General features: G+C 36.5%; 1 protein-coding gene across 2 annotated transcripts; it reads left to right on the plus strand.

Annotated features, from left to right (window-relative positions):
- Nucleotides 1-18,093: 18,093 nt before the first annotated feature.
- On the plus strand, nt 18,094-50,871 carry LOC121423912 (transmembrane prolyl 4-hydroxylase-like). Of its 2 annotated transcripts, none has more exons than XM_041619461.1 (10): nt 18,094-18,681; nt 30,787-31,237; nt 41,256-41,337; nt 42,185-42,435; nt 43,153-43,379; nt 44,173-44,230; nt 46,080-46,237; nt 46,868-46,958; nt 48,071-48,197; nt 48,541-50,871. In XM_041619461.1, the coding sequence occupies exons 2-10, from the start codon at nt 30,815-30,817 to the stop codon at nt 49,044-49,046; spliced, it is 1,923 nt and encodes a 640-aa protein (XP_041475395.1). In that variant the 5' UTR covers nt 18,094-18,681; nt 30,787-30,814; the 3' UTR covers nt 49,047-50,871. The 2 variants fall into 2 exon arrangements, with proteins under 2 accessions (XP_041475395.1, XP_041475394.1); XM_041619460.1 differs by lacking the exon at nt 18,094-18,681 and adding an exon at nt 23,809-24,038.
- Nucleotides 50,872-53,220: the final 2,349 nt, after the last annotated feature.

Genomic DNA, 53,220 nt, shown 5'->3' on the forward strand with positions numbered 1-53,220 from the left:
GTGACGTATTATAATGATTATAATTCATAATTAAAAAGCAATCAGGAATATTGGAATATTTCGGTAGCCTCTAACTTTGAATTTGTAGTTATTCTGCGAGGGTTGAGCATTTTCATGCATGCAACGCAGAAACCGAAACAAAATGGTTTGAGCCGGGCGATCCTCATAGCATTTCAAATGACTTTTCTTACTGACTGTACTCATGAATAATGTATAAACACACTATCATTATGATGAAATCATGCTGCTCTTGAATTACCGTACATGCATTTGACACACCATTTTGGAGGTTAAGGGTAAACAACGCTAAAATAGGCACATCAGACAATACTATTGTCTTTCTGAATTGACCCGTACCCAACGCCTTTTCTTCAAGGGCAAGATAGAAAGTCACTATAGTGATTCTTTATCTCTTTTTTAGATAACAGATTAATTTCTATCTTTGGTTATTTGTATATCCATGTTCTCATTTTTGTAATTGTAATTTCAAGCACTTACATTTTATATCCAGAGTTAAATTTAGTTAGATTCTCCTTTTAAGTGACTACTCTCAGTACACCTCTCTCCCCATACAGCTATTCTCTCGGACATGTTCGTTTCCCCTCCCGCCATATCCCTTGTCCCTTAACTGTAATATCCCACCCTCATCATCATCATCGCCACCACCACCACCAACATCATCATCATCAACACCACCACCATCATCACCACTACCACCGCCACCACCACCACCACCATCAACATCATCATCATCGCCACCACCACTACCACCACCATCATCATCACCATCATCGTCATCACCAGCATCATCATCGACTCTCATGTTTTCGATCAAACTAACCGTTCACACTTGACCTGCAACCTGTACAATCTTAATCCTCATCATAGACACCCTTCCGGCTTCAACTTCCTACCCTCTGTCCCCCTCCTACTATTCAATTTACCCCATTCAACAGTCCCTCACCTCTTCGCTTCTTTAAACATGTCTTCCAATCTTGTGCATCCCCTCTCCATTCCTCGTTATACCCGTGCTTCATTTTCCAACCATCCCATTTCCCGCATGCATGCAGCGTTGCGGGAAGTGATGCACATTAAGATTTTAGCGCTGACCGATCAGGGGGGACATGGCATGTAACATCTTGCGAAAACCCATTAAAGCATGAGTAAATGACTGCGGTTGATGGTAAAGTGTCACTCAAGAGCTCCGAGGAATATGAAGTGGATTTGAAGTCGCAGTGGCGCGCGTGTTGAGTGTTCTATAACGTTATAAATTTGTCATAGATATCATGATATTCTATTTATGATTTTATACAGGGTAGATATTTATGTCTGTTTATGAGAAATTAAAACATTATAAAACATAGCTCCTACAATTATGACGTATATGCACTTGACAAAAAAAATAGATTAAGTATACAAGTGTACAGTTATGGGTAAGGGTTCATAATGAACGAAAATTTGACAGGGAAATGGTTTCTAGAATAAAATGCGAATTTAACTTATTTTGTCATAAAATTGCTGGTTAAAATTTCTAAGGTGATTGTTCATATCCATGTTTCTATCCATATATTTCATTCTTCATTTTATACAACTTCATCCATTTTGCAGTTAACCTTATTTTTACCCCATTTGGAATAAGTTACACTAATTATATTTGAAATGTTAGTTGTACACATCAGTTTTTCTTGCGATGGACTAATGGATAGAATGCTGCTAATATTGCAAAGAGTATACTTTCCTTATTTTCGGTTCGTTTTCTAGAAGTGACTTGTTCTCCCAATTCACTTGGTCAAAAGATTCTTTCCTTGTATGTTAATATCAAGCACCTCGAGCTGTTTCTTGTTCTGAATTGATTGAAATCAACACCAGTAATGTTTGATCAACCTATTTTAACGACAATCAAAGAGGATAGCTGTAACTTTGTGATATTTGCCTTTGCACTATAATGTGAGGAGTGTGGCGGTATACACCTCTCTCAAACAAGGCAATATCCGCTCCATGAGAAGAATACACTATTGATAAAGTCCCTGGCTGTATCTGTATAGTGGCAGATTAACCGAAAACTGTGAAACTGTGTGTGTGTGGGCGGCAAGACGCATTAACAATTTCAAAGAAACTCAAAAGCGAGAGGGCGAAGAAATCAAGCTTGTCAATGGGGCGCTTTTGCATTTCTTAAGTAAAATCGCAGGATTTCGTGCACACTTTCGGTGAATTTTGTACAAATTTCAGTAAAACTGTAAGTTATAAAAATTTCCGGACTGCACCCCGCCCCCCCCCCCTTCGTATGTCCATGGAATTTATGAATTTGAAACCTATATTCACAGCAAGTTCGGATAGCTGTCGTAAAATAAAATATATCAAATAGAGAATGTTTTCACATCTAATAAAGATATGACGTTATAATTGATTCAATTCACAACAATAATATTGAACAATTCAACTTTTATCTGCATGTTAATATACATTTCCTAGATTTTATAGGAAGAGATTGAATTACAATTAAAATTCATAATGATTGATATTGTTGTTATATCTCATATTTCTACTGGATACCTTTTATCTACACATTGTACTTTACACTTTATCTTAAAGAATAAAGCAATTGAAATTTGAAAAAAAAATTATTTAGAATTCATTGCCCAGAAATGTCATGTTTGGAGAAATCACAATATCTTCTAGTATACCTTTCAACGAGCAAGGTCATAGATGTGCTTTATAATGCATACCTATTTGTCATGCACCTTCGATCCAACGAGATGTAACATTGTAAACATCAACCGAATGCCTATAATCATGATAATATCGCACGAGATTCGGTTGTCATTTTGCTATTAGCTTTTCAGTCATGATATATCTCCGTCGAACTGTGCTACCGGTGATCAGCAGAATAGCCATACCGTTATGGATACGCACTGGTGATATCTAAGGGAATCAGGGGCGGCGGAGTGAAGTTGAAAGTGGGGGGGGGGCTACAAGGGGAAAGGGCGCCACTATCTTAATCATGGCCGTATGTAGAAATTTTTCGTCGTGGGGGGTAGCACGCGTAAACTTCTTGGGGAAAAAAATCATTGAGGCGCTTTTACACTTTGTTAAGTGAGATTGTTGGATTTTATGCATATTTTGGATGAATTGTGTGAAACTCTGCAGCATAAAATGTATTTTTTTCCCAAAATTTCGAGGGGGGCGGGGGGGCAACTGCTCCCATGCCCCCTCCCCTATCCTCCGCTGCGTACGGCCATGATCTTAAAACAATGAAAAAAATGACTTCTCTTCCCCATGACCCATGAAACTCAAGACACGTAGGATTATTTTTACAAGTTTTCTTTTAATTTATTATGCACTTGCAGAAGGAAGCAGAACGGCGCTAAATAAAGAAACCGGAAGCTCATCGGGCATGAAAAGAGAGGTCTTTCAGGACAACTTGACAATGAAGAACAGGCACCTATAAGAAGGCAAAGGGGCACATGCTAACACATAAAACATGCCCTTCTCAAGTGAAAGATGCACAGAACACGTTCGTCGGGGCACTTTACATGAACTGTAAAAATAAAATGCGACTAGAGCTGAAAGGTGACTTTGTAATGTATGTTTTACTTTCATTACGTAATCGATTTACATGTACGCATTCGATATTACTAATTGCAGGACAAGGTTAATAGGTTTTGATTACAATTAAGATTATAATCTCTAGGAATGCATCAGGGTTGATCTAGGTACCATGAGCATGATGAGAGTATAGGACGTCGGCTCCCTGCAAGAAGGACTTAAGGTTACATTTGAAATTTCGAAATAAATTTTTAGCATTGAAATAATTAACCCCTTCATCCCTTCTCGCGGATAGACGACGAGGAGTTACTGAAATATAGGCGTGACAGCTTTCATGATTCATAGAATGAATTAATCTAAATTAAAAGAGCATGAAACTTGAGTTTATACAAATTTGTTCGTTTCTTGTTGAGAATGTCTTACAAATTGGACAATATTAATTGTTACAATAATATTTTTAGGAGGAGCCGATATACTATAGTGTATAGGTGAGAAGAGTAAATTATAAAGAGTGTGAAAATAATTAGCTGATACCATTTGCTAAAGCTTAATAAAATATAATTCTTTAATTCTTCGTCAGTAAAATTTTAGCCAAAGTCATAAAAAATAATGAAAATATATCAAAGTAAAGACTTTTTATCTTTGGTACTTATTCTGATAAATCTAATAATCCAATACAGTCATCATAGTTAAGAGAGAAAGAACGATTGGCCTGTACAATAAATCATTTGAATTGCTTTACTAAAGCGATGTAGATAACCTGATACTCGCTTCATTTTTTATTTTTCTCAATATTTAGGTCGCAAATAATAAAAAATCAAACATCATTCTCTAAGAACATTTCCTCTTCAATTGCTTTTTATTCGAACATTGCTTCAATTTCGTGCCCTAAATACTTTGATCGTGGAAGATAATATTACTGGAGCTTAAAGGGATGCTTTGGGCTGAAAACAGATAGCGAAAATTCAGACAAACAAAACACTAAAGATTTGGTCAAAATCGGACAAGGAATGACAAAGTTATGGCATTTCAAAGATTTGCATTATTCAGGTGAAACAGTTTTAGGCACGTCTTCATGAATATTCAATGTGCAAATTGATAAAGTCATTTCCCCTTTTGTATTTTATATTTTGTTCCTCATCAAAATTCTAAACATCTGATTGAAATATGATATGACTATATCTATTTGAGGATAACAGATCATTGCTCTGAAAATTCTAAAAATCTGTATCTCGATTTATAACATAGCCCTATATTTCTTTTTTTTCAAATTTATCTATTCATTAATTCATTCATTTAGTTTTATCTGTATATATTTCATTGAAACAAATAAAATAAAAATGATAAAGAACAATGTTTATGATTGAGATGATTTAATTGCATAGATATGATCTATAAGCAATCTGTCAATAATCAATCAATGCACATTATTGACTTACTAAAAAAGAGTCTTATGGTTTTGGAAGATTCTATTTGTTTAAAATCAAAGATCTTAATCTAATTAATATGTAAAAAATCAATAGCCTTTCATCCATATCCAAGATGTAAATGTCTACCATTACCTTTTTAGGTACTGACCACGTGATTTTCTTAAACATTTATATCAAAATGAGAAAAACGTGTTTTTATTTATACGAAAAGAAAATTCCCGATAATCAGTAGTTTAAAATATAACCATATATTATTAACACAGATCAATGTGATGTTTGAATAGGTCTTACTTCACTCAAAAAAAAAATATTGGGTAAAATGCTCCATGAGGGTGATTGTATGTGTCTAACCAACATTGAGCATTAACCCAGTGTGATTCTAAAGTAGTTACTGCTTATTTTTAACCTTACTTGATAATATGCTTCCCACATTGGGTAAAATACTGCCCCAAATTGGTTGGACACATAGTTACCCACGTGCTAGTTAAATTTTTCCCAGTATTTTTTTTACAGTGTTGTAGAAAGCATCAATTTGGCTTGTGTATATGTCAGAGAAGATTGAGAAAGGGATATCTGAGGGAAAAAATGCATCCCTCCACACGTTAAGCTGCAACACTGTCTTATCACCAGTATCATTCCACATGCAATCGAGATAGAACCTTCACATCAGCTTAATCCTATCGCATCTTAACAGGATACCTTTCATCGACTGAGGTAGGTTTCACATAAGCCATGCAAGCACCACTGAAGGCACGTCGTGGGATGATAAAAGGGGCCATTTTCAGACAGAAGGATTCTGCGCGGTTCAAGGATTGATTCGCTAGTGGGTTGGTGGTCTTCGATATCTAAGAATACGTGTAGTTCCTTCATAATGAGTTATATATACTTATACAGCTAGAAATGTGAGAATTAATGTACCTTACTTATGGGGGATTGAAAGAGACTTACGTTCATTTTAAAAATAATCATTACTCTCTAAATAAAAAAAGAGCTAATAATCTCGTCTCTAATCACATCCCTCTCAGAGTGATTGGGATCAATCATTATAGAGTGAATTGTGCATCCTTATAGAATTCATTATAGCTCCTTCTGAAGTAAACTGTGTATCTGTTTAGGCATTAACTTTAAAGGTGGTAAAATCCAATCTCAAAAGATTCAAATCTCACTCCAAAAAGAGTAAAATCCTCTCACTCCGATAGTAAGTCCCCAAAAATCTAGCGTTCAGCTGGATCTCAAGATTTTTTTAAGTCCCGTTACGTTTCACTTTTCACTTGGGCATGACTTACAATAGAACATTGTCTGTTGCAACTACAGAATAAACCCGTTAATTACTTAATTGGACATACAAGAGGGTGCCTTGGCCACATGTTGGCCGAGTGGTCTAAGGCGCCTGGCTATACATGGAAAGTCCGGGTTCGACCCCGGCACTTATGCCCGTGAGCAAGGCATTTAAGCTACAATGCTCTTTAATCCTGCTTTCAAATAAATGGAAATGCTATATATGCATTATTGGTAACTTAAAAAAAATGGTCAAGCGATAATCGATTAGCTCTCTGTTCTGGCTTAACGTTGCCTCATAAATATCATGTAGCCACCTTTGATGTCGATTCATACTGTATAAACGCAACTCAAATAATTCTTTTTTTAGAGTTTTAAACAATTTTTCCAAAAAGTTTAGAACAAGTTTAATCTTTAACTTACTGTTAGAGTAATGAGCTTCAGCATTTTTTTTTAAAATGTGCACAATTTATGGATGGTGGTGGAGTCAGAGTCGCCGACGGCAACAAGAAACATTTCGTCGAACTGGTGCAAAATTATGAAAATTCTATAGAGCGCAAACATTGAAATGGTGTAAAATGTAACATTCTTCGATTTTCATCAACAGTCATGCCCTTGAAATGAATTTAAAGGGAGAATACGTCTTTAAGCGCTTTACTAAAATATGAATTATTTTTCTTATGACTTGATAAAGGATATTTCTTAGGTCCAATGCAGCTGACTTAAATTTGCTTAAATTTGAATACCGTTCCTGGATATTTAATGATTAGAAAATCAGGAAAATAATAAAGTGAGGCAGAGTTGCAGTGAAAGATGAGGAAGCTAATAAGTTTCCAAATTAGTAAAAAAATATTCGATTAGATATTCAAGGAAATTCGGGCAAATAGCAACTATGAAGGACACAAATAATGACGTTAAACACTCTAAAAACAAATCAGTCAAAAATGACAAGTCAATAGGGTCAGCTGGGTGCAACTGTTATTCTAGTCATATTTGACTATTTTCTAGTCATATTTTACTAGAACAGAGTTATTTATGACTAAAATATAATTTTTATGTCAGAAATTTGAATATCAGTGATTGCCATATCAGTTGCTCCCAGCTGACTACTGGTCTAGTCAATTTGACTGATTTGTTTTGAGAGTGAAGGTATACACTCTAAATTACAGGGATTTAAAATAAGTCCACATGGACTGTAGTTAGGGACCAATCGAATTCCGGATTTAGTTTGAATCCTTAAGATTCATTTTTGAATCTCGAAAGATTTCAATTTAAATCATTTGAGATTTAAATTTAAGTCTTTAGGATTAAAACTGAATCCAGAAATCGATTGGTCCCTAACTACAGTCTCTCTGGACTTATTTTAAATCCCTGTAATTTAGAGTGTACCGTTTACCTTATCATACGCATCGGACCATTGATGCCTTTGCAACTGCCCCTATACAAGTAAGCTCTAATATATCTTGGTTAAATATTAAATTTCCACAAAGCATACATGACATCTGTTTGGAAGATTCCAAATCACGAATTATAAAATCCAGGCCCCGAAACATGATTTGAATTTTCCAGGTAATGTGTAATATCTCCCTTCCCATCGCGTTGTCATGGTGATTTGCATAAATATATACCTCGCGGTCGGGGTGAAATAGCTATGTTATATCCATCGCACAATCGTTGTGAAATTGCCTTACGTGTCCTCTTTTGTGATTCTGTAAACGACACCGATGAAATATCAGTTTGGTTGGTTTGTCTCTATTTTTAAAACAACAAATCTATTTGATTCCGTATACAAGCTTGGATCTATGTACCACCTTGTGCTTGCAAGAACTTGATTAATTTTGAAATAAAGATATTAAATGTGCTCGCATGCCACTATGCCTTTGGGATCATACAATTTTAGTACAGCATTCTTAGCATTATAATATATGCTGGGAAGTGCTAAATAGCTTCTCTCAGTAATTCCAACTTATGATGTCTGATGCTTTATAACCCCACCCCCTTTACGCGCCGCCCTGAAATTATCGCTAGTGGCACATGCCCTTTGCCCCCCCCCCCTCCTCACCAGATGCGCTATACGGATCAGTTTTCTAAAAATGAGTTGCCATGCAGTTGCGAAATCGTGTTAACAAAGCTTTCTTATTCAACAGCATGTAAACATTGCGGAACACCTACATTGGAAACATACTTGATTGCCATTATTAGGGTATAATGATACTCTAGTATATTTTCATGCTGGATCTACTACTAGAAGTAGGATCCATGATATTATGTTGGCTATCCATGCTTACTATCTACAAAAAAAATAGCTGACTTAACACTTGATTAGAAAAAATATATTGCAGTTTGATGGATAGCAAAATTTCATTTGACACCCTTGATTGCACCGTTGCACGCGTTTGATTAGTTTCTCTTTTCTCTTCTCTTCTTTTCTCTTGTCGTGTGATGATACTGACTACATGATATCAGACGCCAAATCGTCAGCGTTTTCACTCTGAAAATATGTGAGCTCATTACAGAAATTGAACGTGCAGACGTATTAATGTAATGAATGCCTATCGATGCGTTGATATTTAATCATGATATTTAAGCTAAAGTTTCAGAATGTAATTCCATCCATGTGTCATCTTAATCACCTTTGTTACCGTTTTGTAAAAGATAAAGCTACAGTCCTTACCTATAATATCCTTCACTTTTAATTAGTATTCATCGCTGGAATTCATGATAATGATATTGATGATAATAATGATGAATAAGAATGACAATGATTACAATAATGATAATGACAATGATAATAATCGCAATCATACTACTAATACTTTTACTACCACTACTTCTAACCTTCTCATACTACTATTACTCCAACAACTTCTACTTCTACTATACTACTACTACTGCTACTACTACTACTACTACTACTACTACTACTACTACTACTTCTACTTTTACTACTACTACTACTATTACTACCACCACCACCACCACCTCTACCAGTAGTAATCAGAATTACTACTAATATTAATACCAATACTACTTAGAATCATTATGATAATGACTGAATAACTTAACAATGGTAGATGATGATGATGATGATAACAAATTATAACGAAAATAACTACAATGATGATTATCTATTGATAATACTGAGATATGGAAAATATGCCATTCCCATTTTCCTCTAATTTTAGTTTTAGTTCTGTGTCATTACTTTGTTAAGATTTCTCGAAACATGGTTTAAGTATTGCTTCGACATCACCTCACAGGTACACCGACAATCTAAATTACTCTTGAAGGTTGGAGAAACCTGACCGTTATTTTGTTTGTTCATTAAAACGAAATAGAAACCTTTCTGCAATCAACGCGTTTAAACTGGACGTGACTGCCCATGAATTGCTTTGAACATGTTGAATGGGCGTCGAATAATTTATTGGTATAAATGTTAGATTACAAGGGGGAAAGGTATCACCCACTCTCTGTCTTATTTGTTGGAAAAGGTGTCTTTTGGAACCATTAAAATCATGTCATTATGAATATGATCCTTTTTTGAGGAAATTGACAATTGTAATCTAATTCTTTCAGAGCCCTGATAAGCAAGGTGCTGCATATGTTTATATACACCACGTGCAGCACCACTGGAAATATTAGGTTGGCATATGCTAAAGTGTAGAGATGTAGAGATTTGACCAGAATGTCCTTTATTCGCCACGATTTTTTTTTCTTTTCTTTCTTTTTTTTTTGCTTGTAAAGTTTCATCTGACCAAAATCCCCTACATTTTAGAATGAGAATTTTCTTTTCCTTCTCAACTTTTTTCTTTTTTATTTGAGTCACCTTCATTTTGGAGTGAAGCTTTTTTCTTTTTTTTGGGGGGGGGGTGCTGTTAACAAAACAGCACCCTCTCTTTCGTTCCCGGTTCCTTACACAGCTCAAACTTTTTATTATCATTTTGGTCGACTTTCACGGGGAGAAACAGGGGGTCCGTTCCTAGTGAGGACTGTGTATTAAACGGGTTGTGTATGGACGTAACAGGTTAGAAGGCAGTAGAGAAAAGCACCCCTTATACCCCCATCCTTTCTCTTTTCCTAAAAAATAATTCTCTTATTTCATTTTGTAGTCCCAGATTTTTTTTTCTTTCTAAAAACACAATTAAATCAAACGTAACTCCTCTGCAAAGTTAAGAAAAATATTTTCCTTTGATATTGAAAGGAGAAATTAGGCTAAAGTTGAAACGTTTTCCACTTTAACAAAATAAAAATAGGTAATGTTGCAAAATGATAACCCTTCCATTAAAAACCCGCAATACGCAGTACAGAAAACATCGGATTCTAAATTTGGTTGATGCGAATACTAAAACTTTCTTATTACCTAACTACATATCACCGCATAGGCTAATCACGATTATTTCTCATTGTATTTACATCCATGACTCTTGCAAAATGTAACACAAGCCACTGACATAGTTAGTGAGTGATATTTAATACTGATCTATGCAATAATTGGGGTCATGACTTTACACTAATGGGGCAGACACTGAGAATTCTTGATAGGATTCGTGTGGATAATTTTGGTTCGTTATCTCCTTCCGCTCCAATCGATTGTGATACATGTACAGTATATCGCGAAGGTTGGGACACTTAAGTGAATGAATATCGTAATCATGATAATGATGATTGTAAATATCAATAATTCCACTTGTTATATTACTACTTTAAATTAATCATCACCAGTATCTCCATCATGACCACCCTCATCATCTCCATGGCTGCCCCAACACAAATTACATTCGATGTATATTCATTTATTTTAGTCTCCTGCATGTTGTGTAAAATCTTTGTCATGAAATCTTTACCACAAACTATGTAAATTATACTAACGACGGTCATGATTGATAACATTATGTTTTTTATATTGTTTATCTACAATGCTTGTATGCAGATGAATCCTCAACCTCAACATCTTCATCACTCATATTATGAATTAAAAAGCTTTCAGCCCCCACACTTTTTTCCATAACCGTGTACAAAAACGTAAACATGACCATATGATTGCGATTTTAGCATGGTCAGTCCCCCCCCCCCCACTTTTGGCTCAGCCCCCTACTTTGAAAACCGTTCCGCGGCCTCTGCTGTGGGTTATTTGAGCTTGTATAGGAGGTTTTGGCGGGTTGCGTGAAGATTGTGAATGAAGTATTAAATTTAGAATAAATCCAACCTGCTTTATAAATATATTAATAATGTTTAATGAGCTTGAATCTGGGGTTGTCATTTTTTTTTCAAGCAAGCAATTTTCTTATGACGACAATCTACTTCTCCTGCTAGCAAATGTTATTGCAAATTGGTTGTGGATCCTTTTTGTTTCAAATGATATTTTTGTACACTCTTTGTTTATGATTCATGGCAAAAAAATATAAATTATCATGTTTATATTATGAGAAAATTATTATTATTCAAAACTATGAATGCATGCAGAAGAGAACAATAAATTCAAATCAAATTAAAATCAATCAAGAAAAATCTTTTGCAAATTTCTCCTCACCCTGAGGTAGGCATAATTTTTTTTAAAGTGACAAAAGTAACAATAGCAGCGAGAATAGATTAGTAAGAACACGTGTTGGCAAACTCTTATCAAGCCAGTGATTACATACTTTTAAACGTCATTTTCCTAATTAACAAATCATCATTGTAATTGTATATGACTGGTGAACTGTGTTATGAAGCATCTACCGTTAACTGTATAACTCGATCATGTTGATACTTTTGGAAGTGATAATACAAGAGGATCCACTGAAATATACATAGATCTTCTCTTCATATAAGTATCTGAGCAGAGATTATAATGAGGATCTCTTTACCGTCTACTGAAGCATTTAGAAAAAAAAAACAAGAACGCCTTTTGTGAAAATAACACAATTACCTTTAAACAATTAGCTTGAAATTAGCTGCACGTAAACATTAATTTGTTGATACCGATACACATGATCCGACCTTGGCAACTACCAGGCCATGATTGATTACATGGAGCTATTAACACAATAGTTCCATAATTAAACGTTAAAAATGTGAGATGATTAAAAGCAATTAAACTTACCTCGAAAATGAGATGAAGTTAAATGACACGCAGATAGGGTTATTTTATCAGTACTGAACGGTGGAATTTAATCGTCTGCATGTTATTAAAAATGATTGATGTTCCTCACGCCGATGCGTTGCATATCGCTGATTCCCGCGTAATTGAAACAGGTGACTGCATTTAAGGAACGACGGGAATGATTATGATTATGGTGTCTTTTAGCAATGGAGCCTGGTTGTTGCTTTTCTCCCGCTCCAAGTCAAGTGCAGAGTTGACAGCCCACGTGTGCGGGCGCTGACGGGATGTACACCCCGTGCACGATGCTTCCAAAATAAGGGGGAAACTCACGGACATCGGTGCGCGATCTCCACATACACAGACTACCGTACAGTGCGAGCAGTGCCCTCCTATATGAGTGTGTGTGTGTTTACCGTGTGTTCGTGCGTGCTTGAGTTTCGTGAGTGTGCGTGAGAACCAGATGTGGGTGCAATGATAACACGCGTTCCGCATTCCACCGTGTCATTGCACCGTACATCTGCCGAAGATAGCAAAGTACTTGTAGTTTATACCTATAGTGGTGGCAGTGCCGGTAATTCGACTTAAGTCAATTCATTATCGTCACATGGTTTATTTGACTATTAATAATTGAAACATGCAAGGCAGGGGCGAATCATTAACACGTGGACAAACACTAAACACACACGCAATTTAAACTGACCTGTGATATATTGCAAGTTGTTACTTATTCAATGCCTATTCCTTGGCATTATTATCATCCATTCACATTGGTATTATAACATTGATATTATATGTTCTTGTTTAAAAACCTTAATTTTGATTTTTTTCACATAGCGGGCATGTTTGGTTTGTGATATATATGATTATGTTCAAAATTCTAAAAAACTTTTCGGCTCAATACCCTTTTCGCTAAACCAACAGCAGATATGAGCTAAAAGTTAAATCCCAGTTTAATACTGATCTTACTTCCCCTCCCCATTATGAAAATACCCTGATGCCGCGGCTAAACCATAATGCTTTGTCCATTTGAAATATATATATATATATATAAACCGTAATATCTAAATAAGAATTAGGTTTGAAATTAAAGTATTGCTCATGTTCAATGTGCAGAATTTTTATTGGACAATGCTGGTTAAAACATCCTCCCAAGATCAGCGAATTAATGGACAACAGATGAAGTTCATGAAATTTAAAAAAGGCCATGGAAAGTAGTTTAATCAATGTTTTAAAGATTATCAGCCCATTATGTTCAAACGTATTTGTAGAGAGTATAATCACATTTATTTTTTGAATGTCGATTTCGAATCTCAAGAGGTAAATTGTGTATAAAAAAGGAAACGAAATTATAACTAAATCCCAAAATGCCCATATGAGATTTTATACATTTTTAATCGTTTGATTCATAATTGAAATATATTTTGAATGCTAAGTTTACTCATAGTTGAAAATATTGAATGAAAATAAATACATACATAATTATATTCACTAGACTTTGTTTGAATATGATCGTGTAAAACAATAATATGGTCGAAGCTTGGATAAAACGGTCATAACATGATTATAATCAAATAAAGATATAAAGAAACTACCAATAGTTTTCAAGGTCTAATTTGTCACTCTACAAGCACACATCTACAACCAAACATACACAGACCTTCACTCAAACGCATACTCAAAAGCAATGTTGGATCCAGGGGGGGGGACAGCTAGAGAACAATAATCAAAATTTGTACTGTATATACCGTTTGTAATGTTTACCGTGGGGACATTTTTTTAAAAAGTTATTATTAAAAGTTAATACTCCCCCCCCCTTTGGAAAATCCTGGATCCACCCCTACTTAAAAGTATGGCAGGTTTCATACCTCTGAATTGGGCACGGTGATATTATGATATCAAAATGGTTGTTAATGTTGATAAACTAAAGAAGCAGGTTGGTGAAGTTGTGAACAGCATCGAACAAAGACCAACATGGGGATTTTATAGATTAGTCAGGCTATACTAGTATAGGAAATGTAGGGAAAGAACAACTCCCAGTTCATTTTCAAATTCAAAATGACTAAAATGTATGCTTTTTTCAAAAGTTTTCCTCAGAATGATATTTCTCTTTAGTTGCAAATAGAGCAATATCGTGTCATATTTCGACCACTGCTTACAAGTAAAGGGGCGATCAGGAGAGACTAGGCCTATAATTCGAATATTTAAGTACAAGACAAATGACCATGACCGGTCATAAACTACTGTTCTAAATTTTTAAACGCATTACCAAAATTCCTTATCTGATTTCTTTCAAACTCATTTTTCTGTTTTCTGATAAATCACTTTATTTGTGGTGTTCGATTTATGTAGCACTGCCCATGAGTTGATGGCAAGTGCTACCGTCAAGAATAACAGTAAGATAATAATAATAATAATGATAACAGTAATAATAATAATTATAATGATGATAATAATAATAATGATTATGGTAATAAAAATAACAATAATGACAATAGTGATGTCTTATTAAAAATACATATAAACTACATATGTAAATGAAGTCAACATTCAAGATATCTTAAGTTACTACAAGTACAGTTTTAAATCATCCATTTGAATTTCTTGGCTACATCCTGATGGTGGGGCCTGGTACCCTCCTGCTTGCTGCTCTGTTCACCTACAATTTAAGGGGCAAGCCCGGTCAGCTCAGTACTCACAGGAGCTCTAGCAAATAAGGGCCCCAGCCCCCATAAGAAGCTAGACCATTGAGTGATGATAAATAGAGTGTACTTCACAGGTATATAAAACAAACTGGATTTAGTATGGTATGTTTGAGAATTAATCTGAGGTTGTTCATTATGGCCGCTCGGAAAAAAATTCCATGCTGATGTTTCAGGATGTTTTATCATGGAAGAAATGTGTCCTTTTAAAAGAAATTTCACAGCTTTTCGACAGCGTTGTGATGAAGATGCATTTCTACTGATTTCTTTGTGTAACTTGCTTATTTTAATAACACAAGATAACTGTTGAATTACTAATTATCAAAATTAATGTTCATTGTAATATTGAGTTAGTTAGATTGGCTGGGTAAAGATTTGTGGACAAACGTGAGACTTATTTATCTTTCTACAGATTGGCAATTCAGGCAGACAAAATCCTAGTTGTCTTTTTGTCTTCTTAGACGACTTAGATATGTAGTTCATACTAATCTGATATTATAATTCAAATTTATCTAATTCGCTTCGCTTCTGTTCATATTTTCTCTTCCTATGTTCCTCTCTTCCTTATTTTTTTTAAATCAATGATTATTTCTTAGTGTTTATATTTTTTTTTTTTTGGGGGGGGACCTGTCCCCCTGTCCCCTCTCGTCTGACGACCATGCAATGGCTTCCAGAATATCATCGCTCCTTCTGTGCAAAACCAAAAGCTGTAGTCTCTTGGGTGGCGAGAAGCTACGTGGTATTGTGACATAATGATGAAGAGGTTCCGAGTTCCATTCCTGGGGCCTGTTGCATAATATAATTTGTTTGGGGTTTGCCAGAGTTTCTATTTAATTGCCACAGGTTTTGTGGATAAAGTTTTATGTAACCTGTCTCTGGGCACCTTTTTCAGGTGGTGACGTTAAAGATCGTCCCCTGATGTAAATAATCATATCTGATATAATAAGAGAAGGGGCAATACAAAAGAAGGGTACGGGATCCATGGGACGTCACAGATCTATTCGATGAGAATTCAGAGTTGGGGGGAACCTATAGCTGATTTCATAACGTTGGCGGCGTACCTTCGAAAAACAGCTCGGCTGACATTGTGTAGAAGCGAGGATGGGCATGCAGGTAGAATCAGAAGAGGCGATTTTTCTCGTCTGAAAATAGAAAGACATATCAATATTTGTACTTATAGCGGTTTTTGAGGTTAATTAAAATATATCTCGTAGTAGGAATATATGGTGACACGCAGTCATTTTCTCCTTTTCCGGAGGGGGGGGGGTGAAAAAATCAAATGTTTTAGAATACAAGCGGAGGGAACAAAGCAATCGAGCTGATTACAAGGGAGGTTTATCATTGTGAGTGGTAGTAGTAGCAGTAGTAGTAGTACAAGAAGAAGTAATAGTAGTAGTAGTAGTAGTAATATAGTAGTATAGTAGGTGTAGTAGTAGTAATAGTAGTATAGTAGTAATAGTAGTAGTAATAGTAGTATAGTAGTAATAGTAGTGTAGTAGTAGTAGTAGTAGTAGTAGTAGCAGTAGTAGAAGAACCAGAAGTCGTAATTATTAGTTTTTATTGTTACAAGGGCCGCAAAGTGGGGGCTGACCATTCCAAAAATCACAATTATATGGTCATTTTACGTTTTTGTACACGGTTTGGGGGAAAAAGTGGGGCTGAACCTTTTGTATTATCATTGTGATCATTAAGGTTATTATTATTGATATCATTATTGGGAAATTGGAGGTTCCGGTGCACTTATTGGGCGGAAGTTGTTAATATTTGCAGGAAAATATAGGCCTTAATATAGTTTGAATATTTCACAGGCGAGAACCCCCCCCCTACACGTTGGAAACGAATCCAGCCGCAAGCATGACTGGCCAAAGATCAACACCAACGTGCGCGCGACATGAAATTCATTCTTGCCATTAACTTGTTATAATGTCGACATTCAACTTTTTGTATGTCGACCTATAAGCGAGATAACGTATTTCGCCATGTTGACATAATAACGTTTATTTTGTCGACTTGGCGAGATAAACTATTTATATTGAAATTTAAAAGTTCTTATTCAAATTCGTTTATTTTTATTTCCAATTGAAAAAAAAAATAATAATTACAATTTCATCGCATACAATGATATAATCATAAAAAATAGCAATCTTATCATCCCGACAAGTCCATGACTCTTCCATATAGTTTGGGTTAATCTAAACCCATGCACGGGTTTAAGTTACAACCCGAGTGTGAAATTTGCATTTCATGATGTCAAGTGCACTTAATTCATCCTTGGATTAAATCGCGTCATTTCACGTTAAATTGATGATAACTCATGTAGGAACTTTTTTTTGCTGGTATAACGCCAAGCTGGTACGTCTTAATCAGGCATAGTGACTGATCTTACAGACGACAGAAATTATTTCCGAGTCTTTTCTTTCATCAAAGTGGTGACAATGCTGGGATTCGAACTCAAAACCTTACGATCATGAGTCCAATGCTCTGATCACTTGACCACACCCATGGAAGATCCGTGTGAATATCCCGTTGGTTAATCTAACCTAAAACTTCGTGAATTACAATTATGAAACAACAAACATGGTTAGTTGGAATATTACTACATTCAAACCTTAAGAATAATAACTGTAAATCATATAAAATGCGGTATTCTTGACCTGAGGCAGTATCATAAGCCACTAAATTTGATGTACCTGTCTGTATACCGTTTCAATTAAGATTCAAGTGTTTTTAATCTAAAGTCCATGGCCCTGGGAAGCGGGGGTGCTGAAGCACCCCAAGATTTTCCTGGGCGTGTTAGGCTATGTGTATTATTATCCATAGGCAGCACCCCTTGGAATAGTGGACGGTGTGAAAAAGTGAAATGTAACAAATATTTTGAAGTGAATTCTTTTTTTCTTTTCAATTTTTCGGGCCCGAAATGACCTCTTCTTTGATAGTGAAAATTTGTTTTGCTTTGTTTTTCAAATTTACATCAGCGCCCCCAGTAAAAAAAAAAAATTCCAGGGCCCTGATTCCTTGGTCCCGTTTTGATTGAAGCAGAGTACACCTTTGAACAACGTCATTGCTTCGAGGGGGTCCACACCTGAGGCAGACGCGTGTGATATGGTTCAGGCAGATCGTCCAACCATGGAGTAAATAATCAAAATCTCCTCCATACTCCCAGGGCGATAACCTTCGTTCTGCCGCAAAGTGATATTTTAAGGGGGAGGTGGATTTTAACCTCAACCTTGCATGCTTCTGCACTGCAGTGGCGACACCCGAGTTCTTGAACATGCATATACGGATATAAGGCGAAAGCAACACAACACAAACTTACTTATTCAGTAAAGCGCGCGAAATCCATGTCGGTATGATTTTGGTAGGATATGCCAACTTGAAGACTTCACGGGTGTCCCGCTGCATCAGACCGGTCTTATTCCGACTATTACTACCCGCGATTTCCGTAAGTTTCTCGCTGTCCCAACAGATAGTTGACTTCTGGTGACCTGTGATACTTCAAAGTAGAAGGAAATCCTGTTTTAAAATATACTATCGGAAACTAGCTGTAAAACCCTGCATTGGATTGGGGTCAAGTCTCGCCCAAACTGTTACTTTTGAGCTGACAACACCCCTTGCAGCTAATAAGAGTAGCTCCTTAAAGGTTAAGGTAAGTGTACCGATTTGTATACCAGTATTAACATTCACAGTTAAGTTGGACTACATGTACATTTTGTATAACCGTATAAGTGTATCGTAAATAATGATGGCTCTGAAAATTTTACCCCCCCCCCCCCCCTGCGAAAAAAAAATCCTCATGTTCACCTCCCTAGTATATTTTCAAAGCAGGTTAAATGTTGTGACATTGTCTTTGTGATGTCATCAACTCTGATAATTATGTTCTCGGCATTCGTCAGGTCATATTTATCCGGGATATTTATCTTGTTCTTTCTGTACGGGATTCCGATGTCCTTTCAACTCCCTGGTTTGATCAAAGTAGTATAACATGCACTGGGACTATATGGTCTTAACCCAACTGTAATTGAACCTGTACATGGAAGTGGAAATGTAATATAATAAGGATCTCATTCTCGATACCTACAGGGAAGTACAATCTGTAGCACAGGATGGACTTTGACCTGTTTTATCATGTGCATAGACACAAAACAATAGAACGTTACACATTGTACAAATCAATGCCAGAAATTGACTATTATTATCTCTTTGACTTCGACAAAACAACTTGTACAGGTCAGAAACGGCGACAGCAGTATTTTCTGTAGAATGGGGATTACCCGCTCCTCCATAAGCTTGTAAGAATAGTTTTTTTTTTCGTGCTTATTGATTGTCTATAAACTCTGTGTTGAAATTATGGGAAGCAAAAATATCAAAATTGCATTTATTATATTTTTTTACGTTTATGTTTCCCATTCTTACTTGGACCTTTCCTCATGTTTTAATGACGAAGAGAACTATATCAGGAATTATATCCAGTCAGTTTTGAATAATTTGTGTGTCGAACGATCTAACAAATTGTCGAAATTGAACTTGTACTGTTATAGAGATATCTGTCACAAGTGGCTCTCCATAGTTAAACCAGAGCTTGAGACTACTAGCTATTGACAGTTTCTTATCTATTCATAAATTTGACCAGCTCTAAGTATAGGTTAGGATAAGGGCGACGCCAAAATGGAGGGGGGGGGGCAAGCGTGGCCTCCCTGATACGTCGAAAAACAAAACATGAGAGAAATGAGCTGGAAAACAAAATTGAAAAAAATGAAATAAAAAAGAGAGAAAATAAGAGGCAGTGGAGAGGGAGAAAGGGGGGGGGTCGAAATATTTGTTAATATCTCTGTTCTAAAAATCTTGTTCAGGGTTGTCCTTTTCAGGACCTCTTCATTGCCCCCCCCCCTTAAAAATACCCTGGCACCATGCATCCCTTATAAATAGAGTTAGAATCTAATGGTCTATAACAAGAAGGAATCATTATTTGTTATTCTTTGTCAAATGACTTTGAACTTTACAGGAGCTTCATACTCGTAATCTGACACCGTTACACTCCACTTGTCCATCATATACATACTTGTAAAAACAGAGAAAAGGTATTGTCTAATGCCCTTTTTTGACAATGAACAACCAAGAAGTTTTTGTCGAAAAATTGGTGATTCAACACTCTTGACAAACGACAAATTTGCAATTTTTCGTCGGCTCAGAAACCTCGGACGAAACTGCTGTCCAGGTCTACCAATTTTCCACAAAGACCTCCCAGCTGTTCTTTGTCATTTAGACGGTGATTTTTCAATACATTTACTGTGTTTTTTAATCTGCGGAGTGATATCTCCATTAGTACGCCCTGCTGGATACCGCGTGTACATTATGGTCAACGAGATTTCAAGGAGTTTTTTTTTCTATCTAGCATAATCTCCGAACCGCTGTCCTTACTTGCCAATTTGCCGGGAACCCCCGACTTTAATTGGACTCGTCAAGTCTCATTACAGTCGAAATGAGTAATAGGAAATTCAGCTATTCGGTATGGTGTTCGTTTTCTCTCTTTAGCTATCTAAATCAGCACCACCTACCATCTCAAGGATCGTCTTCTGATACAGTTTCACCGGGAAACCAGCCCCACATCGACTACCGATTTCCATATACATCGGTCGGTTTTGAATTCCGTTTCGTTGTTGTATCTGAGCATAAACGTGGCAACAGATTCAAATTATGTTTTTGTTTATTACGAAACAAAAGACCGTGTTAAAATGTGCGGTTCGAAAAGACACAAACGATCCGTCATTTGAATCCATAGTTTAGGAGAAGGAAATAATTTTACAAGTAAATGATAATGGTAGTAGTTTGGGGGGAATCCCTATCTTCCTATTCAGTGATATTAAGCTAATTTTATTAAATTAGATTTAATTAAAACTTCTATAATGATAAAAAAGGAAATAAGGGAGGATGCAGAGGAGGGATAGTATTGTAACATTTATACTCTTCTCTTTGACCTTAATTTGTATAATTTCTCTTATTATTCCGTTGTCTCTATCTTTTCCTTCGCCTGTCCTTTCAGTTCCGTTAAAAAGCCCACCCCTTTAAAGGGAAATGAACTCTGAATATCTCACAACATGTTTACTGTGCATTGTAAAACATTTCATACAATCTTGTCTAAGATAAATTATGAACCGATCAGACATTGTTCAAATTAATATTTTTTAGATTTGTTTTTAACGATTTATACAACAATGGTTGATTAAATTTTGAATCACGGCAGCTACATAAAAAAAAAACGGTGACTAGTCTGCTGCCATCTTGCGCTGTTGATCTGGAGTATGGTTTCTTCCCATTCCCTCCCCCTCTCCAGCTCCTATCCCCACCCCTCTCTAACTCCACCTCTCTCACATCCCTTCTCTCTCTCGTTTCCCTTCTTCATATTTTGTATTGCATCTCGTTTTTTTTGCTTTCGCATCTTTACTTAATATAATAAATTCTCCCTGGTTACCAAACCCATGTGTGCACTGCTAATTAAAGACGTCAAAGTGCATGCGATACCTCATCCATAGACCTTACCCGTCGAAATTGATTAATACATCGTCCCACCCACCGTGACCGTCTGAAAATTGTTGTTTACTAAAAAAAAAAAGATATAGACTGACAACACAGGGTGGCGGAAATGTGAATGGAATACGGAAAATACCATTCCGAGAGTCAAAATCGTGTCGTTACTGTTTAATTTTACAATTTAGAAGATTTTGATGTAATTGTGTAAAATATTCTCTTTTTATTCAAATAGACTTCTTGGGGGTTGGATTAGCCCTTTAAAAACGGCTCCAATCCAAATAAAGTTCAGGCCTATTTTATACCAGGGTGGCCAGATTTCAAGGACAATGCCGTATTTCAGCAAGTTGTCCTGCGTCCCGTACAAACCTTCCCGGGACGCCGTTTTGTCCCGTATTTCACGATTTCCGAACACATTTATGTTAGAATATTCAAGCATGGAGTTGATAGCTCCATGATTCAAGCATTACATTTTTTCCTTTATATGCACAGTATTTAAAATGGGAAAGAGTGAAATTTGATATCGTTTTTTAAACAGTATGTTAAAATTATCACAAAATTTTTGCTCGCTCGCTTCGCTCGAACGAAGTTTAAAAAAAAAATTGTACCCTCTACTCCAAGTTCAGCCCTCCGAAAATGTTAAGCTCATGACGAAATGGATCTGGGGGGCGTTTCATCAACATTTTTGTCCGACAAGTTGTCAGATCTGACAACTTTCCCTGATTCTGATTGGCTGACAGGTACTGTTGCTATGGTAATTGTCGGATAAAAAAAGACTTGTCGGATAAAATCCTTTCATGAAACGCTCCCCTGATCTCAAAGTGTCCCGTATTTCAACTCTCCAAATTTACCCTGCTATTTACATCGAGGATCATCTTCGACAATGTTACCATTACTGTTCATCATAACATTGTTGCAGAAAGAGTTGCGTTTAAACGCAAGTCAAAAAATCAATCGCAAGTCCAAAATGCGCTGGTGATTGGTTGAAAATAAAGTTGCGCATGATTTTTAGGGTTGCGTTTGATTGCAACTCTTTCTGCAACGGGCCCCTGGAGGAAAATAGTTTGATATCAATTCCATCGTTTCATTTATTGCTGATTTCGATGGGTGAATCTTCGAAGCCCCCCCCCCCCCCCGGTGGGGTCACTCAATATGACTTGGGGACCGCATGACCGTTACCAAAATCGCGGGAAAAGGGGTCAATTTGACGGAACGTCCGCGGACAGTAGTGAAAATAGGGGTGCTCATCGTCCTCGATCTGATGGAAATAGGTGTCAGGAAAAAGGGAGAACGATTACGGGAAGTAAAATCCGTCGCCGAGTCACCAGCCGCAGAGGGCGCGCGCATCATGCTCTGTATCTTTATATGGACAACTCTACATTTATTTTTACAAAGAATTCTACTTTTCCTATTTTTCAAGAAAAAGTTCTTTTGGATTATTGTATCAGTATGACTTGGCTCTTGGTCATCTTTAAGGACTGAGCACTGACGCCTGTGTTGCAATTTCCTCTAATGAGGAAAGTGTGTTAAATGCCCTTTCCTTGAAATACGGTAAATAGGGGTAAATTTGCGAAATGGGCAAAAGTGTCCTTACAATCTTATAATTAGGGGTGTTTCAAGGTACCATTTTACCGCAATTTTGTCCTTGTTTTGCGTGAAAATAGGGGGGTAAATTTCACAAAATGTCCTTGAAATTGACTGCAATAGGGGGTCACTTGCATTTGTGGTAACGGTCATACGTGTCCCCTCTGCGGCTGAGTGACCCCACCGGGAGCCCCCCCCCCCTTGGTTATTGTGACCTGTATGCGAACTTTATATGGCGTTATTTTCTAAATAATCTCAATATACTTATATACCTACTCGTCCTACTGTACAGTGGTACTAAAAAGTTAGTCATCCCAACCAGAAAATGAACATGTTTTAAAGTGTTCAAGTACTGCTGTTTTCCAGATATGCGGGCAGATATGTTAATATTGTGAAGTCAGGTGATACTAAAATATTGCAAATTTGTTTCTCTGGGTTCACCGAACATTGTAGTGCCATTTTCTACGTTCAACACTCTGCATGAAAAAGTGCATTTTGTGATATGGTTCACCAGAGTATGATACTTTATCCACATAGCTGCTGCTTAGTGGTAGGTTGACCTGTGATTGCTTGTAAACACTAATTCTCCATGACCTATAGGCCTTTAAAAACAAAATTGTAAACAATCTCTGGTCAGACCACCTTTCGTCTCAGTGCGGTACCGTAAATGAATTTCTGTAGCCCTCAATTGATTTTGGGGGAAATCTTCTTTTAGTCGTTGCTATTGTTATAACTTCGATAATCAATGACTCGGAGAGTATATTCACTGGTTAAAGAAAGCAGTAGGGACCTACACGTGTAATATACATTTCTTCAACATATATACCTGTCAAACAACAACAGTTAAAAACTGCACAGGCCTATATCTTCACCTCAACCTGAAATAGCTTGTCGGTAAGTTGCTGAAATTTGACGTTTTCTACATCTGTTTATAAACCCAAAATAAAAGTAAAACTTTGTTCAGGCTTTGAAATCTCATCTTATCATTATTATGAAGTGTACCACGCTGATCCTGTTGACCGTCACTGGTCATCTGGACCTGTACATCGCTTGGTCCATGGTCATATCGAACATAAAGTTTCCTTTTTCATTTGAAAGATAATATCCAATTCGTGAATGGGGTTAAAGTCGTTTTAGTATTCAAATACTCACAACTATGTTTGGAAAGGTCATAATCTCCATTATCAATTTTGTCCGATAATAATATCTTGTTGAGAAATTTGTGATTGGGCCCTTGTTTTGTTGTTTGATATTGCTCTCTGGGTGTAACTATATATGTAGTTTATTCTATTTGAATCTTCTTTATTTTATACTGCAATATCGTGTTGTAGGTTCAGGCCTGCAACGAATGAAATGTATTTTTCCAAGGGTGAAGACAAAAGGAATCTCCCTGTTACACTATTCACACTGTTGTTCAATTTTATTTTGTCATCAATTGGGATTTTATCATAGGCCTATTCTTATCGTTTCGCGAGCAAGGAGGGGGATTATTGTTTGAGCATTGTTTTTTTTCTTTGCAGAATTATTTTTTCTTGGGAATCTAACAGATTGAGGTCTTCATTTGTTGCTTGAGGGGGAATCGGAAATTGTCTCTTTATTGCAATTCTCTTCTTGTTTGACGTCACTTCTGACGATGTCAAGTGTAGGGGTCAGAGCTCAATTCGACCAGAATATATAAATAGATCTCCAGTCATCCAAAATAATGAATTCCATGTGCTACAATGCCATGTCCCGTGTTTGGATTTTCGAATCTCATGCAAACCAATTATGGCTTTCACATAGGACCCACTTCCCTATACATATAATACACAATGTCCCACAGTGTACACCACAGTGTGGATTACTGTGTGAAGTCACTTTCACACTTGAAGCATTTAAACAATGTGAGTGACACCATTATTCACATAGTGGACCATGTGAACACGCTGTGAACAGTCACACTGTCGAGGTGTCCACACAGTGTGAACATATCTTCACACTGTTGAATTTGAGCGTTTTAACAGTGTGAATAATATGTACACACAGTCCAACTATGTGAACACACCGTGTGACTGTGACACTGTGTTCTGCTCCAAGAGACGGAATTACAAAGATAAATATGGTTACAAATTTAAGAGAAAAAAAGGGGGAAAAATACATGCAAAAAAATACATACAAATTGAATATGGAGGGAATACCAAAAGCCACAAGGGCTTATCGAGGGTATTCCCCAAAATATAGAATTTAAAAAGGGACAGATAGGAAGTATGGGAAAAAGAAAGATGTGAAAGACAAGCTAGAAAGAGAGAATTGTCCCAAACATATGTACAAATTTATGAGTTAAACTATAAAGAGAAACTAAACAGAATGGAGCAAACTTTAAACTGCTGGCGAACTAGAAATCTTTCTCTAATTGGTAGAATATTTGTTGTCAAAACTCTTATTTTGCCACAGTTAATTTATCTTTTTTCTGTTCTTTCTATTAAGTTACCCAGAGCATTTTTTAAAGAATTAAATAAATTGTTGTTTAAATTTATTTGGAATGGAGGCAAGGATAGAGTTCAACGTAAGATAATGTGTAATGATTATACTCAGGCTGGACTTAGAATGATTGACCCTTTTTCTTTTGCTTGTGCTCAAAAAATGGTCTGGGTAAAACACTTATTGGATGAGAATTTTGATGCTCCATGGAAAAAGATTGAAGTAGCCTTTTTAGAAAAATTTAATCATGATATTCAAATTTTGTGGAAATCTCATGCTCCCGAGAGTATTTTAAACAGTCTTGGTAATATACAATTATCTGAAGCATTGAGAATGTGGTATTCTTTTAGGGAGGAATCTGCTGTCGAATTTTATGGTAACAAATTTTCAGATTTGAGTGGTAGTCAACACCTGTGGTATAACAAATTCATTCGTTCAAAAACTAAACAGTATCTTAATTATCCAATGTGGCATGAGAGAAATGTCTTAATGATGTCAGACTTGTTTAATCCTCCTCTTTTAGGTCACAAACTCTTTGAAGAGCTTGTGTTAGATTTTGAAATCCCCCAAACAGACAGAAAGAAATAAATTTTTTAATTAAATGCATCCCGGAAGAGTGGTTGGTGAGTTTTGACCCTGATATTATTGGTGTTCATGAAACAATTGTACATTAATTGTTGAGTTATAAAAAAGTCCCTAGAAATTCATACATTTTATTTAGGGGATCACACACACCTGACAAAAGATACTCTTATTGGGACGAACGTTTACCAATACCAGTATCTATCGATTGGGAAAAGGTACACTACACCAATTTTTTTTTGTACCATTGATACTAAATTAAGATCATTCTATTTTAAGATTTTTCATAAAGCCATAGCATTAAATGATTTTTTTTTATATAAGATTAAATCTAAGGATTCACCCAATTGTGTTTTCTGTGATAAAAGTGAGGAAACAATAGTCCACCTGTTTTGCGAATGTGAAAAGGTAATTCCTATTTGGCAATCCCTTTTAACGAAAATTTCCCAAAATAATGTTCAAATAAATGGGTCTAATTTTGAAAAAATGTTCGGACTCTCAAATGATAAGTTCATTTCGTACCTTTTCTTACTTTTGAAGTATTATATTCATACATGTAAATTTAAGAATAATCCACCAAGTTTTGCTCTTTTTAAAACATTTGTTAAAAAGCAACAGGAGTTGGAATAATTGATAGCTAAGAAAAAAAAATAAATTGCCCGCTCACTTTAAGAAGTGGCGATTCACCTTATAATTTGGTTTTCAAAAACGTCAACAGGTTACATGATAACTAACAATGTATATTTTGTATAACAGGCTTAGTGCCTCATATTTTTTAATGATACTGCACTGTATTGGTCATATGGTTGTAGACATCAGATCCCATTTTTCCATGCAACTTGTATCTCAGTTCCCTTGCTATACTTGTTCGTTTAAAAACCTCCATGATTATGTCGTCTTTGATAATCAGTTGTGTTTTTTAATCCTATCAATAGTTGTTGGGAAACCACTTCATAATCGTAGCTTCTATATTTTGTTTTGTCTACTTTATTTACCAAATCACCTATCTTTGTTCAGAAAACACTGATATTAAGTCATCACTTTGCCACATTCCATTTTGGGGGGTGGGGAGGATAAGTGGGTAGGTTTTTTTTATGATTGTTATTTTGTCTTTTTTGTATAATCAACTTGTGTTTATAATGATTTGCAATCGCCCTATAATCATTTGTAAATTTTGTGATTTATTTTAATTTGCTATAATAAAAACAGAAATAAAGAAAAGTAGATAAACATAAAAAAAGATCGCAGATATCATGACGTGTCTAATAAGCCTACACGCATGTTCATTTTGTTTTACCATGGAAATGCATCCAATTGTTTCTCATCACCTTATTAATACATATTTTAAGTGAAGATATGGGTGGCAATTTTTTTTCCAGTTTTAGCAGACTGGTGTACAGATGGAGGAGCCGGGGGGCAATGGGACCCCCATATTATATATATTAAATATTTTTCTCCCAATAAAATTTGCCCCAAACGCCATGACTTGTCCCTCATTTTTTTTTCTCGGGGGGGGGGGGATTATTTCGCTACTGCTCTAGTATACGAATTTTCCCCCTTTTTTTTCTTTTTGTATAGCTGAACCCTATACTCCTATATTCTCCAAAATACACACGATTAATTCCCTTCGGTAAAGAATAAGCAAAAACATTTTATTTATGAAAATATAAAATAATCATTATGCTATTGTGTATCATTCTAATTTCTAATCTAGCCAACGGTAGCACCGAATAAAACTGAAATAGTTTAAACGTGTATCATTTTTAAGACTCAGTGTTTGAGAGAACAGAATGATGCATGCTGGGATATCCAAAGATGACGGAATCGTTGAGTTCAGGGCGCGAAATGAAGGTTTGCAAGGGAACTAGCTCACTTCATCTTTAATAGAATTCCATATTCTCACTGTGAGATCAAGTTTCTCAAAAAAAAAATAATAATGAACAAAATGTGAATATCTATAATGGTCGGCGCATATGGCTTCATGAATACAAAATAATGTTATAATCCTGGGTTCCGATTCACACAATCATGTTTTCCTCACGTAAATGCAATTACTGTTTCTCCATTTCAAGATTGCCAATAAGCAGGGGTGTAAACATCGGGCGGGGGGGGGGGGTGGAGATTAGGGTGACTATACCAGTGGTGGATCTAGTTTTTTTTTTGCTGGGGGGGGTGTTGACAGGTGCGGATCCAGGATGTTCTGAAGGGGTGCGAAACAAAGGGTTAATGAAAGCATTTCTGGTTCTTCTCTTTTAAGTCTCTTAGTTTTTGTTGCAATTTGGAAACCAGTAGGGGTATCCTGTTGGTAGGAGAAAGTAACTCTGTCCAGACGGGCACTACTATATACGACCTTTCCTCCAAATGGGCTTCCTCTGACCAAAGAAGCATTTTGTCTTCGTCGTGATAGGAGAAATATCTGTGAAATTTTAATCTATGCATAATAGAATTTTACTCCAGTTAGGAACCCACATCTAGACTAGACTAATGACCTCTAAGCTCTTCTTCGTCATTCGACGGACATTTACAATAGATTCTCAACGTTTCAGAAAGCGTCTGCGTATAGTGGTTGCGAAAACTCGCCAATAAGGCTTAGCGATTCATCGAAGGGGTGATTTCTACGATTGAGTGCATTGATTGTTGTGTCTGATGGAAATCGACCCAACAATCCATCATTAGGCCCCCATTCCACAGAACGGAGACCCCTGAAAGACCAAAAATAGGCAAGGTCTTGGGGCCGTTTCATAAAGGACTTGCAACTGTTGTAACTTGGCTATAATGGCAACTACCATGGTAACAGGGCTCAGCAGCCAATCAGAATCAAGGTTTTTATGGTCGTTGCCATAGTGGCAAAGTTACAACAGTTGCAAGTCCTTTATGAAACGGGCTCCTGTAGTCTTCAGGATCAGTGAAATGTGCTGTCTCTGTGGAATGGCTCCAAAAACGCCCCGAAAGACCAAAAACAACATTTCCAGCAAGATTTCCGTTGGACTATGAAGACAGCTGAAAGTTTACTGAGGAACCAATAAGCCCATTAAGAGATCACTGAAAGACTATCGGACGTATTGCCAGAGATCTTGGAAAGATCAAATGAATTCTCTGAAAGACTAACCTAAACTTGCTCCCGATTGACAGAAAATTTGAAACTGACTTTCAGAGATCTTCTTCCAAAAATGAGAGCCTGTTGAAATATAGATCATGCAGGGGTATGAGTGGTCACAAAATAAAAAGATCTGAAAAAAAGCTGAAGAGTATTGAAAAAGTCTGAAATAGAAAGAGCTCCCATACTTTTTGTACAGAGGAAAGCCAAATATAAGCTGAAATTCAGCTGAAAATCAAAACAAAAAAATCTGAAATCAGATAAAAATCTGAACTCTCACACCCCTGATCATGGAAACTCTAATAAGAACTTTAAAAGTTCATCGAGAGACCGCAGAAAGAACTGCTGAAAGACCACCGACATACCAATTTTCCAGAAAGACCGCTGAAAGACTGTAGTGAACCGTTTCAATAAGTTTTGGAGATCACAGAGACCATACACTGACAGATCAATCAGAAGTTATGAAAGACCTCGGAAATCTTTGAAAGTTCATTGAAAGACTTTTGAAAGATCATGCAAGTTTCGTGGTCTCGCAGCGGTCTTTCGGAGGTCTTGCTCTCTGTGCATGTCTTAATGTGACAGACCCGTGAAGTATTCTTAGGATATCTATGACAAGTTACACCCGGTTTTCTTTCCTTTTTTTTGCAACACATTCAAACCTGTGCATTATTTACTTTCTGAAACGGGTAAGCAGCTTGCTATATTATTTTACATTGGACCATTGTTCCAATCCTCCCAAAATTTTGCTTATATTCAAAGAAACCACTACTATAGTACAATCATGTTTTCTATAGTGACACCAAGCGTAGTCCGATGCGCGTATCGTGAGCGCACGCACATGAAGAAAGCGTATTTCGAGTATCATTGCACGAGCTCCTAAGTAGGCCTACTGCATCAAAAAGAACCATAATTCACATAGCATAGGGAGCGTTCCGTGCAGGTGGTCAAAGCATTCGTTATCATTTTGGCCATTGTAAATTATATCCACCGTTTTTATGAACGTGAATATACCGTACGTAAGTTAGGAAAGTCTAGCAATGTGGATCACGCAGAAGGGCCTATTATAAAACGATTGGAAACATTCACTTACTACCAGCTATAGCAGACTGGTTGCAAGCCATGACGTATCTGTGAGGAGCAAAAAGTAAAAGTGACCCAAACTAGCAAACACTTTGACAGATGGATTGTCAGGTAAAAGAGAGACGGAATTTTAGCAAGTCCGTCCCTAGAGTTTTCAGACTGTCGTTAGATTGTGAGGAAGGTGTCGTTTTGGAGGCGTGACTTTCTTCTTGCGAGCACGTTTGAAGGATCGCTTCACACTCGCTAATGTTCTGCGCGTGCGAGCAACACGATAAGAACTCGTAAAGCGCCGTAATCTGTGTGTGTATTCAGCTTGCGTCGCGCGTCTGAATTTCTTGGCAAATTGAATGCCTGTTGTGCTATAAGCTAAGCACTGAATGCATCTTCTTTCTCTCACAGGCTTCTTGTTAAATCTTTCCACAGCCTCTTCTAATCTATTTTCAAGCTAAAAATGACAGAGGGAAAAGCAAGACCACTACTCATTCAGCTTACACGTGGACATCTTTTGAACTCTACGATGTTAACGCTGCTCTTACTAGCTACTTTATTTTTGATGGGAAAGCAATGTGATGCTGCGGATAGCATCGCATCTGGAACGGACCAAGAACCGAATACACTGAGCTCGTCACATGATGAACACGTAGAGAAGAAAGGATTTGCAAATAAACCGAGGAGCCTAAATGATGAGGCGGATCTGTTATTAAGTGAGGAGGAGGTCGAAAGATTTGATGATCATTTCATCGATGATGACGAAGGGTTTAATGAGGAGTCTGAGGATGAAGTCGACAACGATGCCATTGTTGACGCGGATGAGAATTCGGAAGAGTTATTAGATAAAGATGATCTCTGGTTATTTCAGTACGATCCAGTTGAGGTAAGACATAATTATTCATCTCTTTAAATCCTTGATCATTAATTTTGATAATCAAAGTAAACAAAAGCCCAAAGTATAAAATCATTTGAAATCTTGTTCAAGAAATTCTGTATTTTGTCTATATCTTTTTAAAGCATAACTATTGAAATAACTTTCGGAATTTACCTTACCCATGAAAGGCATGATACCACTCTAATGCTAACGTTCATAGTGGTAAAATGAAGAGGTAATTATTTTCAAACCCTTTAAAGAAATACACATCAACTCTGTGGAAAAGTCAACCGTGTCAAATTATCATCTTCGACACTCTTTACCCCCACTTTAAGAGCTCCATTTGTGGCTTTCAGTCCATCTGTTTCTCTTTCACTCTTCGTCTTTCTATTTAAATAAAGTCAAGTTTCTTTTCATCTATTCCCCCTTTCGCGTGGCCCTATATCCCCCCCCCCCCCCCCCCTCTCTCTATCCCCCGTGCAAAATTGAAGTCAGATATGAAAATCAAGTAATTGCTTTCATACCGTCGGTCTTTGGAGGACACACTTCAAATCATCAAGCAGAAGAATATAATGATGGCGGGAAATTGTGCAACCTTTACTCACTAAATGCCACGAACAAGAGGTACTTAGAAATAAATATGTCCATCTTAAAATGACAAACGAAATAAAGCAAACAGCGTTGCCTCTTGATCGGGTCTCGCTTTTTCTTAGACTATTATTTTGTCAATGATCATAATGTGCATGCAGGTGCAGTGCCATGATATTTGACTATAAAGGGATGGGGGAGGCGACCTAGTGATGACGTCATACCTTTTCAACTACATACGGGCATTATAGAGTTACTCTGCCAAGACCTCTCTTTTTCATATTTTTCTTTCTTCCTTCTTTCCTTTTCTCTCTTCTTTCCTTTTCTCTCTTCTCCTTTCTTTTTTCACTAATTGAGAAACTACAAAGGCGACGACCCCTTGCCCCCTCCCCCGCGCCGCCCCTTTCCGTGAGTCACTACTGCCAAATCGTTGGAAATTTGTGTTCTAATTTGCTGGAAGGGAGGACACAGCGTGACGGTGCGGGCTGGTATTCCATTCATGTTAAGGCTATTATTACGTTGTTCAACTACCAAAATATTTTCAAATGCACTGAAAAAATGATTTTTTTTTGGGGGGGGGGGGTAGGTTTGGGGTAAATAAAACTATGCTGTGCATGGGTCCCGTTCCATAATAATAACAAAGTTACAATAACAAGCTACTGAAATTCTTCAATGCGATTTTTTTTCATAACAAGACGTTGGTACCCATTGTGGAAAACAAAGGGGGCTGTATGGTGTGGGTTGGTATTCCAATTATTAAGGCTAATTACTGTGAAGAATTGGAGTGATAAATGATTATGCCAGAATGGAAGTAGAGTGAAAGAGAGCGATCCAATTGTTTTTCATTTCAAAGAATCCCATACAGAACATTTTGAGAGGGTAAAAAATGTTTTGAAAGTTTTTAATATTTGATGAAATTGTTTGGGTTTGCTGCAGACAGTGTGAGTTTTTTTTTTTGGGGGGGGTGGGGTCTATTCTTATCTTTTCTTAAGGGTTTAAGTTCACCCTTTCATTAAAAAATATTTAAGTAGCAACGATATGTGTTTAGAGATTGAAAGATTGAAAAAGTAATTATGTCAAAACGTTTGATCTTATGATGTCACATACAGGCAGCAACCTCATTTGTCATGATTCGGAAATAATTTGACTGGTGGTAAATGAAAAATAAAGTTTTTTTTTCAGTTTTTGAGAACATCGCATGAAAATGAAATTTGTATCACAGACATAAAACAATGAACGAGCTGCTAGCATGTGACATCACAAAATCAAAAGCAATAGAAAAGAATAGAAGAAGAAATCATAAATTTATCATGTCTTGTTGGCTTACTCTTTTATGCATTCCTGCTATACCTTGATCAATATCTTTCTTCTTTTTTCTTCTTGATTAAATCCGTTGATGCCAGAGTAAACCCACCCTTAAAGATGAGTGTTTCGTTTTTTTTTTGTGTGTGTTTCTTTGTTGCTTCGGGATTGTGTTTCTACAAATGCCGATGGTTCCTTGAGGCTTTTTAACCACCAATCGATTTGAATTAATCTTCCGTAAATGCATCTCAATGGGCCAGGTGTAAATCACGTATATCAATTAATTTACGATGAAAGTTTCTGTTGGGTGTTTTTTTTTTTACATGATAAGTGCTCTCGTCAGTTTTGCTTTCTTGCCACAAATATGATTTTACTGATGATTTCCAGACAGGCACATTATTGCTTAAGTTTTATGGGATCAAACATGAAAATTAAAATGAAGATGAAAATCCATATTTCATTATTCGAAAGAGGTATGAAATAAAATACTCCGAAAATTTTGTTTGCCCAATGGGGCCCAATTAATCGTGGGCCCGCGCGGCAGCCGCTGTGCAGCGCTAGATCGACGAGGCTCTATCCCTATATAATTGTTGAACGCCAAACAGGGTAGCAGCAACCCCAATTTTTAACGTCTTTTGGTCTGACGCGGCCGGGTTTTGAACTCTCGACCTCCCGGTTGTGAGACGGACGCTCTACCAACTAAGCCAACATCCCCCCCCCCCCCATCAATAAATTGAATGTAGCACTTGATGAACCATGCTAACAATATTATAATTAAAGTTCTCATACGTGAAAATATGAAGAGGAGTTAACATCTCTCCCCTATATATCTCTCTGTTTTTTAAGTATGTGATTCATTGGTTTACAATCAAGAACATAATCACAATTATGTACATCATTGGTGACAATGAAAGACGTAGGTAATTGGTTATATACCAGCTTGGCGTTTACCAACAAAAGTCAAAACGCTGTCCTGCCGAGTTCCTACGGGAGTTAGTAGTTACCATAAACAGAAACAAAAACAGAAAAATAGAAATCAACGCATTTCCTCGTCAAAGTCATTAGATTACACAAGCGTTGAGCATACAATCGGTGAAATAAAAGCAGATAAAACAATATTCGGTCCCTGGATACGGGACCAACTTGGCCAAGGCCCTTCTTAAAGATTAAATACGATAATATCAACCGTATAATTTTTAGCCACAAAATTCACAGGGACAAGAAATGTATGTCAATTTCACTGATAAGTTAAAGGAACCTCCTATCTCTTTCTCTCCATCTACACGTCTTCTTTCTTTTCAATTTTTTTTATAATTAATCAATCGGAAAAGGTTATATATCTGGGGCTGAACCTAACCACAACAAAGCCAGTAAAGACAAGCTAGACTACTATTCAGAAACGTGAGAAAGTTGTGGATTATTCTAACACTCTTTTTGTCATAGCAACCAATCTGTTGATGTTGGTGTTCGACCGAAAAAAGAAAGGTCAATACCAAACCAAAATTCTGGCATTTTCTAACAAATGAATTGGTCAAGTTTCCTCCTCGGGAATATACCAAGCAACGCATTGAGTATTTTGGCCAAATAAAGAGTATGTTTTATTGGTAAACTGAAGGAATAACTCAAAGTATATCTATTATTGCTAACATAACACCTGTTTAACAGATCACAAATCTTTGTAAGATTGGTCTTTGTAAGATTGGTCTCTGAATCTCTGATTATTATCAGACAAACTTACACCTCATGATAATCTGTGATATCATTCAGTAGTGTAATCTTCTTAGAAGAACTTTTGAATATTCTTTCTTGAAAAAAAAAGAGAAGAAATAGATCTATAAAAATAAAAACTCCCCCTCTTATAAACTGTTCTTCGTAGATAATTTTAGTTCCAAATAGAACTCTCTTTGAAACAAAAGAGTATTTCTCGTCTATTTGACAACAAAAAATGACGCATCAGTCTCACATTTTCACAAAATATAAATCCGTTTCTGTGTGTGCGTCATACTTCTTTTAAATATTGATTGTATGTCGCGATTGCTTCGATCGGACTGGAGTCGGTATATCGTTGGTGTGACTGTAGTGTCCCAATACAAAGTAAATAAAATCAATATGAAATTGTTCCCCCCATCATAGCAGTCTCGCCATGTAGCGTTACAGTTTGAATCCTCCCATGAGGATACGAGGGATATTAATGGATGCGATGATGATATCATCTTTCATGTCCAATATCCCTCAAATCACTCGGTATAATGAATATGATAGAACAGAAGGGAGGTTCCTCCGTGAAACATTCACCGGGGATGGGTCAAGGTGTCGCAGGAGCCTGTTTTCATGTAGCGAATTAAGGATGATGATGGTGATGATGATGATGGTGATGAAGATGATGATGACGATGATGATGATGGTTGTGGTGAGGGTGGTGATGACGACGATGATGATGATGGTGATTATGATGATGGTGATGATGGTGGTGAAGATGACGACAATGATGATGATGATGGTGATGGTGGTGGTGATGGAGCGCCTTGAGCACCTAGCAAGGTGGACATGTGCGCTATACAAATTCTATATCATTATTGTTATTGTTATTATTATTATTATGGTGATGATGGTGGTGAAGATGACGATGAGGATGATGGTGATGACTATGATGATGATGCTGATGGTGATGATAATGATGATGATGATGATGGGGATGATGATAGTTGTGGTGATGGTGGTAGTGGTGGTGATGATGGTGATGATGATGTTGATGATGAGAAGGAGGAGGAAGAAGAAGATGATGATTATGATGGTGATGATGATGGTGGTGGTGGTGGTGGTGGTGATGATGGCCATGATGATGATGACGATGATATGGTGCTGGTAATGCGCCTAAAATTGCGGGAAATCATGATAAACGGAAAAGGATAAGTGAAGGGTGATAATTAAGAAGATGTAATTGTTTTAATTGTAGCATGGTGATGAGAATGGTCAGGCGGTACTGGCAATACGTCTGAAAATGACGATGACGATTTTTGAATTGTTTTACAAAATCAAACAAATGAATATTTATGTTATCAACTCATGCAAAGAGATATTCTATTTTTATTACTTTATAGCGTGAAAGCATTTTCAATCCGGTTGATAGTTTTTACGTAATGATACAGGAAATGTATAGCGATAAATTTAGCATTGACGTTTCCACTGTCGGGAATTGACGCATTTTGCAAGAATGCTCATCAAAAATGAATCTCTACACATTATAGAATGCAAATAAATGCATTTAAAGGGATGCTCCGGACTGAAAATATATATATCTAAATAAATAGAGAAAAAATCACAAAGCGAAATGCTGAAAATTTCATCAAAATCGGATAACAAATAACGAAGTTATTGAATTTTAAAATTTAGCAATATTTTGTGAAAATATTTATATTCACGTCATCATGAATATTCATTAGGCGGGCTAATGATGTCACATCCCTACGTTCCTTTTTCTTATGTTGTTACATGAAATCATAATTGTATCATTTTTTTCATACATGTGTGAACAATGTGTCTCCTGTATAATGATATAAGTTGCAGCAATGAATATCTAATGCATTAAATCTGTTGTCAATCCGATTTTTCAGTTCTTGGTAGAAAAAAATGAATAAATCTAATTTCATATAATAGAATACAAAAGAACAAGTGGGGATATAACATCATCAATTTGCTCATTATTCATGAAGACTTGCCTTGAACTATTTCACCGGAATAATGCAAATCTTTATAATGCCATAACTGTGTTATTCGTTGCCCAATTTTTATCGAATTTTTAGTGTTTTGTTTGTCTGATTTTGCTTTATATGTTTACGTCATTTTATTTTCAGCCCGGATCATCCCTTTAATAACAAAACGTAACGACTTTCTTATTCCTACAATTTTAAAATCAATGGTCCAGATACTTGTCTTTTTATATTCGCCAACCGCATGAACAACGTCATCATTGACGTAACTTGTTTTAAAATAATTATGTTACTCAAGATTCATGAAATTATAGACAGAAAAAGAACACCTATACGGAGATAATAAGTGAGTGGCAGAAAGGGAATGAAAGAAAGAAAGAGAGGGGGGTGAGAGGGAGTAGGATGAGGAGAAAAGAAAGAAAGATAGGCAAGATAAAGCAAGTGAGTGGGGGTTCTGCTGCCGTCGATATTAATGTTGAAAAAAGGGGACGATAAGCATGATAAGGAGACGAAGAAAAAATGGTGAGTGTCTTGATTGAACGATCTAGTCACAAAACAAAGCACTCATCATGCAATCCACTTAAATGTTCCTGTTTCAATAACTTCCTCTTTCGACTCATTTTTACCAAAAATAAAATGATGTAAATGTCAAGTACATATTTATCAACACTCCATGAAATGTCATATTTAGATTAAACATCACTTCAGGGCTCGGATCTTATATTTCGTCAGAGACATTAATAACCATATTTGTAAGTGAATAATGGTGCCCCGTTTTTTTTCCCGCCCGTCTCATGTTTCGTCCTCATAATACGTGCTCTATACATAATTAAACAAAATCAACTTCTAGCACCACGGAACCATAATTCTAATTTACCTATGCTCTCTTCCTTTCTCTTTCATTTTCAACCTTCTCTTTCCTTTTTCCCTCCCTTTTTGCGGTCGTTCTTCCGTGTCTTGCGGTCTTTATATTTCCTCCAAAAAGATCATTTCTGATTTATGATTGGTATAGGTTAATTAACCTCCATTTAAGTTTGTATGTAAGTTCTTTTACAATATGCGACTGTTCGCGACAGTGGCGATCGTGTGTAAAAAATATTGCATCTAAAATGCTCCCAAACGATCGCACAATCTTGATGTACTATCTCACATGAAAATAAATACCGGGGGCTGTTTCATAAAGCTGTTCGTAAGATAAGAGCGACTTTAAGAACGACTGGTGAACCTTTCTTACGCGCTTAACCTTCGCCAATGTATATACCATTTACCACAAGAAAGGATCACCAGTCGTTCTTAAAATCACTCTTATCTTACGAACAGCTTTATGAAACACCCACCAGGTTCGTTTTCTCTAATTCAGTAACCAAATTTCTATCTCTATCTCAATCTCTGTTTTTGAAAGAAAATTTATTCATCACCCTGTTATAACGGTGTGATTGCCTATCTCGCATAGAATCTCAGCATTAATGTTCGTTCTATGTAAATTCACTGGTTAACTGATTGATATTTTCTTTTTTACTTAGAAATGATTAATTGATAGATAAACACGTGTCGAAATGATTGCAAATGATGAAAACAATGTCGGTCTTTCAAAAACATGAAATATTTTCTTCAACAATATGTTGTTTAAAAAATACACATATGTTTCATTTCCCATTTACGATGGGTTTTTTTATATTTAAGTATTTATAAGAACCATTTACGATGTTTATCCGTATAAGAATAATAATCTAGTATTCATATAGTATTCATATAGTGCCTTAATAGGTGCTCAAGGCGCTCCGCAGGGGCGTAGATAGCGGGGGGGATGGGGGGATGCATCCCCCCAGAATTTTAGGTGGGGGGATGGTGTGTACAATCATCCCCCCAGGTTTCTGTGGGGGAAGAAGCAAAACTATACAGTAATAAAGCAATGAATGCTAGTTAAAATCAATCAATAATAATAGCAGTAATAATCATAACGTACAGCAATGACAAACATGATCAAAATTGGACTTTTATTCAGAGTCAATCATCTTATATGCATTTACAACTTGCAAGTTTTAAGTAATAACAACTGTCTTGCGTCGTCATATACATTTAAGGATCGTTATTCAGAGTTTCACCAAGTACATTTCCTTTTTTTGTTACATTTCCTTACCTATGTTTTTATCATAATCATCATAACAAGGTACATAATAAGAAATGAATCGAAATTATAACAAGTTACTATTTATACAGTTTACTTCCGACAACCCGGTGAGGTTTATTTCATTTCCATACTTAATTCAATCAAGCCTTTGTAATCATGGTAATTTTAAACAGAGTGTGCTTATCATTTTAGCGTCCGCATATCTGCACGTGGATAAGAAATATAATGTTCAGCTTTTTTTATTTTACCCCTATTACTATAATTGTAATTGATATTTTTTTAGTTATTTGGCTGTTTATTTGTTTATTGCTTTAGTTGTTGATTCATTCGTTTGACCATTAACAATATCGCTACTTTTAAAAGAGTATACTACTATACTAGTAAAATAAGGAATACTAGTTATTCTAGATCATGTTTAGCAGGAACTGTCATGACCACGACGATAACTAGACATCCGACAAATGACATTTCTCTTATGATCATCTTTACTCATTGTCATTAATCAAACAAAAGATTACTGCCATGAAAAATGTGCAAGGAAGTGTGTTTATTACTGGATGCCCTGTTTATTGCTGAAAGCAAAGTGATATCCATGAGGCAGATCGTGTTATTTTGTTATCTTTAACTCGTCTGCTTTGGCCCGTGATATTTGGTTTTTATCGAGTACGTTATCTCCTTCATTCTTTATATTTATATATTAATTATATATATATATATGTATATATAAATATATATATATATATATATATATTTTTATATATATATATATATATATATATGAATGTATATATATATATATAAAGTATGACCCAGCTAGGGATCATCCCCCCAGGTCTAAGGACCTGTCTACGCCACTGGCGCTCCGATTGCCCTTCTATAACATTGGCAACCGATTCCCGTGCTCAAAGCTTTGCCGTTAGCCATTTTCTAACTTCGGTTGAGTGCAGCACGTTGTGGACAGATTTCTTGCTGAAGGAAATTTCGTCATGGCTGGGATTCGAACCCACTACCCTCATTCCAAGGTCCGGAGACGAATCCACTGGGCCACAACTCTCCACAATTTACACGTATAAACAATGATATTACGAATGAATCATTTGAATATAGTCTTCGTATGTAACTTCGTCTTCCTGTTCGAGTAAAAATTGAATAAAAAGCATACACTGCATATACAGAAAATTCAGAATTCATATGCTCTAAAGTATAGTTCAATTCCTATGATCAGGGACCCCATTTCATAATGAGTCACAATAATAATAATAATATTCTGCATTTATATAGCGCTTAATACATCGGAACGACGTCTCTAAGCGCTTTACAGACATATTATTACCCCGGTCATTGGATCCTTGCATGCCCGCATACAATGTATGCACCTTCTCCACTCCCTGGGGAGCATTCCAACAAGAGTTCCAAGACTCGATTGCTATAGGCATACTACATTATAGGCTTTATCATCCTACCGGGTACCCATTTAACACCTGTGTGGAGAGTGGCAAAGTGTGAATTAACGCCTTGCCAAAGGACGCAAGGCCATGGTGGGATTCGAACACACGACCCTCTGATTACAGGGTAGCTACACCACGACGCTTCCACAATGGGCAAGTCCTTTACTCTACATTTGCCACTCTCCACCCAGGTGTAGCAAATGTGTACCCGGTAGGAATGAATTCCTTGAATTCTCGAGCGTCCGATCAGGGAAGCCGTGCTAAAGCCGCGGGGTAATATTATGAAGCGCTCAAAAACATTGCATCAAGTGTTGTGAGATTGATTTTTGCCTTTAGTAACTTTGCCATTATGGAACTCACCCCCCCCAAAAAAAAAAAAACCTTGGTAAATGGTTTTTATTACCTCTTGAGCCATGTTACAATTATTATAGCAAAGTTACTTATCATAGTTGCACCTCTCCATGAAACGGACCCCCTACCTGATATAGACCTATAAATTACGATGCATAAATATGTATCTATCTACACTGTTAAAAAAACCCTGATTTTACAGAAAAATAAAAGAAGATTTTGCAGAAAGCAATACCAGAATCATTCTTTAAATTCATGAAACAGGAATTTTTCTGCAATTTAACAGAACAGGTCTGTTAGAAAAAGGGGAAAAGAGTGTTTTATTTAAGGAAATTTGTAAGATTACAACACCAAATACCAATTTCCTGTAAGATTACGCAATCTGGGAAGATTACAGGTGTTCTCGAGACTCTGCTGCAGGAACTTCTTTTAGTTTAAGGATAAATTTTCTAACAGTGTATTCATTAAGTGTCATGATTTTTTTTTTCATTACGCAGGTAGGTCACATACAAGATGTAGAAATGGAGGATGGTTCGATGTTAAAGATGAAGACACTGGCCATAAACCCACCAATATTTGGTAAGAAAAAAATGATTTCAGGAAGTTATTGACTAAAATAAACGAATGGAACATGTTATATTAGGGGCTAAATCCGTTTCTCACTCATCCCAATTTGAATCGCATCAAAATCGTAATGTGATCTTTTTAGTTTGAAACTCGTGTTGTATGTCCTCTGCAAAATGTATCACCTCATTATTTTATTATTCATCATTAAGCTCTAATTTCGATAGGAAATGGCTGGAAGCAATCCTAAAGTGATTATACGCCAAAATGCATATTTGGAACAACAGAGTTTTATTAATATCATTCAGGCTTGCTTGAAATTATATCCAATACCATGCAATTGTGCGTTTCATAATTACACAGAAAAACCACTATTGTACATCTCTGCATTTTAATGACATGTTGGCTCAGTGGTAGCGCGCGTACCTCATGAACGGGAGGTCGTTGGTTCGATCCCCGTCCGAGTATACTTCCAAAGACCTTTAAGGAAAGGGACCATCTGCCTCTTGCTAGACACTCGACCTATAAGATGGAGAAGGGTAATGTAAATTGACTGTTATGCAGGGCCCGCTGGGAGAACATTAATTTTCATAAAGAACTGAAGTGGCTACTCTGGGTAACATAAAAGAAAATAAGTTAAAGTTAATAATAACGGCGTATCCCGACACAAGCATCTGCTCTGTGGGTGTTTTATGCCTTCTTCCATGTACATAATGTACATACTGTATTTTACAGTCATTGTTTTTGTACTATATTCATGATATTATTGACATTCACATTCTACATGAAAATGGATGTAATGTCAATCGGAAGAAAATAAATGCATTGAATTGAATTTAGTATTATTTCCCGATTCTTGCAGAAATTAGAAACTTTCTCAGCGCCGAAGAGTGCGATCATATCAAGGCTCTGGCCATCAGGAAAGGTCTCCAGACCAGTCAAACCGTCCCTGATAAACCAGACCAGACCGACGAAGAGCTGGAGAGGGTACTGGACTATTTCGAAGAGCTGGACCAGGACCAGAACGGTCTGATCAACGGGACCGAGCTCTTTGAAGCCATCAAGTCGTTTCCAAGCGCACAGAATTTCAATCTAACCATAGAACACGTCGAGGTAAACGATGGTATTATACACCCGGGTCAGATTGTCTGATTGACTCGGAAATCAGACAATTTGGGATTCCGGAAAGGGGTGTTGCCCTCAAAGGTCTGGTTCCCATGTTCAAATCTTCACTCTCAAAAATTATTAGTTATAATTACTACATGAACGGGTCATTTGCATGGTACAACTGGTATTTATTTCAGTCTGTATCAAGTCGTATTTTTAAGAGAACACGGTCATTTCTGATGTACACTAACCGTAATTTAATAAATTAATAGGTGCATGATGAACAAAATAAAATAATTCCCGTTCGAGAATTCAGTTCCCAACTCTTAGATTATAGATCCAAGTCTAAATCACAGGAAACAGAGTCATTTATGCTATCCCTAGCCACCGGTCGATAGGTCTTTCAATTTTCTCTTTGTACTCCTTTGTATTCCTTTTGACTGAAAAGAAATTAAATGAAAATAATGATAAATCAATCAATCAATAAATCAATCAATGAATTTGTTAATCAATTCTAAGCGCCAAGTACAAATTTGTAACTCAGTCCCAGTCCCAAACGATATCCGATCAACAATTTTTAGGTCTGGGAAACAGCGTGGGTTCGTAGGAGTTTGTTAATTCACATAATAACCCAATTTATTGACCTATTCTAAGACGCATCCAGCATTAGATCATATCAGAATGAATATAACTACAAATCTGTTTGACGTTTATGCTTTGCAGGCACTTATCAAAGAAAAGTTGGACCATGGCGGCGATTGCCTTCTCGACGTCGACGAGTTCATCTACGCCGACACACCGGCCATGGAAGACGAGATCGACCGGTGGTTGGCGGTGATCGGTGACTTGGGTGAGGAAGAGGCCAAGAGAACTCAACCCAGGGTCAGCGAGCAAGCTTGGCTTGACCAGTGGACAACGGAAGATGAGGTCCTCGTACGACTTCAAGACAGGTACAGGAAAAGAAAGTCTTATGTTTGGATATGTAATTGCCCGAAAAGATCGGCCAATGCCAATGGCACATCCATGAATGTGTACAAAACAATAGCCTTCGCGACCCATTGCATAAGAGTTATAAGGAGTTTTTGCAACAGCTACGCAAACGCTTACTGGAACGTAGAGAATCTATTGTCAAATTCCCTTCGTGACATTGAAGTCTTTGTCGAGAGTAGGTGAATCGAAACGGCGGTTTTATCCATTACTCTGGACAAACGACATATTGGCGATGTTTCGTCAGCTCTGAAACGTCGGACGAAACATGCTGTTCCGATTCACCGACTCGACCATCGGTCGCCAAAGACTTCATTGTGATTTGATTTGCATTTTCATTGCGTTTGCTGCGTTGCAGATTTCAATCCACGTCTCTACGGACGCAAACTCGCCAGTAATTTTGCTATCCAATTGTATACCTATGGTAGCAATGCTCAATAGCTAACCAAAATCATGGATTCATTGGAAGTTCGCACTGGATGCGAAAGTTGCAATAAAAGTAACTTTTTTTGCAACGGGCCCTTTTGACTAGCAGTAAAAAAAATTTAGAAAATGAAAATATCAACCAAAAGAAAAGGGAGAGAGGGCTCGCGATCATGATCCCTTAATCCAGGTTAAACTCAGTTATGAAATCAAATAAAAGTGGATCTTTTTGTATTCGTTTTGGAATGACCCATGCTTAGAATAAAATGTTCTTCGGGTAGATATCCTTGTATATCTAGCAATAATAATATATTTCATTTTCGCTCCGAACAGAGTAATAAGTCTGACGTTACTACCTCCTTCAATCATCCAGACAAGTGAACACCTTCAGGTAAATATTTCATTATTTTCTTGCACTTGCATGTTTTTGTTTTTTATATGTAATATGTAACATTTCTTTTGAGCAACTGTTTTATCTGGCTTATTAAAAAATGTAATTATAGTAGATCTTATGCATCTTGCATTATGCAAATATATGATTTTCTTTCTGTGCCGGTCATCTTCAGATTGAACAAGAAATGCTGCCCATTCGCTTTACACACGATTCAGGGATTTGATGAGAAAAAGCTGCATTTTGAGGCCGTCACATGAAATGACTGAAATTCAATATTTTTCATCCATTTTGAGTCGGATTCTCAATGAATATCTGCTGATGTATTACAGCTGGGAGTTAAGGAGCACTGCCCAAACGGGGGGTCCTTACTATTTTCCAGTATGTATATTTCATTAAAAACACATTTTGTGTACCGCATGTATACCATCAACCATTATTTTTGCCTGATAATCAATTTTTTATTCTCCTTTACTTTGCGCGCTGATGTTGCAATTTTGCACTTTTCTCCCCTACCTTCAAATTAGATAACCTTATAAATGGCAATTATAGTTCTTGGATGACATCTATATAATAATGATGAATATCAATGGTACAATATGGAAATCTTGAATTAAAGAAAATAACATGGGAATAATTGTCATTATCATCCCAAAAATTAATTCAGGGTGCAAAGAGTTAAAAGAAAAAATCCCTCATTTCCCCCTCTCTTTCATACCTTTGTGATCGTTCTGACGAGGTCCCTCTTGGTTCGTGTATTTTCATCACACAATATATTTCCCTCCCACCCGCGCCATCCCCCCCCCCCCATCTTTGGCTCTCTCTCCTTCAATATCTTCCAAGAATGATTGAATCATTTATCTTTTTCCACAAATCAGCATTTTTTCACCACTTTACGCTCTTCCCATATTAACTTTGAAACCTTGTCCTTGTTAAAAGTAATGATTATTACCTTGTCAGAATGTTTTAGTCATTCAATTCCAGAGGGACCAAGTTGTCACGTTTTCTTGCGCTTCCCTTCCTTCTCTGTCATTTCATTCCATTATCGTAATTATAATATGGCTACACAGCAGACGGTGATTTGACGTATAACAAAAAAAAAACTATATCCATAACTCATCTGCATCATTCATTCTTGTGTCAAATCGTTCCTCATCATTTTTAATATGCGATCCCTTCTCTTGAAATTACAATACTGGGGCCTGTTTTAAAATATACCAATAATGAATGTTTATGAGTGTAATGGACAGAATACTTCATGAGGTAAAAGATGAAATGGTCCATTTAACGAGGTATAGCCGAGTTCTTTGTTTGCTTTTTTTTACCCCTTTTCTCGTTTTTTTTAATTACTTTTTCACCCTCTTCCCTGTGACAGGAAGTGTTGTCCGTCTGCTAAATCATATTTCCTACAATATTTTCTTCACAGCATCAAATTAGTATTTGATTCGTAAAAGGCTATGCTTCATGAATATTCATAAAGCAAAGTAATTGGAACCGGTTCGAGCAACTCGTCAGTGTGGCGCTTAACAAAGGCTATATAGTTTGCGGGATCGTACCCCAATATGAGCACGAACTTAAGCTGGAAGAATTCTACTTTTTGTTAAATAAAAATTGAGGCGAGGTTTCCAACAAAATACAAGTCAAAATCTTGTAGCCTAGTTCAAAGGCTCGAAAGCCGCTTATCTGTGGTACAGACATTTAAAATGGTCGATTTAAGAAACAAAATTTCGCGCCTCGCCCCTGACCTCCTTGGAATACGAATCCATGCCTCCAGTGTGCATGGTATGATTCAATATTTATTATTATCATTATGTTCGATACTCCACTGACGATTGCCTCCTTGCACCAGGTGGTTCGTTATCAGCCCGGTGGTCATTATCATGCTCATTATGACTCGGAAGAATTCGACGACGACCTCGAGTGTTCACACACCTTCGGCATCGAAGACAGCGATGATGAGAGGAGGTACCGAAGCAAAGACGATTTCACTGAAAAGAGATTGTGTAGGTAAGACTTCTTTAGGATATTCATCGATTTGGGGAAGGGAGGTGGGTGGCGATTTTTGTCAGTTCTTGGGCACCGGACACGAGAGGGCAGTAAGAATGACGATATAATGTGCTGTTTTAGAGGCTTGAGTCATGCTAGTATACTAATCTTGGACTTGTATTTTTTTTAGAGTCGTGCCTCAATTTTTTATTTAAAAAAAATCTTTGACAAAAAGCGTTCTAGGCGAGACTCGTATATCTATGTTTCCATCCATCCATCCATTCATTCGTTTATTTATTTATTTATTTATTTATTGAGTTATTTATTGAGTTATATGTTTATCTATTTGTTCATTTATTTATCTATTTATTTCATTTATATATCTATTTATCTAACTAATTAATCTATTTATTCATTTGTTTTTATATTCATTTATTTATTTATTTATTTTACTTATTTATTTATTTGTCTACCGATACGTCTATCTAACTAGATATCTGTCAGAGAACCAATAAATCGCCATACCTGCACCATCAATAGGTTCCAGTTACACCAATGACATATCTGCACCTCGTGGCAAATATTTGATGTTGGATTACAAGAGAGCGTATCTAATGGCCAAATTGAATTCTGATTATTATTGTTTGACAGATTGGCAACTATTCTTTACTATTTGAATGATGTTGAAGAAGGAGGCGGCACTGCTTTTCCAGTGGCGGATAATGAAACATTTACTCAAGAGGTGAATATATTGAACGAGATCTTGCTTATCAATTTATCGAGAGAAAAAAAATCGCCGCAGGGAAAAATATTCAATCATTCCTATCTTTATGGATCAAGCACATGATAATGTAACACGGTATGACCCCTGGGAATAATTGATCTATATCATATGAAAATATTCATAGTTTAATTTACTAGAGACATCGTAATGCGAGACACGAAAGCATGCAGGCCCATTATCATGACCAACGGCAATTTGTAAGTAGTGATGAGAATGATGATTTCATATAGAACGTCCGTTGCATCGAATGGAATTAACAAACGACCATCGCACGGGTATGATGACATGTACATCAAAAGTTTTAGTGGAAGAGTTTGTGTTATTGCCTCTAATAATAAAAAAAATAAACAAAATTGTGCCCCTATAGCATTGATTTTACATCGTTAATGTGAAAATTAATGTTTGTTGTTCCTCTGGATGATTTTTAGAGAAATAACTCCTAATTTGTTCATGATAATAATATATTATGTTATAATTAAAACTAATGATTGAACGTATGGGTCTTGTTAGCGTTCTCATTTGGAATGCAGTCTTTTAATTTGTAATAAATAAGTTAAATAAGTTGTCCAATCGATGAATAATAACCCACACAGACAGGTGTAATAAAAGCAATGAGAGCTGCGATGAATAAAGAGAAAATGATTTTGAAGTTTGGAGATTGAAATACTTAACCCCCCCAAAAAAAAAAAAATGAATAATACTATGCAAGCGGGGTGAAACTTGTAGCAGTCGGGAAGCAGTCTCAAATAAAGTCTCTTGTCTGTCATGGGGGGGGGGTCATCCTTTACGACTTACATTTCTGATGCAGTATATACAGAGAGGAAGGCATGAAGGGTACCGCTCTTTTCAGATAAGCTGATTTTCTTCATTTTGATTTCTGAAGACCAAAATACATTTCTTGGCTAATGACAGGGAAGCTTTCCTGACAACCCATTGATGGTTTTGTAGAGGGTTGTCACATATGTTTAATCGCTTGGTCTTGGTCATATTGTATCACTGTTATGCTTTTCAATATTAATTGTTTCCTAACATAGGAGTCAAATTTTCTTTATTATTTTTATATTCACAAGTCTCTGGATGGCATATCGTATGATATCTACGATCTTTCTAACCATTGCTACAAATCTAATGTAGTCGTACCACCTGAAAAGGGCAAAGCAATATTATGGTATAATCACTACTTAGACGAAGAAAATGGTAAGTTATATTTCTGTGGTTATTTTTTTTTTCCTTCACCCATTATTTTTTTCATATTGTTCTACCATGGAAGATATTATTCCGAATATGTCTCCATGGTTTTACTCACTTTTTGAATCATACAAAGGAAATGTTTAGTAGCCCCTCAGAAATATTAAAATCACACAGCCGTTATTTTGCACCCCCTTCTCTGTCTCTCCTCATCTCATTCTCAATCTCAGCTTTGATTTACTTATTGTTTTTGTTTATCATTTGTACGCAAGTGAAATTTATGCGAGGGTGGGAACTGTTTGGAAATTAGTTCGGACTTAACCTTGTACATCATTTCCACTTTTTTCGCCAGGATGGATTGGTGAAAACCGAAACCATTCGTTGCACGGTGGTTGTGACGTCATCAAGGGAACAAAATGGATCGCGAATAATTGGATCACCGTGGACCATAACGTTGAGAGACAGATTCTCTTTCACGACCGGTATTACTCACATATCGATCAGCAGTTTCCGAGTGAAGCCGAATCCGCCGAACATTTGTCCGATGATGGGACGGAAATTGACGAGCAGTTCGGGGATGGTGATGATGATGAATTCGCGCAGGACGAAGGGTTCGGTTCGGAAACCGGGGATACCCGAAGAACTACCGAACACACATCGGACAACGTTGACATGAAATCTGAGCAAGAGGGTGGTTTCCACTCGTCCGACCACGCGAAGGAAACTGAAGGACAGGCAGAAAATTTGTCACACCATAAAACGAGAGAAAAGTTAGACAATGACGAAAGTGGAAGATTAGATAGTTTCTCAAGTACACATAAAAGTGGGACGGAATTCCGTAAGAACGACGAGTTATAGCATAGGCGTATAAAGTCAAGGGTGTCAGCAGAGTAACCCAGGGAGCTCCGGCCCGGAGCTCCCTAGGTTATCAGCAGAGTAGTTTATTATCGATAGCCATAACTATTAAAATGAAAAGTAATTCTCATCACCACTGAAAATGACATGTGGGTTTAAGAAATAGAAAGACATGACCTGGTTTAATTTTACCATCGTTACAAGGGGTTAATTGGCTGTTTTCAAACAAGGAATGCAACTTTTCTCGTCACATGATTTTAAGCAACATACAGTCAAAGCTTTATAATACGCGAAATCTTTATTCTTGCTTATCTTGTTTTGAAAGTCACACCAAAAAATAGTTTTTTTACTTGTAGGGGAAAGTGTGGTCCAAACTTTTGACAATAACAAGGAAAGCACCTAAGGATCGAATGTGATAGCCCTCATAGCCCTTTTCAATCTGAAATCGCGAGTTCATTTGGAGTTCAATTTTGCTAGAAAATTAAACCAGATTGGGGAGCCAGGACCTCGCATGAAATATCAACCTTTTCTGTTAGAGATGGCGCTCAAGGAGCCAGTGGGAGGGTTGACCGCCCGTATGCTTTTTTCAAGTACTGTAGTGAAAAGGATAAAAAAATAAAGGGGGAAAGGTGATACGGAATTTTGGCGTTCTATATTACTCATGCTATTAAATTTAACCCTTTGCGCGCTGATGTTGCAATCTTGCAAATTTGTTCAAATAAATTCAACAATCGTAATATTCTCCCTTACCTTGAAATTAGATAAGCTAATATTTTGTGGGGATAACATCTATATAATAAAAATAAGTATCAACGGTGCAATATGGAAATCTTGAATTAAAGAAAGTATAACATGGAAGCTATTGTCATTATTATCCCCAAAAATTAATTCACCATGCAAAGAGTTAATAGAATGACGTCACATCTAGGTCTTCTCCCCCCCCCCCCCCCCCAATCAGGAGCTAGACCTCGCTTGGTGCTGCCCCAGTTTTTTTTTTAGTAAATTGAATGTAACACTGTAAGATCTCTCATTCATCGTGACATCTAGTTCCCATCCACTAGAATTGTCCCTGTCAGGAAAGTTTCTTTTAGTTGTGAATTGTGAAATTTCTGCCATCAGAAACTGAAAAAAAAGTGATGGCAAGTCGCGACACTCTTATATTCTGCAAACACATGACACTTAGTATTTGGGTTTGAAATTAAAGAAGAGATCCAACGTTTACTCAAAGCCGGCTCCAAAAAGAGGGAATATGGGCGTGAAGTAAAGAAAAAAAAAACAAGAGAGAAAATGGAAGAAATGGAGGATATAAAAAGGATTAAGGGCCTTTCATTTTCTAATACAATTTTAGTTAAGAAGTAAGAAATAAGCTAAAGTCACCTTGCACCCCCCCCTTATATCAAAACGAACTGGTGCCGCTCCTCATCATATTTGTTATCAAAACACATTGGTGATTATATCTGTTTCTGAAAATCGAGACCTGTTTTTTCTCGGACGCATTGAATAAAAAAGAAAATAATGCCGAGACATTTGAAAGCAACGTAGATAATAATCTTGTATATATGTTCAGAATATTTAATTGCGAGTGAGTTCATTTTATTCTAGAGTTCCAATATTTGGGACGATAAAAAAAAGTGTTTCGTTTTTAATGATGATCATTTGGGGAGTGCAATTCTAATTTTTATGACGGGCGTAACCGGTATGGCCGCTTGCAAAGTGATTTTACATAATTTTATTTTGCTATATGTAGATAGCAAGCCGGACAGTACTTTTACTACACAGGCATACAATAGACTGAATGAGTACTTCATTAAATGTTTTTATCATTCCAGTGAATTTGTTAACTTTCTTTATTTCACGTGTCTGTAAAGGAAAATTGCCACTTGGTCTAAACCCTCTTCGTCTATTTCCATTTGGTCTAATCCCATATGGTCTAATCATACTTCGTCTACAATCAGTTCGTCTAATGACGATTTGGTCTAATTGCCACTTGGCCACTTAATACATCTACCATTTTTTCTTATTGCATCCTGTTTCGAGTATTTTATCTACTATTCACTTTGTCTAACATCACTCATGGCAGAGCCCTGTGAACGATTTTTTTTAAACAACAAGTTTAATCTGATTTGCTACAGCTAAAATTGATCAATCTCGGTAAATTCCAACATAAAATTTGCGAATGATTGCAAATATTTTCTTGCAGAGCACCCCCATCAGTCTTTATGGTTACACAAACTGATCATGATCCAGGATTTCATTTGACAAAAGTAAAATGTAAAGAAGTGGTAGTGGAAGTTAGACCAACCCAGGTATTAGACTAAAAACTTTCTCCCCTTCACTTCTCTCTCGATTTCGGTCCACCTGTTTCTCCTCTCTCCCACACTTGTTCTCTCTCTCTCTGGACCGAATTTTAGTCTCAACCATTTTTCCATGGTTCAAGCCCCCCCCCCCCCCACTTACTTTCAACTGTGACACTGAAATGGATTACTGAAACCAAAATATTCATCGTGATCTTTCAGAATACAAATCAGAGAGTGAATTTAGAATTAAAATATCCTTATGATTTTTCTATTCATTTGGTCTACGTCTCAGAGACTCTAATTCCAATTAGGCTAAACACATTTGGTCTACTATCATAATGGTCCAATCATGGACCTGGTCTAATCTATGATTGGTCTTCACTGTACTTGGTCAAATACCCACTATGTCTCCTTTGACCATGAAATAATGAAATATGTTTTCCATCGAGGAAATAAAATAATGAACAAAATAATTGATGAAAAGTTCAAGAAAATTAAATTCGATTTAGAATGCAGAAAGAGGAAGAGCGAGAGGGGGAAGGCGGTAAGAAAGAAACCGTACGAGAGGGAGAATGATTGTTGGACGTCAAGAGATTGAGCAACAGATTTCCAAGAGAGGGAATTATTATGGCAAGGATCCCACAGAAAATTGAAAGCAGAATTCCATGAATTTTCCATGACTTGTCCATGACTAAATTGCCGCTTTACATGACTTCCCGTGACGTCCCGGGAGTTATGTAGAATTTGGGATATCACAAAACTGGGAAAAATGGAAATCATGAACACCAATTATAATAGCAGAGTATGAGAGTTGCGAGACATGACAAACTGGAAAGCTGCCATAGCCAAGAGTTAAATGCATTTCCATGACTTGTCCATGACTTTTCACGATTCCCTGACTTCTTCCCTGACTTTCCATGACCACAAATTTTTCCAGGATTTTCCATGACTGTAGGAACCCTGTGTGGATATCCTACAAAAGACAGAGAAAATTGATTCTTTTATAATCAATTTGCTACCATGTCACAGATTTGAATATTTTCACACTTTGATAAACAAAATGAAAAAAAAACCAAGATTTGAATATTTTCACACTTTGATAAACAAAATGAAAAAAAAACCCAGATAGAGCTAAACAAGTAGTACAGTTTTTACAAGTCATGTTTATTATTGATAATCTTCCGGAATGCATTTTAGTGTGCAGGCATTTGGTTACATCTAATACATTTTTGGAATTAACATTTCATAATAATTTCTATGCATATATGAATATGTTACACATTACATTTTCATAGCCTTATTTCTAAACACATTTGTAGAAAAGGGACTTTTTTATAAATGATTGTGTAAAACATACAAATGGTATGTTTCTGTATGTTTACATATAATGTATTGTATAAATTCAAATAATGATGAAGGCATGATTTTCCTAAACTATTCTTCGTTCAAAAATATAATACTATATCTTTCTAAAAATGGAAATGGTTAAGGTTGCAGTGGAAAAAACCCTAATAAAATATCTACGATACATTGCTGTAAAAATGGAAATACTGATAAATTGTAATACTAGTACTAGCATTAACACAATAATATTTGTAACATTATTAGTAAAGAAAAGTACTCATTTCATTCTAATACTTGATTTTGTAATTTACATGAAATAACTCAAATCTGAAGGAAAGCTGGAATACAAGCACAAAACAGAAGCCAAACTATGAAATTATATTTTTCGTTTTTAAAAGCTACTGCAAATAATCTTTAAATGTAAGCCAAATGGTTCCAAAATAATTGCTATCACAACACTCAATTTTCCCAAATGATGATGATATTCTCACAAAAGTCATCTTATCATGAAGGCAAACATAGAGATAATTTAAATA

Source organism: Lytechinus variegatus, chromosome 11, assembly GCF_018143015.1.
Source record: "Lytechinus variegatus isolate NC3 chromosome 11, Lvar_3.0, whole genome shotgun sequence".
NCBI classification, from domain to species: domain Eukaryota; kingdom Metazoa; phylum Echinodermata; class Echinoidea; order Temnopleuroida; family Toxopneustidae; genus Lytechinus; species Lytechinus variegatus.

Coding starts and splice junctions, on each gene's coding strand:
- LOC121423912 (XM_041619461.1), top strand. CDS start 30,815: ATGACAGAGGGAAAAGCAAGACCACTACTCATTCAGCTTACACGTGGA. Junction 31,238..41,255: donor TTCAGTACGATCCAGTTGAG/GTAAGACATAAT, acceptor TTCATTACGCAG/GTAGGTCACATACAAGATGT. Junction 48,198..48,540: donor CTACTTAGACGAAGAAAATG/GTAAGTTATATT, acceptor TTTTTTCGCCAG/GATGGATTGGTGAAAACCGA.